Here is a 72,089-nt window from a genome sequence, read left to right as displayed (position 1 = left end):
ACAGGACACTTCATCCTCAAAAAGCTGAATACACATTCATGGAACATTTTCCAAGATAGACAACATGCTGAGCCACAAAATATACCTCCATAAAATTAAGAAGATAGAGATTGTATCAACAATCTTCTCAGACAAGAAGGCGCTTGAAATTAGAAGTAAATTACACACACAAACAGAAAACTAAATCAAACACCTGGAAATTAAGTAACTCACTACTGGACAACGAGTGACTTGGAAAAGAAATCAAAGAGGAAATCAAAAGATTCCTGGAAACGAATGAAAATGAGGACACGAATAACCAAAACTTATAAGACACAGCAAAAGCTGTGTTGAGAGGAAAGTTTATAGCTCTACAAGCATTGCTCAGGAAGGAGGACCAATCCCACATAAGGAACCTAACCTCACAGCTTAAGAACTTGGAGAATGACCAACAAAAGGATCCCATTCCGAACAGGAGGAAGGAAATAATAAAACTCAGAGCAGAAGTTCAAGAGATGGATACCCAAAAAACAATCCAAAAGATCAATGAAACCAAGAGCTGGTTTTTTGAGAAAATAAACATGACCTATAAGCCTCTAGCAAGACTCACAAAGAAAAGGAGAGAGAAAACTCTAATAAACTGAATCAGAAATGAAAAGGGGATATTACAACAGAAATTCAAAGAGATCCTCAGGGAGTACTTTGAGAAGCTTTATGCCACGGAACATGAAATCCTCGAGAAAATGGATAAATTCCTAGATTCTTATATCCTACCAAGGCTGAAACAAAAAAAACCTGGAATACCTGAACAGACCTATCACCAGCAAGGAAATTGAAATGGTAATAAAAAGTCTCCCCAAGCACAAATGTCCTGGCCCAGATGGATTGCCTAGTGAATTCTTCCAAATCATTAATGAGAACCAACTTCCAATCCTCTTTAAGCTTTTTCACAAAATTGAAGTATCAAAAACACTTCCAAGCAGTTTTCATGAAGAAAATATGCTGATACCAAAAGCAGACAGAGATACCACAAAGAAAGAGAATTAAAGGCTGATATCCCTGATGAACACAGACACAAAGATCCTCGACAAACAATTAGCAAATAGAATCCAACAACTCATAAAAAGATCATACACCATGACCAGTAGTATTGATGCAAGAATGGTTTAACATTCGGAAATCAATAAACATAATCCATCATATCAATAAGCCTCTAGCAAGCTTAAGAACCTATCACAAATCACAAATCACAAATCACAAATCATCCTGTTAATCATCGATTGCCTCGAGCAGGCCCCAGTAACGTCTCCTTCATCCTAGCCCTGAGATTATATTCAAGGCTCTTTAGGAGAATGAGACCCATCATTGTTACTGGTATTTGGCATATTGGGTACGCCACGGGGAGTTTGCCAGACTCTGTCATGTGTGCAGGCTACATTTGGTAGCCTGCCAGTTTGTCCAAAGTAGGAATGAGATAATAAGATGTCATAAGAACCTATAAAGGAAATTAAAAAACCTAGGATCATATCAATAAACACAGAGAAAGCATTTGACAAGATCCAGCACCCTATTACGATGAAAACTCTCAGCAAAATAGGCATTGAAGGAACTTTCCTCAATATTGTCAAAGCCATCTACCACAAGCCCGCAGCAAGTATCATTCTCAATGGGGAAAACTAAAAGGCTTCCCTCTAAATGTGGGCATAAGACATGGTTGCCCACATTCACCACTCCTATTCAATATAGTAGTGTAAGTTCTGGACATTGCAGTTAGGCAAGAGAAAGGTATCACGGGCATACAGATAGGGAAAGAAGAGGTCAAGCTATAAATATTTGCAGAACAATATGATATTACATTTAGAAAACCCTAAAGACACTACAGCAAACCTCCTAGAAACAAAAGGTTGGTTTAGTAAAGTGACAGGCTACAAAATCAACACCCAAAAGTTCATGGCTTTCTTATATAAAAATTTCGAAAATGAAGAAAAAGACATTAAAAAAACCCATTCACAATAGTACTTCAGAAAAGCAAGTACCTCAGAATCATCTTATCCAAAGAGGTGAAGGACCTACACAAGGAAAATTAGAAAACACTACTTCAAGAAATACAAAAGGACACTAGGAAATGGAGGCACATTCCCTTCTTATGGATAGGGAGAATTAGCATTATCAAAATTGCAATACTGCCCAAAGCACTATACAAATTTAATGTGGTCCCTATCAGGATACCCATGACATTTTTCAAAGAAATAGACAAGAAATTCCTGAAATTCATATGGAAAAATAAACCCCCACAAATAATAGCGAAAGCAATCCTTGTGAAAATGAAGATGGGTGGCAACACCATCCCCCACTTCAAAACACAACAAAGCAGTAGTAATTAAGACAGCATGGTACTGAGCTAGAAACAGACCTAAAGACCAATGGAACATAGTTGAATATTTTATCACAGACCCCCAAATATAAGACCAATTAATTTTTCACATCACTTAATCACTTAATCACTTAACTTCCCATTATTCGTTGATTTGCTCGAGCGGGCACCAGTAACGTCTCCATTCGTCACTGTTGTGTGCCACAGTAGCCCAATGGCATCGGTTCGCTCTGGGAACATGAAGAGCCTCAAACCGATTGTTCATGATCTTGACGAAGAAGTCTGACCATCTGGTAGGTGGGCGGCCACGTGGTCTTTTGACATCCCGTGGGATCCAGTCGGTAACAGCTCTAGTCCAGCGGTCGTCATTAAATCTCATTACGTGACCAGCCCTTCTGATTTTGACACCTTGGCAAACTAGACAGCATCCCTGATTCTTGATCGTCGACAGATGTCAGAACTCCGGATTCTTTCTCTCATTTGAGTGAAACGTGATATTCCAAGCATAAATCTTTCGGTTCTTCTTTAGGAGACAAGAATAGCGTTCTCATCCTGTTTGCATAGGGCCCAGGGCTCTGAGGTATATGTTAATGCAGGAAGAACAGTGGAATCAAAGAGATGTGCCCAGAGCCGGAGGTTCTTCGTCCTCTTAGCTATTTCTTCGACGTTCTTGAAGGCGTTCCAAGCCGCTCTCTTCCTCCTGCGCAGCTCGGGTGCCAGGTCATTTGTCATGTTGACTTCTCAACCTAGGTACACATAGCTGTTGCATTTGGAGATGGTCGTTCCATTGAGAGCGAATGGGGCATCAGCAATGAGGCTGTTTCTCATAAACATTGTCTTCGTAAGATTCAGGTGTAGTCCTACCTTTCCACACTCACGGTCAAAGTCGGCCAGCATTTGTGCACTTGGCTGATGTTTGGTGTTATTAAAACAATGTCATCACTAATGCAGAACCCAGCAGCTTGGAGCAGAAAAGTGAAAGGACTATGCGTTAATCCAGGCAATCATTTCTGCCCAGAGGGGAAAGGGTGTTGCTCCCTTCCGCCCTCCTCCCTCTGGAAAGAAAGATGGCGGCCACATGGGAGCCTTGTGGACAGCAGGTATGAGCCGGGGGTGTGGGGGCGACTAAAACCTCATGGGAAGGGGGGCGTTCTGGTCCGTCCTTCACGCCCTACCGAGGTCACCAGTTGCCCCCCGCGAGCGGCTCTCCAGCACGGCCACGGCCCCAGAAGCACAAGGACTTAATGCAGAACCCAGCAGCTTGGAGCAGAAAAGTGAACGGACTATGCATTGATCCAGGCCATCAAGTCTGCCGGAGGGGAAAGGGTGTTGCCCCATTCGCCCTCTCCTCTCTGGAAAGAAAGATGGCGGCCACATGGGAGCCTTGTGGACAGCAGGTATGAGCCGAGAGTGTGGGGGCGACTAAAACCTCATGGGAAAGGGGGCGTTTCGCTCCGCCCTTCACGCCCTACCAAGGCCACCGGTTGCCCCCCGCGAGCGGCTCTCCAGCACGGCCAGGACTCCAGAACACAGAAACCAATTTCTTAACTATCTGACTTTCAGTAGAAATACTTCCAGGGTCAATAGGTAAAAGAGCAGAAATCCAAAACCAACATTTAATTCTTGAACCCAGCCGTAGAAAGCAAATCACTTCACAATGCTTTTTCAGCATGTCTGATTTGGGGGGGGGGGGGTAAACTCTAAATAATAGTGGTGAATCTTTTATTGAAACAATGAATCTAATCAAAGCAGATAGAGTGTTAACTAGAATTCATCTGCCTCACAGGGACGGGGAGGGGTGGGGGGTGGGGTTTTATTGGGGTTCTTCATGGTAAAAAATAAGTATTGGTAAAGGGAAATGTGTTTGATATTTGCATGACTGAGACATAAACCTGAAAGCTTTGTAACCTTTCCCACAGTGATTCAATAAATAAATTAAAAAAATAAATAAATAATTACTGAAAAACAAACAAACAAAAAAAAACAATGTCATCAGCAAAGCGGAGGTGGTGTAGTTGCCGACCATCTATCTTCACTCCCATTCCTTCCCATTCCAGTCATCGCATGATGTTCTCCAGGGTGGCACTGAAGAGTTTCAGTGAAATGGTATCACCCTGCCGAACCCCTCTCTTGACATCAATGATTACTTCTTTGTAGAATGGTGAGATCCTGGTAGTGAATCTGCAATACAGCTCACGGAGGATCTTGATGTATTGGGCTTGAATGCCCTGATTGGCTAGGGCTTCAATGACCGCTTCCGTCTCAACAGAATCAAAGGCCTTCTTTAAATCAAGGAACATTAAACAGAGCACCATCTTGAACTCCCGAGAAACCTCAGTGAGCTTGGTTATCTTGTGGATATGGTCGATGGTGCTGAATACTTTGCGGAACCCGGCTTGTGGTTGTCCTTCATCTAGTGTTCTGCCAATCCTATTTAGGATGACTCGAGTGAACAGCTTGTAGATGACAGACCTCCTAGATCTGGCAATAGTTGCCAATATCATGGATGTCTCCCTTCTTGAACAGTAGTACGGTTCTGCTTGTTTTCCATTGGGACGTAACCTTGCAGACAGGTAGCGAGTGAAAAGCCGAGCCAGTGTATTGATGAGTACTGACGGCAGGTTCTTCAGGTGTTTCGGTCTGACCTTGTCTAGGCCGGGTGCTGTTCGTTTCTTTACTGACGAAATGGCGTGTTGGATATCGGAAGGGAGAACGTTGGGAACAACATATCCATCCTGTGGAATTTGGTATGTCAGCAAGTGGACATGGCTATCGAAGAGATTTGAGTAGAAGTCATGAATAACCTTCTCCATTGCCGTTCTGGAGGATGTGATGGATCCATCAGGAAGTCGGAGGGCAGTCATCTTGGTCTTGTAGTTGGCGAAGGACAGGCGGGCGTTACGAATACTTTTCCCGGCTTCTGCCGCATCTACCAGCACTTCTGCTCTTCTCTCTTTGAGGTCTTCCTTGATCGCATCTCTGCACTGCTTTGCGAGCTCGGACATTAGCTTGCGGTTGCCTGAGGCATGCACCAGACCACGTTCGCGAATAAGCTCAAGAGTTGTCCAAGACAGGCATTTTTTTTTGTGGCTATCTCTCTCTTGGCGTTCCTCGCACAATCATGGAGGTGCTGAACCTGTCGATTGTATTCCTCGTCAATATTGTCAACAATGGCAACTTCCCATGTTGCAGCAATAGTGCCAAAGAGCTCCCACTTGGTGTTCGTTCTGGGAGTTCTCTTTTTAAACTTTGCAGCCCTTTCTCCCCACTCTGTGAAGTAGAATTTTGCACGAAGGAGACAGTGGTCCAATCCCATTCGGAATTTTGGGAATTTTGGGACAACAGCAACATCGGTCAGGCAAAACCGTCGATTGAATATGATGTGGTCTATTTCGTTGTGTAATCGTCCACCGGGAGACTCCCATGTCCAAAGTTTAGATTCTGCCTTCTGGAACTGTGAGTTACCATGAATGGACTTGGTCGACATGATGAACTCAGACAGTCTCTCACCCTGTTTGTTCCATTCTAGGCCATGGGTCCCGATGTGAAGTTCTTCAGCTGATCTTCTCGGTCCTATCTTGGCGTTAAAATCACCCACAATGATCTTGTAGAAGGTGTGGTCTTCTTTATAGAACTTCTCCAGCTCCATGTAGAACTTCTCGATTTCTCTTTCATCGTAATGAGATGTTGGTGCGTAGACAACGAAGATAGAAACTGCCGGCAGTGAGCCACATCTATTCAAATGTAAACATCTGACTCGGGTTGTTAGGCATTCGAATGAGTCAATGCTCATGGCCAAGTTTGTGTTGACAAGGACACCAACGCCTCCGACACCTCTTTTATGGCATGTTCCAAGGAACAATTCTTCTCCAGTGTCAAAAACGGCATGGTGAGATTCGTGCCTTCTTGTCTCGGTCAGACCAATGGTGTCATACTTTATCATTCGCACTTGTACTATCAGGTCCTCGATGGATGCATTTGATGCTAGCTTACGTGCATTGAAAGTACAGACGATCATTTTTGTCTTCCTTCCTTGTGGCAGCCTTGTTCGGCCTTGAGATTTTATCGGCCTCTCCTTTCTCATCCTTCTCAGTGCTGCCATGTCGGTGAAGCCTTCAGGGTCAGATGAATGAGACCAGTTGTAATTACTGGTTTTGGCATATCGAATACACAATGGCTAGCTTGCCAGTCTCTTCCGTGCGGGCGGAATACTCGCGGCAGCTTGCCAGTCTTTCCGAGAGGGATAGAGACTTTTGGGGTGACCTCTAATCGCCCTCGTAGGTGTTACCATATTTGAACCCTATCAAATATGGTACGGCAATTGTGGAAGTTGGGTATTTAGTGTTTTATGATGAGTCGCGCAGCCGCAAATCGGCCGCGCAGGTCCGGAAACCATCCTGGAGTGTGGCAATGGCTGGGTAGTGGAGACATAGGAACAAGAAATGTGAAGTGGAACAAGGAAAGCCTCTTCAGCAAGTGGTGCTGGGAAAACTGAATAGTTACCTGCAAAAAATGAACTCTGACCTCTGTCTAATGTCAGGCAAAAAAGTCAGATCAAAGTGGATTAAAGACCTCAAAAAAAGACATAAATCTGTAAGGTACATAGAGTAAAATGTAGGCAGAACTCTCCACGACATTGAAGCTAAAAGCATCTTTAAGAATGAAACAGCACTGACCATGCAAGTGGAAGCAAACATAAACTAATGTGACTACATCAAACTAAGAAGCTTCTGCACCTCAAAAGAAATAGTGACCAAAATACAGAAAGAGCCCGCAGAATGTGAAGAACATTATCCAACATCCATCTGATAAGGGATTAATGTCTAGGATATACAAGACACTAGTAGAACTGTACAAGAAAAAAACTCCGATCCCATCAAAAAATGAGGAGAAGAAATAGTTCTCAATAGTACCTCAGAAAATCAATAGTTTCCACAAAACGAAATACAAATGGCCAAAAGGCACATGAAGAAGAAAAAATGAGTTTAGTGAACGATGATCATGCTCAAATTTTTAAAAAATGAAATACGCTCCCTCCTACAAATATCACAAACATCAAAAGAGGAAAATTTTATTAAGTTTTGTGAACCAATTATCTGGCCTGGAGCAATAGCACAGCAGTAGGGCATTTGCCTTGCGTGCAGCCAGCCCAGCTGAGTTGGGTTCGATTCCTCTGCCCCGCTCAGAGAGCCCAGCAAGCTACCGAGAGTATCTCGCCCACACGGCAAAGCATGGCAAGCTACCCATGACGTATTCAATATGCCAAACACAGTAACAACAAATCTCAAAATGGAGACATTACTGGGCCCGCTTGAGCAATGGGAGGACAGTATTCATTTTGACAACCAATTGTCTTATAAATCACTATTTTTACCAGAATAGTATAACGCTATTGCCATTTGTCATAGTCCATGTGATACCATAACAAATTACTGAAGAGTGGATAATGAATACAAAATACAAGTTTATTTCTCATAGTTCACATGCTGTAATGTAATATTAAGTGTCTGCCTGTATGACCTTCTTGCAGGATAATACTGATTTTCTCATTGTAGTTTCACATGATATAAGGTATATTTTATAAGTGTACTAATAAAATTCATGTGGTTTCTGTTGTTATCTTCTAATCATCTTCCCAAAGTAACACCTTTCAACACCATCACACTAAGGATTAGGTTCAACATATGAATTTGAATGGGATATAAACATTCTGTCTATAGCAGCCAGCCTCACTGACATCCCTTAATCACTTAATCACTTAACTTCCCATTAGTCGTCGATTTGCTCGAGCGGGCGCCAGTAACGTCTCCATTTGTCCCTGTCGCGTGCTAGTGTAGCCCAATGGCATCTGTTCGCTCCGGGAACATGAAGGGCCTCAAACCGATCTTTCATGATCTTGACGAAGAAGTCTGACCATCTGGTAGGTGGGCGGCCACGGGGTCTCTTGACATCCCGTGGAATCCAATCAGTAACAGCTCTAGTCCAACGGTTGTCTTTAAATCTCATTACGTGACCAGCCCATCTGATTTTCGACACCTTGGCAAATGAGACAGCGTCCCTGATCCTTGATCGTCGACGGATGTCAGAACTCCGGATACGTTCTCTCATTTGAGTGAAACATGATATTCCAAGCATAGCTCTTTCTATTCTTCTTTGGGAGACCTGAATGGCGTTCTCATCTTGTTTGCATAGGGCCCAGGTCTCTGAGGCATATGTTAATGCAGGAAGAACAGTGGATTCAAAATGATGTGCCCGGAGCCGGAGGTTCTTCGTCCTCTTAGCTATTTCTTCGACGTTCTTGAAGGCGTTCCAAGCCGCTCTCTTCCTCCTATGCAGCTCGGGTGCCAGGTCATTTGTCATGTTGACCTCTCGACCTAGGTACACATAGCTGTTGCGTTCCATTGAGAGCAAATGGGGCGTCAGGAACAAGGCTGTTTCTCATAAACATTGTCTTCGTAAGATTCAGCTGTAGTCCTACCTTTCCACACTCACGGTCAAAGTTGACTAGCATTTGTGCCGCTTGGCTGATGTTTGGTGTTATTAAAACAATGTCATCAGCAAAGCGGAGGTGGTGTAGTTGCCGACCATCTATCTTTACTCCCATTCCTTCCCATTCCAGTCATCGCATGATGTTCTCCAGGGTGGCACTGAAGAGTTTCAGTGAAATGGTATCACCATGCCAAACCCCTCTCTTGACATGAACGATCACTTCTTTGTAGAATGGTGAGATCCTGGTAGTGAATCCGCAATACAGCTAACGGAGGATCCTGATGTATTGGGCTTGAATGCCCTGATTGGCTAGGGCTTCAATGACCGCTTCCGTCTCAACAGAATCAAAGGCCTTCTTTAAATCAATGAAGGTTAAGCAGAGCGGCATTTTGAACTCCCGAGAAACCTCAATGAGCTTGGTTATCATGTGGATATGGTCGATGGTGCTGAATCCTTTGCGGAACCCTGCTTGCTCACATGGTTGTCCTTCATCTAGTGTTCTGCTAATCCTATTCAGGATGACTCGAGTGAACAACTTGTTAGATGACAGACAATAGGCAGATCGGGCGATAGTTGCCAATGTCATGGATGTCTCCCTTCTTAAACAGTAGTACGGTCTTGCTGGTTTTCCATTGGGACGGAACCTTGCATTCAGACAGGTAGCGAGTGAAGAGCCGAGCCAGTCTATTGATGAGTACTGACGGCAGGTTCTTCAGGTGTTCAGGTCTGACCTTGTCTGGGCCGGGTGCTGTTTGTTTCTTTACCGATGAAATGGCGTGTCGGATTTCGGAAGGGAGAATGTTGGGAACGACATACCCATCCTGTGGAATTTGGTATGTCGGCAAGTGGACATGGCTATCGAAGAGATTTGAGTAGAAGTCATGGATAATCTTCTCCATTGCCGTTCTGGAGGATGTGATGGATCCATCAGGACGTCGGAGGGCAGTCATCTTGGTCTTATAGTTGGCGAAGGACAGGCGGGCAATTCGAATACTTTTCCCGGCTTCTGCCGCATCTACCAGTACTTCTGCTCTTCTCTCTTTGAGGTCTTTCTTGATCGCATCTCTGCACTGCTTTGCAAGCTCGGACATTAGCTTGCGGTTGCCTGAGGCATGCGCCAAATCACGCTGGCGAATTAGCTCAAGAGTTTTCGAAGATAGGCGACTTTTTGTGGCTATCTCTCTCTTGGCGTTCCTCGCACATTCATGGAGGTGCTGAACCAGTCGACATCCCTAATGGGGTATATTCAGTTCTGGCTGACCCAGTTATGTTTTGAGCTAATCCATGATCTTTGCTACTTACAAAAACTTTATGTCCTTATAGTATCACATACCCACATATTTTTCAAAATCCCAAAAGAAATATATAGTTCCATTTATTTTTTATCAGTCAGATTTTGACCATATTTCCTGACTTTAATGTCTAGAAAGCCTCATAGTCTTACTATATCAGACAATCCAGCTTGTTTATTTCTAGGGCCAGAAAGGTAGTACTGGGGATATAAACGTTTGCCTTATATGGCCCCCTGAACCCTGCCAGGAGTTATCCCTAAGGAGACAGTAAGCCCCAAGCACCACTGAATGTTCCCTTTCCATAAGAGAGAGAAATATGTTTAGGAGCTGGGATATAACTCAAAGAACTAGGTTACATGCTTTGGATTTAGGAGCCCAAACTTTGATCCCTGGCACTCTGTAGCTCCCTGAGTAACTTGTTAGCTGAACACTGCTGGGTTTGACCTCCACCTTAGTGAAGTATGTTATATGTGTTTGTCCCTCATATTGATATGTCAATAATAATGTATAAGTATTAGTGTAATATATTAATACATATAAAGATATAAATAATTCATTAAGCTTTAAGAAAATAAACAATAACCTTAAATAAATTGTTGGGAGCCAGAAGAATAGTACAAAATGTTGGATTGCCTTGCACAAATATGATGAGTTTGATCCTTTATCTGGTCTCATGAACACTGCCAGGAGTGATCCCTGAGCAAAGATTTAGGACAAAGCCTGAAGCACCTCTGGGAGTGACGCAAAACCAAAAAAAAATTAATATGTACTTTCTGATACAATAAATCTAGCACAAAACTAAATATCTATAACCAACTCCTAATTGACATTGAGATATTTTACAGACATTCCAAACTATCATTTTTTTGGTTAAGGCACCATGATTAATGCAGATTTATATAACTTTATATAACAGAGTTTTAGACAGACAGTGTTCCAATACCACTTCCACGACCAGTGGCAACTTCCCTCCACATATGGTCCCAGGTTTCCTTCCACCTGTCTCTTTAAAGACAAATTTGGTTGGGGGACGGGAATTAGAATAACACCCATCACACCCAGCGATATTCAGAGATTACTCCTGGCTCTGAACTCAGCAATTACTCCTGGCAGTATTCGGGGAACCATATGGGATGCCAAGGATTGAACCTCGGTCAGCCACATGCAAGGCAAATGCCCTACCTGCAATACTACCATTCCAGTCCAATAGAAATATTTTTAAGTTTGGTTTTTGCAGTTTGGATCTCATGCTTTCAGTGTTCATGGCTCTGTGCTTTAGATTTCCACACCCTTCACCACCTATGTGCTGAAGTCCCTTAACCCTGATCATATTACTTACCATTCAACTCATTACTCCTCCCTATGCTCATTTTCTTTCTTTCCCTGTCATTCTCCTTTATATAATAGATCAGGGTAATCTATGTATATCCTTCCTTTGGTAACTTTTATTCTCATATTCTGTTATTCTATATATCAGAAAGAAGTGAGATTGTACAATAGCTGTCCTTCTCTTCTAACTTATTTCACTTAACATGAAAGCCTCAAAGTCCATCATTCCTTGCAGTTGTGTAGCACTTCTTTGTGTAGCTATGCCACAATTTTATTAGCCACTCATCTGGTCTTGGACACTTGGGTTGATTCTATATCTTAGCTATTGTATTGAGTGCTACAATGAAAAATGACATGGATATAGACATTGACATTTCAAAATTAATAGTATACTCTCAACAATAACTTGTCCCTATTTTTCCCACTTTTAGAATTATTTTTTGATACTAAAAATGTTCTAACATATAGGATTTTGATTCTCATTCACTGATGTACTTCCAATGCCTAATGATATATCTCACACACAGTAGTTACTCAATAACTAATTATATGATGAATACCTTTGATCAAGAAATATCTGATTTAAATCATTCAATAGCATAAAAATAGTATTTTTAAAATCAAATAATAACTGTTTGTTATAATAACTGTTTGTTGTTTTCTGTCCTGGTTTTTCCTGTACAGAGATAACTCTTTTTTCCCAATAAATGGTTTTAATGCAAAGTTAAAATGTCAGTTGGTGGTCCCTTGTCTGTCTGAACTGCCTTTTCTCCCATCGTGTGAGGCCAGTTTCCGGACCGTGAAGTAATCCTCCTGGTACTCATCTTTACTATTCTTGGGTGTAAATCTCCCATACTGTTACTTTATATTCCACAAATGAGTGCAATATTCCTAGGTCTGTCCCTCTCTTTCTGACTCATTTCACTTAGCATAATACTCTCCATGTTAATCCACTTATTTGCAAATTTCATTGCTTCATCTTTTCTAACAGCTGCATAGTATTCCGTTGTGTAGATGTACCAAGGTTTCTTCAGCCAGTCATCTGTTCTCTAGAATTAGAGCTTTTATGCAGATTCTGGCTATTGTAAACATTACTGCAATGAACATAAAGTGCAAATGCCATTTCTGCTATACTTTTTTTCAATATCTGGGGTATATTCCCAGAAGTGGTGTTGCTGTGTCAAGTGGGAGCTCAATTTCTAATTTTTTGAGAAACGTCCATACTGTTTTCTAAAAGGGATGAACCAGTCGGCATTCCCACCAGCACTGAAGGAGAGTCCCTTTCTCCAAACATCCACACAAGCACTGGCTGCTTTTGTTCTTTTGGATGTGTGCCAGTATCTGTGGTGTAAGATGATATCTCATTGTTATTTTGATCTGCATCTCCCTGATGATTCGTGATGTAGAGCATTTTTTTCATGTGCCTTTTAGCCATCTGGACTTCTTCTTTTAGAAAGCTTCTGTTCATTTTGACACCCCATTTCTTTATGGGGTTGGATGTTTTCTTCTTGTGGAATTCAACCAGTGCCTTGTATATATCCTTGATGTGAACCCTTTATCTTATGGGTATTGGGTGAATATCCTTTCTCATTCTGTAGATTGTCTTTGTATTTTGTTCACTGTTTCTTTTTAAGTGCAGAAGATTCTTAATTTAAGATAGTCCATTTGTTTATCTCTGTTTCCACTTGTCTGGTCCGTGGCGAGTCATCTTTGAAGATATCTTTAACTTCAATGTCGTGGAGGGTTTTGCTGACCTAGTCTTCAATGTAACTTACAGATTCTGGTCTGATGTTGAGGTATTTAATCCATTTTGACCTGAGTTGTGCACGGTGTTAGGTAGAGCTCTGAGCCCATTTTTTGCATGTAGCTTCCAGTTTTGCCAGCACCACTTGTTAAAGAGGCTTTTCTTGCTCCACTTCACATTTCTTGCTCCCTTATCAAAGATTAGATGATTGTATATTTGAAGATGTGTGTGAGGATATTCAACCCTGTTCCGTTGGTCTACTATAGACTGAACATGTAAAGTAAAGGCCCTCCTGTTGATCATCGATTTGCTCGAGCGGGCCCAGTAACGTCTTCATTGGAGACTTTGTTGTTACTGTGTCTGGCATATCACATAAGTCACGGGGAGCTTGCCAGGCTCTGTCGTGCGGGCGAGATACTCTCGGTAGCTTGCCGGGCTCTCCGAGAGGGGCGGAGGAATGGAACTCGGGTCGGCCATGTTGGCTGCGTGCAAGGCAAACGCCCTACCGCTGTGCTATCGCTCCAGCCCTGAACATGATCATCACTAAATACCTACATTGCAGACCACAACACCCTAGAGGAGAGAGTGAGTAAAAAGGGAATCCGCCTCCCACAGAGGCGGAGGCGGAGGATGAGAGAGGAAAGGGAGACGGATACTGGGAACACTAGTGGTGGTGAATGGGCACTCGTGGAGGGATGGATACTCGATAATTGTATGACTGAAATGTGAACAGGAAAGTTTGTAAGTCTATAACTGTATCTCACGGTAATTCATTAAAAATTAAAAAACTTAAAAATTTAATGTCAATCATTCATTTGTTATGTCCAATCCCATTTGTTCCTCCCCAAATGCCCACCTCACAAAGGTAAAAAAAAGTAACTGCTTTGGCATTTCACAGGATGCTTTGTTGTTTAAATTCATTTGTTTTATTTCCAACTTTTGGGGAGTATCCTAAAATTGTTACTTCCAAGAACCTGCTTCAGTATATAATCACGCTGACTGCAACTCTGTCAAGCGTCATCCTGTAGTTCTTAGTTGCATGTAAAACCAAGTCCCTATCTTGTGAAAAAATTTATTTTAAACCTCTGAATTAAAAACAGCTTCTTGACTTGCCTGTGACCTTTGTTCTTAGTCTTCTTTAAGTGTGCTATAGAATTTCCCTCCTCCTTACCCCTTTGCATCTTTTATATGGTTCTTGTTTTGGTACAATTCCCCATAATATTCCAGAATGTGCTATTGTTTTGTGAGTAGACTAAATAGTTGGGGGTTATTTTTTATGTATTAATTTCTTTTCTTCTTCACATCCAGTGTGGAGTTGTAATTGAAGTCAGAGGTCAGGTAACAAAAGCCCCATATGTTAAAACTTTTCCCAACATTGACTTTTACCAACATTATACAATGGTACATAATACATCTACCACTGCATTATGGTACATGTCACAGAATACAGTGACAACAATACCTCCATTTCACCCCTCCCAATAGTGTTGGGACTGTACTGTATTCCTGCTTGTCTATGCTTACCCCTGTAAAGGGTAACATTTTTCCTCAGGGAAGAGGCTCCCTCATAGTCTCGAAGGTTGAAGGACCCCTATTTATGAGTTTGAGGTTAAACACCATAAAATGCTTCAAGACGCTCTCTTAGGAAACTGATTAGAGAAATAACTCCAATTTCCACCCCCAACTTTATTTTTTCATTCCATCTTGATTTTTAAATCCATGAAGGAGCTGTACAGAATGTCACTCAGATCATCTTTTGGGTTAATCCATGATACAATAGAATCACAAAAAAATTAAAAAATATTGGATCAATCCACTGGGATTCACCCTCATCATGGTGCAAATACAACAGGCCGGTAAATTCGATTTCTCATTGTCCTTATATTTCATGGAGAGATGCACCAAGTTCTTACAAACTGCTATAGAATAGGGGTTACTTCTTAAGGAAACAAAACATAACCAAGACACCAATTGTTATTGCTGTATTCTTTTTTTTATTAGTGAAACACCATGAGGTACAGTTATAGATTTACAAATTTTTGTGCTTGGGTTTCAGTTATACAATGATCAAGTACTCATCTCTTCACCAGCGCCCATCCTCCACCGCCAGGGGTCCCAGCATCCCTCCCACCCCCCATGCCCCCCTGCCTCTGTGGCAGGGCATTCCCTTTTGTTGTCTCTCTCTCCTTTGGGGTCCTGTGGTTTGCAAGAGAGGCATTGAGTGGAAATCATGTTTGGTCTATAGTCTACTTTCAGCATGCTTCTCCCAACCTGGGAGTATCATCTCAACACCCTTTATTTGGTGCTCTCTTCTCTATCTGAGCTTCCTTTTCCCCTAGCATGTGAGGCTGGCCTCCAAGTCATGGAGCAAAATTCCTGGTACTAATCTCGGCCACTCCTGGGTGTTAAGGTAAAAAGGTAAAGGCCCTCCCGTTGATCGTTGATTTGCTCGAGCGGGCCCAGTAACGTCTCCATTGGAGACTTTGTTGTTACTGTGTCTGGCATATCGAATACTCTTGGTAGCTTGCCGGGCTCTCCGAGAGGGGCGGAGGAATCGAACTCGGGTCGGCTATGTTGACCGCTTGTAAGGCGAACGCCCTACCCGCTGTGCTATCGCTCCAGCCCTGGGTGTTAGTCTCCGATTTTGTTGCTTTATGTTCCCTAGATGAATGCAATCTTTCTGTGTATATCCTGCTCTTTCTGACTCATTTCGTTTAACATGATAGTTTTCATGTACTACCACCTGTATGTGAATTTCATGACTTCATCTTTTCTAATAGCTACATAGTACTCCATTGTGTAGATATACCAAAGTTTCTTTAACCAGTCATCTGTTTTCGGGCACTCAGGTTTTTTCCAGATTCTGTATTTCCAGTACTGTAAACAGTGCTGCAATGAACAAACAAGTGCAGATGTCACTTCGACTATACTTGTTTGCCTCTCTGAAATATATTCCCAGGAGTGGTATTGCTGGGTGAAATGGGAGATCAAATTCTAATTTTTTGAGAATCGTCCATACTGTTTTTCAAAAGAGTTGGACCAGTCAGCTTTCCCACCAGGAGTAAAAGAGGGTCCCTTTCTCGCCACATCCGCACCAGCATCGGTTGCTTTTGTTCTTGTGGATGTAGGCCAGTCTCTGTGGTGTGAAATGATATCTCATTGTTGTTTTTATTTGCATCTCCCTGATTAGTAGTGATGTAGAGCATTTTCTCATGTGCCTTTTAGCCATTCAGATTTTTTCTATGCGAAAGTTTGTGTTCATTTCCTTGCCCCATTTTTTGATGGGGTTGGGTGTTTTCTTCTTGTGGAGTTCAACCAGTACTTTGTATATCTTTGATATCAACCCCTTGTCGGATGTGTATTTGGTGAATATCCTTTCCCATTCTGTATACTGTGTTTGTATTTTGATCACTGCTTCTTTTGAGGTACAGAAGCTTCTTAGTTTAAGATAGTTCCATTTGTCTATCTCTGTTTTCAGTTGCTTGGCCAGTGGCATGACATCTTTGAAGACATCATTAGCTTCAATATCATGGAGGGTTTTGCCAAGTTTTCCTTCAATGAACTTTATGTATTCCAGTCTGATGTAGAGGTCATAAATCCATTTTGATCTTACTTTTGTGCGTGGCGTTAGGCAGAGATCTGAGCCTACTTTTTTGCATGTAGCCGTCCAGTTTTGAAGAACAATTTTTTAAAGAGGCTTTCCCCTCTCCATTTCATTTTTCTTGCCCCCTTATCAAAGATTAGATGATCAAATGCTTGGGAGGAGATGTCAGTATATTCAACTCTGTTCCATTGGTCTGTAGCTCTGCCTTTGTTCCAGTACCATGGTGTTTTAATTATTACTACTTTGTAGTAGAGCTTGAAGTTGTGGACGTTGATTCCTCCCATTTTCTTTTCCCCAAGAATTGCTTTAGTATTTGTGGGGGCTTATTGTTCCATATAAATTTCAGGAGTGTTTGCTCCATTTCTTTGAAGAACATCATGGGTATCCTTATAGGGATCACATTGAATTTGTACAGTGCTTTGGGAAGTATTGCCATTTTGACAATGTTAATTCTCCCCACCCATGAGCAAGGGATATTTTTCCATTTCCTCGTGTCCTCTTTTATTTCCTAAAGTAGCATTTTGTAGTTTTCTTTGTACAGGTCCTTTACTTCCTTATTTAAGCTGATTCTCAGATACTTGATTTTCTGGGGCACAATTGTGAATGGGATTGTTTTCTTCATGTCTTTTTCTTCTCTTCCACTATTTGCATATAGAAAAGCCATGGATTTTTGGGTATTGATTTTATAGCATGCAACTTTACTATACAAGTGTAATGTTTCTAGGAGTTTATTGGTAGAAGTTTTAACGTTCTCTGAGTATAGTATCATATCATCTGCAAATAGCAACAGCTTGATTCCTTCCTTCCCTACCTGGATGCCCTTAATATCTTTCTCTTACCTAATCGCTATTGCAAATACTTCCAGTACTATATTGAAGAGTTGTGGAGAGAGTGGATATACTTGTCTCTTCCCTGATCTTAGGCGGAAGGCTTTCAGTTTTTCTCCATTGAGGATTATTGCTGTATAATTTGTGGTATATGGCTTTAACTATATTGAGGAAAGTCCCCTCCATCCCCATTTTGGCGAGGGTTTCATCATAAATGGGTGCTGGATCTTGTCAAATGCTTTCTCTGCATCTATTGATATGATCATATGATTTTTATCTTTTTTATATTCATATGATGGATTATGTTGATTGATTTCTGAATGTTGAACCATCTTTGCATGTCCGGGATGAATCCAACTTGGTCACGGTGTATGATCTTTTTGATGAATTGTTGAATTCTATTTGCTAGTATTTTGTTGAGAATCTTCACATCCGTGTTCATCAGGGATATCGGCCTGTAGTTTTTTTTTTTTTTCTTGTGATGTCTTTGTTTCCTTTTGGTATTAGAGAGACATGGGATTCATAGAAACTGTTTAGGAGAGTTTCTGTTTTTTCAATTTTCTGGAAAAACTTGAAAAGAACTGGCTATAAGTCTTCTTTAAATGTTTGGAAAAATTCGCTAGTAAATCCATCTGGACCTGGGCTTTTGTTTTTGGGAAAACTTTTGATTACAGTTTCAATTTCCTGGATATGAATAGGTCTATTCAGGTACTCTATAACTTCTTGATTCAGCTTTGGGAGATGATAGGAATCCAGGAATTTATCCATGTCTTCTAGGTTCTCTTGTTTCATGGCATACAGAATTTCAAACTAGTCTCTGATGATCTTTTGAATTTCTTTGGGTTTTGTTGTGATATTCCCATTCTTATTTTGATTCGATTTATTAGGGTTCTCTCTCTCTCTGTTTCTTTGTGAGTGTTGCTAGTGGTTTATTTATCTTATTTTCTCGAAGAACCAGCTCTTTGTTTTATTGATCTTTCGGATCGTTTCTTTGGTTTCCATGTTGTTGATTTCTGCTCTAAGTTTTATGACCTCTTTCCTTCTGACCAATTTGGGCTCTTTCTGTTGATCCTTTTCTAAGATCTTGAGCTGTGAAGTCAAGTTGTTTATGTGCATCCATTCTTCTGTCCTGAGATATGTTTGCAGAGCTATAAATTTTCCGCTTAAAATGGCTTTCGCTGTATCCCATAAGTTCTGGTAGCTCTTTTCTTTATTCTCATTTGTTTCCGAGTATCTCTTGATTTCATCCTTGACTTCCTTCCTGATCCACTCGTTTTTAAGCATTGAGTTGTTTAATTTCCAGGTGTTTGATTTGGTTCTCCGTGTCTGTGTGTAATTCACTCCTATTCTCAGTGCATCGTGGTCTGAAAAGATTGTTGATACAATCTTGTTGTTATGGGGGTTTGTGTCATCTTTCTGTAAAGGTGTGTTGTGGTTGTAGGGTTTGTCTTGTCTTATAGTAGCCCCTTTAGCCCTTGTTTTAGGTTTGGTTTTGAGTCTATGATGTTCCTGAGTTGCTGTTTGTCTAGTAAATAGTGTACCATTCATTCAATTTTGAGAGAGAGTTTAGCCGGATAGAGTATTCTTGGTGAAGCATTCATTTCCGTGAGTTTTTTCACTATATCTCGCCACTGCCTTTGGGCTTGGAGGGTTTCCTCTGAGAGATCTGCTGTGAATCTAAGTGGGTACTCCTTTGTATGTGATTTCCTTCTTTCACTTTGCTGCTTGCAGTATTTTATCTCTATCGGCAGCATCAATCATTCTAACTATGATATGTCTTGGAGTGTTTTTGTTAGGGTCTCTTTTAGCTGGTACGCTTCGGTCTCCTTGAAATGAATGGCTGCATTGTGGAGCTCTGGGAATTTTTCAGCAATGATTTGTTTCACCGTGTTTTTTTCGTTGGGATTGTTTCCCTGAGCTTCTGGTAGTCCAATGATTCTAATGTTGTTCCTCTTGGAATCATCTGCTAGGACTCTGGTTCTCTGTAGAGCTATTTTGACGTCCCTTGCCACTGTTTTTTGTTGCCTGTTGGCTTGGTGCAGCTGATCTTCCAACTCACCGATTCTCTCTTCAGCTGTGGTCATTCTATTGTTGAGAAAATAGACTGATTTTTTCATTTCATCTACGGAATCTTTTAATCATGACATTTCTGCTCTCATTTCTTAGCATAATTTGTCGATTTTTTTCTGTCATGTTACTGGATGTCTGTATGACTATTTCATTGAGTTGATTGAACATCTTTATGACTTTGTATCTAAATTTTATGTCAGGGAGGTCTCTTGGGTGAGCAGTATCGACAGAATCTTCTGGATTCTTTTCATTGTCCTCTCCTTGTGGTGTGGATTTGTGTTGTTTCTTCATATTGCTGTGTAGGTTGGGGACTAGGTTCCTTGGGGACTAGGTTCTTTGGTATGGCTAATCTACCAGTGGCCGCATGAGCGCTGGCCTGCTGAAAAATATGCCACGCCCACTTCTACAGAAGCACGCCCACTTGTGAATAGGCCACGCCCCCACGGAAACCTGGGTTTGGGAGGATATCAGTGCAGCGTGAGGAGTGAAGAGGGGAAGGCAGATGCTCAGAACTGCTTTTCTCCAGGTGTCTGGCAGGACACCTGGAGTCTTGCAGGGAGAGATCCAAGTCCCAGGATTAAGTACCGGTGGATGAACTGACCTGGGTCTGGGACGAGATCAGCACAGCATGAGGAGTGTAGAGGGGAAGGCAGACACTCAGAACTGCTTTTCTCCAGGCGTCTGGGAGTACGCCTGGGGTCTTTCAGGGAGAGATCCAAGTCCCGGGTTCAACTACCAGCGGATGAACTGACCTGGGTTTGGGACAAGATCAGTGCAGCGTGAGGAGTGAAGAGGGGAAGGCAGACGCTCAGAACTCTATTGCTGTATTCTTAATAATATCTTTGGTGTCCATTAATGATTTCTACATTAATAGAAATTAATCTACATTAATAGATTTTGGTCTATTAATGATTTCTATAAGCTGGCACAACACTGTAGGATCATAAGCTTTTATCTCAATACCAGTACATTTAAATAGAGATTTCACAATTGCCTAAGTGGCATTGTTGCAGCCTGAAATGAACTCGAATTTAAGTTGATTTCCAACATTGGCATGAAATCAGCTATACAAGGTTTAACATCTGAAAAGGATGTCAGATCACCTAATAAAGTGAGGAAACTCTACTGAACTACCATCTTCTCTTGCATGAACTGATAGACCAGTATAAGAACGTTGCTTCAGGCTACTAGCTGTTCATTTTGTCTCCAAGCCTTTTAGCCAGGCCACTGAATAAATCAAGAGCCACTGTCATAAATATGGAGCCTCATTTTGATCTGGTTCAACATTGTTCAGCATGGTTTGCCCACTGGTCTTCTCTACTACTAGATTTACATAACAGTGATACATACTTTCACAGTATGGAAGGAAGCCATACTGCAGGGCTTTGACAACCCAACATAAGTACTCAAGTAAAGAGAAGAGGTTTTTATCTTAATCTTTAATGTGTTCTATTTCTGGATCAATGGAGGCATTAGCATCAGAATATACTTTGGCTTGTTTAAATGGTGTCCTACTGAATCTGCTAATGTTCCTATGGCATCATAAAGAATGAGCGACTTATATGCTGCTATTTACTAAATTCAAAGACCAAAGAATAAAATATACAAGCAAGGTAAGGAACACGTTCTGCACAAGCCTCCTTTCTATGGTAGCAAAGGCAATGCAGGCAGCTTATTCTACTCTTGGTGCTATCCAGGATATGTCTTAGTAATTCTGGCATTAATGGGTTCTTCAGAAAAGTGTCTGGGAGCTGGCTGATGACCCATTGTGCAAAGCTGCTAAGAGTCCAGCAAGTTATGAAATGCCAAATAGACTTTTTATGGCATATATTTAAAACACTGTATACAACCAGTGCTGGCAGGGATGTTACAAAAAAAGGAATTCATTTCTCTGTTGTTATGCATATTACCTGGTTCATCCTCTAAGAAAAGCAGTATGAAGACTTCTCAAAAAAGTAAAGTAAAGCTTCTACCTGACTCAATGATCCCACTTCTTGGTATCTATCTTAAAACGATTATTAAATGATTAATTTTAAAAAGATTTATGTAGAGTTGTTCATTAAAGCATGAAATATGTAAGCCTGGATATGGAAACACACCAAATGTCTACTGACACTGTAAACATCAATTCACTAATAATAATCCCGGGGTAATGACAGTTTCCTGGAAAAAAAGATTAGCCTAATTTAGAAAATAGGGGCTTTGAGGGACAGACATAAAAGGACTGCACTCATTTGTGGAATATAAAGTAACATAATAGGAGACTAACACCTAAAGACAGTTAAAATAAGGGTCAGGATGACTACCCCATGGCTTGATAGATGATCTCATGCGCTAGGGGAGGTAGCTAGGATGAACAGAGGAGCACTAAATAAATGATGGTTGGAGGGATTGCTCGGGATAATAGATGCATGTTGAAAGTAAACTATGGACCAAACATGATGGCTGCTTGTTACCTGTATTGTAAACCATAACACCCAAAAGGACAGAGAGAATAAGAGGGATTGTGCCTGCCACAAAGGCAGGAGGTGTGAAGGTGTGTGGGTGGGGTGAAGGATACTGGGAACATTGTGGGTAGGGAATGGGTACTTGTGGAGGGATGCGTACTTGAACATTGTTTGATCGAAATGCAATCATAAAAGTCTGTAAGTCTGTGAATTATCTCACGATGATTCATTAAAATAAAAATTAATTAAATTTAAAAAGAAATTTTGAAAAACCAAAAAGAACAAAGAAAATAGGGGTAGCAGTTAAATAAGTTATCATCATTTCAAAGTTATACATTAAAGACATTAACTGCTTACTTAGCACCATAAGCCACAAATAAACAACTGTTCAAGCCTTTGTTCTTAACATACATGTTAACTTTTGAACAACGGTCTGCTTGGCAGGAGCCAAAAAGAAGGTGATGCTGTGCTAAGTGAAACGACCAAGCAGTATCTTTCTCAGAGAAGTTAAGGATAACCCACCCCCAGAGAACACTGTATTTCTCTCATTCTTTGCCATCAATTTCATGTGACAAATTTGAATGTACCAGCTCAATCCGTTCAACAGTACCCATTATCCACAAGAGATGAACGATTAAAAATATTAATATCCACATGTAATACTATGCAGAAATAAGAGAATATAAAATATTGCTCTTTGTTGCAACAGGAATGAAACTGAAATCCACTTTGTGAAGTGAAATAAGTCAAAAGTAGAATAGTGGGCGATTTTACTCTACTTTTTTTTAAATAATTTATTTATTTATTGAATCACTGTGGGAAAAGTTACAAAGCTTTCAGGTTTAGGTCTCAGTCATGCAAATATCAAACACCTTTCCCTTTACCATTACTTATTTTTTACCATGAAGAACCCCAATAAAACCCCACCCCCACCCCTCCCAATGCCTGTGAGGCAGATGAATTCTAGTTGACACTCTATCTGCTTTGATTAGATTCACTGTTGCAATAAAAGATGAACCACTATTATTTAGAGTTTACCCCCTCCCCCCAAATCAGACATGCTGAGAAAGCATTGTGAAGTGATTCGCTTTCTACAGCTGGGTTCAAGAATTAAATGTTGGTTTTGGATTTCCGCTATTTTGCTAATTAACCCTGGAAGTATTTCTACTGAAAGTCAGATAATTAAGAGATTGGTTTCTGTGCTCTGGAGTCGTGGCCGTGCTGGAGAGCCGCTCGTGGGGGCAACTGGTGACCTCGGTAGGGCATGAAGGACGGACCAGAACGCCCCCCTTCCCATGAGGTTTTAGTCGCCCCCACACCCCCGGCTCACACCTGCTTTCCACAAGGCCCCCATGTGGCCGCCATCTTCTTTCCAGAGATGAGAGGGCGAATGGGGCAACACCCTTTCCCATCAGGGCAGACATGATGGCCTGGATTAATGCATAGTCCGTTCACTTTTCTGCTCCAAGCTTCTGGGTTCTGCATTAAGTCCTTGTGCTTCTGGGGCCGTGGCCATGCTGGAGAGCCGCTCGTGGGGGGCAACTGGTGACCTCGGTAGGGCGTGAGGGATGGACCAGAACGCCCCCCCCTTCCCATGAGGTTTTTGTTGCCCCCACACCCCCGGCTCATACCTGCTGTCCACAAGGCTCCCATGTGGCCGCCATCTTTCTTTCCAGAGGGAGGAGGGCGGAAGGGAGCAACACCCTTTCCCCTCCGGGCAGACATGATGGCCTGGATTAACGCATAGTCTGTTCACTTTTCTGCTCCAAGCTACTGGGTTCTGCATTAAGTCCTTGTGCTTCTGGGGCTGTGGCCGTGTTGGAGAGCCGCTCATGGGGGGCAACTGGTGGCCTCGGTAGGGCATGAAGGACGGACCGGAGAGCCCCCCCTTCCCATGAGGTTTTAGTCGCCCCGCACCCCCGGCTCATACCTTTTCTCCACAAGGCTCCCATGCGGCCGCCATCTTTCTTTCCAGAGAGGAGAGGGCGAATGGGGCAACACCCTTTCCCCTCCGGGCAGACATGATGGCCTGGATTAACACATAGTCCTTTCACTTTTCTGCTCCAAGCTGATGGGTTCAACGTTAAGTCCTTGTGCTTCTGGGGATGTGGCCGTGCTCCAAACTTAACTCTGATTTTCAGGGAGAAACGTTGGGTGATTTACTTCCCATTGATCACTTTGTATATACAGAGATGTCGCGCGGCCGCTTACGTGGTTTGGAGGAAAAGTCCTAGTTCCTGCATACTCGAGCTATGCTTGTGGAGGCTTCTGGTCACCAGGGTTCCATCTGGGAGAGGCGGGATGCGGCACCTACCCCATCTGGGACTTCCCGGTGATCTCGGCTCTTTTTGGAAGCTGGTGCCTTCTCCGGGAGCTGTGGAGTCAGCCCTCCATGTGGCCCTTCTCTGTGGCTGTATGCTGTAAAGATCGATTTTACTCTTCTATGATGAGATTACCAAGTAGTGGCATAAAAGAAAAGGGGTAGGAAGAGATGGACTAGAAGTAGCATAAGAAAGTTCTTGGGAGATTAGGTGTGTGTGAGGTATAGTGACTTTGTACATTAGAATCATCATTGTTAGCAATATTGAGACTATGTTACCCAAATTACAGGATTTTTAAAATAAAATATAGGTTTTTAAAAATCTGCCTAGTCTCGTGATCATTTGTGTAGATATTTTAAATACTGTACTTCACAGGTCACTGAAGAAACAGATAGAAAATTATTCATCTTTTCCCCCCTGATGACTCTTTTTTTTCCTTTTTTTGGGGGGGGTCACGCCCGGCGATGCTCAGGGGTTACTCCTGGCTTTGCACTCAGGAATCACTCCTGGAGGTATTCGGGGGACCATATGGGATGCTGGGAATCGAACCCGGGTTGGCCGCGTGCAAGGCAAACGCCCTACCCACTGTGCTATTTCTCCAGCCCCAACCCCTGATGCCTCTTACAAGTATTATATATCAAGAATGTATAATAATGCATTTTATTTGACTCAATAATTAATACTAGATGGATTCATGAAGTGGAGGTACTATTTATGTCAGAGTTAATGTTTATTGAATACATATTGTGTGCCAGATACTATTCTAAGCTGTAAAAGAAATATCTGATTTATCATATAATCTGATGAGCTAAATGCCATTCATTACTCTTACAATTACAGCTTGTAAGTATTGACAGAATTGACCAGAATCCAATTATTTTCTACTTCTGGATCCTTTCGTTTTAGTTATTGTAATAATGCAAGACAATAAGATGGGAACTAAGCAATACAAGTTTGGAAGATGGTACTGGATAGAGGCTAATTTTTATTTCTTGTAGGACATAACAGCTTCATTTGGAAAGGTAGTGTAGACCTAAATTGTGAAAGTCACCTCTATACTACCTCTCTCCATCTGCACCAGCCTGTATCCTGGTTACTTTGAGACCCACTCAAACATTACTTATTTTATGAGAACTTCCAGGATTTCCCTTGTAATAATTAATTGTCCCTTTACCTTGCCACTTTTTAAATATGCCTCCATGGTACATCTAACATTACTTTCTAAAACTTTTCGGGTTCCTCCCAAGCAGTACTTAGGGAGGTCACCCTGGGGCCAGTCCTAATGGTTCATGATCTACCACATCAGTGGTTTAATGTGGGGGCTTTAGACTGCAGTGCTGATGCACTACAGTGGTGGATATTACACGAATTACCCTTGCTGTGCTCAGATCCACATCCTACAATGTTTATGGGTCTATATGACTGCACCTGACTGCTCAGGAGACATTGCATTTGGTTCCACACATAAAGCCAGAGTTTACTGCATGCAAGGCATGCACCCTAACTTGTATATTATATCTTTGATTCCCATATTATTTTCTTATGTTAGCATTTTGTGAGTGTGTATCTTCTTAACATATTTTCGATTCCTTGGGAGCAGGCACCCTATCTTATTTAGGGATAAATAACATTCATTACTTATTTGGTGCCGTATACATAGTAGGGGTTAAAATAAATGTTATTTGTCACTGTCACTGTCCTCTCATTGTTCATCGATTTTTTTCAAGCGGGCCCAGTAATATCTCCATTGTGAGATTTTATTGTTACTGTGTTTGACATATCGAATACGCCATGGGGAGTATGCCAGGTTTTGCCGTGCGGGTGAGATACTCTCGGTATCTTGCTGGGCTCTCCGAGAGGAGCTGTGCTATTGCTCCAGCCCCAAATGTTATTTGAGTGAAATATATTGTTAGAAGAGTACATTCATGACTATGGAATAGTTTCTGCTGTAAACTTAGCATTCCATTGATGTAAATAGCACAGTAGTAGGCTGGAGATATAAAATAAGAGGTAAGATGCTTGACTTGCTTATGTCCAACCCTTGTTCAATCCCAGGTACCTAATATGGTTCCCTGAGCACTGTCACAGGTGAAATTTTAGCACAAAGCAAGTGATTTCTTCTGAGCACTGATGGGATGGCAAAAACCCAAAATTATGAAAGGAGTTAAATTACTGATATGTGTAAAACACATAGAATTCAATGACAATTACAAAATGCAAGAAAAATAAATCTTATACAGTAGCTGCATATTCTGTAAGGTGATTAGGTAGACAGATAACAGATAAACAAGTCAGTATGCACAACCATGAAAAATATGTACTAAAAGAAAAAGTTTTTAATATCTTAGAGTGGAAAAATATACTTCTCAAGAACTACATAGGGTCTGGGAGTTTAAATAAAAATACTTTATTTATATCAAGAGCAGAAGTCATAGATTCACATTGGTTTTCATCTGTTCCCACATAAACCCAGGGTTCGCTGCATGCAAGGCATGCACTCTAACTTGTATATTATAACTTTTATTTCCATAATACCAAGTCAGACAAGATTGATTGATATAAGGAACCTATGACAGATGCTTGCACACAAAATCAATTTTATTGCATGAAAAGATTAATACATTTGGAGGATCCACTCTGTTTCTACAAAAAGTGAAAGCAAACTTGTTCTTCTGCTGTTGAGAGAACTTGCTTATCCCTCAGCGCTGTTCGTTACAAATATAATCCAGAAAAGTGGCCCAGGTAAAAAGTAATTTGGATGTTCTATTTTTGGCATATTAATAAAAATTTTATGTGATGCTCAAGAGCCGTGGTGGATCGTCTCTCCCAGCAATACAAGTTCTCATACATACAGTATCTTATAAATTCCTCTCAAATTAATCCAGAAATTTAACAAAATTTCAAGTAAAATCTAACAGGTTCGTAGTAAATAAATCTAAAAAATTACATACATTTAGGTGGTGATTTGTTTTTCTGGGAGCCATACCAGTACTCAGGAGCTGCTTTCAGCTTTGAGCTTTGTAGTTGCTCCCAGCAGTGCTCAGAGCATCAGGCAGTTCCAGGAATAGTACCTAGGATTCTATGATTCTCAGCACATGTGCAGCTTGTTAGCCTATCTCTGAATCCATTGATAATATTTAAGTCATTAGTAAATCAATAATAAATTAAATCTTTTAATGATGAACAAATATATTCTCATAGTTGAAAACATTATCAACCCTGCTTTTTAGTGTAAATTAAGGTTTGATTACAAATTTGTAAAGGTATGTATTGTAAATTAGTATATAAAGATATACAGTCTCCTGCCCCCGCGCCTGGCTGTCCTCACTGGGGCCCCTTGGAGGGGGGAGGGTTGAGTTTCTCTCCCCCCCTCGCCCCGAGCAGAGCCCCAGCAGCTGAGGACCTCCAGAGCCAGCCATGGCCATGATGGGACCACTCTCCACACGTCCGGACGGGCCTCATGCATGAAAGAACTGGCAAGGAACCCAGGCATGCGGGTCCCGGGGCTGAGGTCTCCAAGTCTACTCGGATTGGGACTGGGCCTTCTCCACCCAGACCCCCCATCTTCCAGTAGGTAGGCATCACACCCACCAGCTGCCGACAGTGCCAGGTTGGTCCCATCAACGGCCAAGACGCAAAGACTATAAAACCCAGCTCCTGGAAGCACGCGGCCGCATTCATGGTTATGCGACATCTTATTATCTTTCCTTTGGAGAACCTGGAAGGCTACAAAAAGTATCCTGCTCGCATGGCAGAGTCTGGCAAACTTCCCGTGTCATAATAAATATGCCAAATACCAGTAACAATGATGGGTCTCATCCTCCTAATCCTGAAAGAGCATTGAAATGGCTCTTTTAAAATCTCAGGGCCAGGAGAACAGATGACTGGTTAAAGAAACTTTGGTACATTTACACAATGGAGTACTATGTAGCTGTTAGAAAAGAGGAAGTCACGAAATTTACATACAAGTGGTACTACATGGAAAGTATCATGTTAAGCGAAATGACTCAGAAAGAAAGGGATAGACATAGAAAGATTGCATTCATCTGGGGAACATAAAGTAACAAAATAGGAAACTAACACCCAAGAATGGTCGAGATTCGTACCAGGAATTTTACTCCATGACTTGGAGGCCAACCACACATACTAGGGGGAAAGGGAGCTCAGATAAAGAGGGGAACACCAAATAAAGGTGTTGGGAAGATCCTCCCAGGATGGGAGAAGCATGCTGAAAGTAGACTATAGACCAAACATGATTGCCACTCAATGTTTCTTTTTCAAAACACAAAACCCAAAAGGAGAGATATAACAGACGGGTATGCCCTGCCACAGAGATTGGGTGGGATGGGGGAGATGGGGGGTGGGAGGGATATTGGGATCCATGGTGGTGGGAAGTGGGCACTGGTGGAGGGATGGTATTTGATCATTGTATAATTGAAACCCAAGCACAAAAATGTGTAAGTCTGCAACTGTACCTCATGATGTCTCACTATTAAAAAAAATTTTGAATAAAAAAATAAATAAAATAAAATCTCAGGGCTAGGTAGAAGGAGATGTTACTGGTGCTTGCTTGAGACAATCGACGAACAACAGGATGATCGTGATCATGATATAAAGATATGGTATTGCTAAGAAATGGATTGATAATTTAAAAAGTATAATTGGGATAACTTGTCTTTTGTGGGAAAAATATGAGCATTGTGAAATTTGATGAGACACTCTCAGGAGAGGGAAATAGGCCCTTTGATATGATGAAGGTCAGGTGCAGAGGCAGCAAGGCAAAATAAAGTCTAAATGTATAAGTGACCCAAAGCACACAATCAAAAACTTAAAACCAGCTAAGAAGGAGACAACAGAGACTCTACACCCTATCTCTTCCATTTTAGTGGGCCCAGTTACACATCTTTTGAACCTCTGCTCTCCGCACCACCATCCAGGTAGATTGAAATCCCAGCTAACAACTTAAGGGTCTTTTCAGAAGTAGGGGTGGATTCTCTTCCCTTCTCACTAGGCCTTGCAGGCTCTGCTCCTGACCTTCATCATATCAAAGGGCCTAGTTCCCTCTCCTGAGAGTGTCTTATCAAATTTCACAATGCATACAGTTATACTTCCTTTCACTGGGTAAAAACAGGCAGGAAGAAAAATTTCCAGCTAGATTTCTCATATTTTAGTAAAAACTTCCACCTCAGTACACAAGGAGCTAAGCAAATCCAATAGGGAAGACACACAGAAGCCCACCAAGTTAAATGAAGGAAAAACAAAACACATAATGATCAACAAGCACCAAACAGACCAGTAAATGCTTAAGCAAATATTTTAGTGATATTGTTGTGGAGATGTTTAATGAACTCAGAAATAGTCATACCTGTTCCATTGTCAGCAAAGGAAAGGGAAGTATAAGAAACAAAATGAAGACGAAGCATAAATGAAGATTATGCTAGGTGATGTTTAAAAAATGCAATGTAGACTATAGATCGAACATGATTGCCACTCAATGACTCTTTTGCAAACCACAGAGCCCAAAAGGAGAGAGAGAACAAAAGGGAATGCCCTGCCACAGAGGCAGGGTAGGATGGGGGGGATGGGGTGGGATGGATACTGGGATCATTGGTGATGGAGAATGGGCACTGGTGGAGGGATGGGTACTTGATCATTGTAAAACTGAAACCCAAGCACAAAAATTTGTAAGTCTACAACTGTACCTCATGGTGTTTCACTAGTAAATTTTTTAAAAAAATTCAATAGAAGCTCCAAGCAACAGAATAACAGCAGCAGAGGAAAAGATCAAGGTGCTCTAAGATGAGATGAAGGAAGCAACTAGAAAACAATGAAGAACAGAAAAAGACTGAAATGAAATGAACAGCATACCAGAAAACTATGGGATGAATTCAAAAGGAACAATATAAGCATCATTGGAATCCCTAAAGAATAGAAAGGTGAATTAGATGAAGAAACAATGGCTAATGAAAGTATCAATATGAATTTCTCAGCTCTGTGGAATATAGGCACCAATACAAGAGGCCTGAAGTCCCCCAATGAAAACAGACACAAGTGAAAAACTCCAAGACATGTTGTATTCAAAATGGCAAAATCCAAATATAAAGACAAATATTGAAAGCAGCAAGATCAGAACAGGGAACTTACATAGAAAAAAAAGCCCATGAAATTCACAGCAGATTCACCAAATGAGACTCTCCAAGTCAGAAAAGAATGTAGGGATTGATTAAATGGATTAAATACACCACCAAAAATACTCTCTCCAGCTAGATTATCACTCAGATTTGAAGGAATAATACTTTACTTTAAAGCAAGACATGCAAGAAGATTGGTGCTAGAACATTATATGTGTAAAACTCAACTCTTATTACTTTGTAAATCATGGTTCTTTAATTAAATAAAGTAAATTTTAACTTTATAAAGTGTTCCCAGTAAAATCTAGTACATCCTATCAAATTCTAGGAAAGATGTGCCATGAATGAAGAATACAAACCAGATCTGCTAGACAGTAGCAAAAAGACATAAAATGCTTCAATTACAATATTTTTCTTGATTATATGCTAAAGTGACATTTTGAAAATTGTGTGTTTGATATATTATTAAACTAAAAAGAATATAAGTTTTTTATTTTTTAATTTAAAAAATTTTTAATCACCAGAGTTACAAAATTGTTCATGATTGCATTTCAGTCATACAATGTTCCAACCCCCGTTACTTCACCAGTGTAATTTTCCAGCACCAGTGTTTCTAGTTTCCCTCACACCCCTTCAAGCCATCCCCCAACCCCAGCCTGCTTCTAGGGCAGGCACCTCTCTTTTCTCTCTCTTTCTTTCTCTCATTTTAGGCATTATGGTTTGTGATACAGATGCTTAAAAGTAAATTATTCTACCTGCTTTCAACACTCAGTTCTAGTCCAGAGTGATCATTTCCAACTAATTTAAGTCAAGCTTTTTAAAAGGAGCTTTTTCAAAAAACAAGATAAATGCCTCAGCATTGGCACTGAATATGATATTCACTCGTAGAGTTTGTGGTTGCCCTTAACTACATTAAGAAACATTTGCTTGATGATATCCTGATAAGAGATTTTTGACATTTGCACTGATGAATTAACATTTCCTTTTTATGGGAAGCCAGTTCTTCTAGTAAAACAATTAATCTTTATTGAACAAAAGTTCCTTAGAAAGATGTGATAGGAGTGAAATAGGGGAAGTATGTGTTCAAGAAAAAACAGATTTCTCAAGTGTTGAAATAAAAAAGGAAAGAAGCATAGAGACAATAAACATAATATGTGTTTAAGGGAGAACACTGGCTTGAAGAGAGACTGAAAGGTAAGATAAAAAGTGTTTCTTTTATCACGTCCATATAGATTTTTATGAAAGCCTTTACTTAGTACTGCAGATGCTTAAGCAGTATTTATATTTCCTGACATAAAGCCAATATTCCCTTTCTTAGGATAAACACCTTTATATGTCTATAGGCCTACTTAGACTATCCCCTTTAAATTTTTCCTGTCTTTACTCTTAATAATTTTTACATTTGTAGGATTCATCTATTTCATGTACATCTTAAAATGTATTGACACAGAACTCATACTAATTTTTAATTCATATTTGTGTAAAAATCTTTTTTTTGGAAAAAATTACTATATCAATTTGCTCGAGCGGGCCCAGTAACGTCTCCATTGGAGACTTTGTTGTTACTGTGTTTGGCATATCGAATGCGTCACGGGGAGCTTGCCAGGCTCTGCCGTGCGGGCGAGATACTCTCGGTAGCTTGCCAGGCTCTCCGAGAGGGGCGGAGGAATCGAACTCAGGTCAGCCATGTTGGCTGCGTGCAAGGCAAACGCCCTACCACTGTGCTATCGCTCCAGCCCTTCTATATCAATTTATGTTTAGTGGAATTAAAAAAGATCAGCTCTATTCATCTATGTGTGTAGGTATCACCATCACCATCCACAACAGAGAGAGAGAGAGAGAGAGAGAGAGAGAGAGAGAGAGAGATTTTTCCAAATACAAATTTAAAAAAAAGAAACATAGTAAGGACACAAAAATGTTAAAAACTATTAGAACTCAACAATTTTGACCATAAAACTGAGTTTATGTGGTGGGTGGCTGAGAGGAGTTCTTGGGGACATTAGTGGACGAATTTGGAATTTCTCATGATGGTTACAGTATTTTAATGATGTATATGTGAAAAGTGTGACTAACAATATTGTAAATTCAAGTACCTCAATGGAGACAATTAAAGGAAAAAAGATGGTCAGCTGTAAGTCAGGAGAAGAATTCACACCAGAAACAGATCCGGTCAAGCTTCATATGATAGTTCTCATATCATCTTCTACAGGATTTGTTTATTCTGAATATGGCAGCACACTTACATTTTTAAGGATTACTTTGTGTCCATTCTTTCATTGTTTATGTGTTGTTCTTCTATTCAATCTGAGGAACTCCTTAGAGTTCTTATATTTCTTGCAATATAAGGTTGTCACTGATAAGTTCCAGAAGATTTTGTATTCAGAGATAAACATGGTTGACAGTATATTTCTCTTAACACTGTGTTGGTATTATCCTATTTTTTCTTTCCTAACAAGGTCCCACTGAAAGAATTTCTAATGGTCTTGGCCACAGCGCTGCCCTACTCTGAAGGTCGTCGGGGAGGTGGGGAGCACGCTATTTCCCGCACACTGAAGGCATGGCCCTTTCCCTGTGCCGGGTGCCCACAGTCTGGCAGCCAGAGGAGACTTTGGGGAACAGCTGCCCGAGTTCCAACAGACCTCCAGCCCACCTGGGTTGGCGCGGCCCTCCTCTGCAGGTTCCTAGGTAAGCACATCCCTGGAACAGGCAGGGGGCATGGCCTCCACGTAGGGGCGTGGCCTCTCAAAAGTGGGCGTGACCTTCTCTGAGGCAGCTGCAGTTATATTTCCAGGACTCTCCACTCACACCCCATCCTTTATCACCTAATTGTATGGAAAAAGTCCAAGTCACTTCAACTACTTGATCACTTGATCACTTGATACCCCGTTATTCATCAATTTACTTGAGCGGTTGCCAGTAACGTCTCCATTCATCCCTGTTGCATGCTAGCGTAGCCCAATGGCATCTGTTCGTTCTAAGAACATGCAGAGCCTCAAACCGATTATTCAGGGTCTTCACGAAGAAGTCTGACCATCTTGTAGGTGGGTGTCCACGCAATCTTTTGACATCCCGTGGAATGCAGTCTGTAATGACTCTAGTCCAGCAGTCGTCTGTAAATCTCATTATGTGTCCAGCCCATCTGATTTTTGATGCCTTGGCAAATGAGACAGCATCCCTGATTCTTGAGCATTGACGGAGGTCGGAACTCTGGATTCTATCTCTCATTTGAGTGAAGCATGGTACTCCAAGCATAGCTCTTTTGATTCCTCTTTGAGAGAGCCGAATAGCTTTCTCATCCTGTTTTCGTAGGGTCCAGGACTCAGAGGCATATGTAAATGTAGGAAGAACAGGGGAATCGAAGAGATGTGCTCGGAGCTGGAGGTTCTTTGTCCTCCTAGTTAAATCTTCAATGCTCTTGAAGGCATTCTAAGCCGCTCTCTTCCTCCTTCATAACTCAGGTGCCAGGTCATTCATCATGTTGATTTCTCGACCTAGTTATATATAACTGTTGCATTCGGAGATGGTGGTTCCATTAAGAGTGAATGGAGCATCAGAAACAAGACTGTTTCTCATGAACATTGTCTTTTTGAGATTCAGTTGTAATCCGACCTTTCCACACTCACGGTTGAAGTCGGTCAGCATTTGTGCCGCTTGGCTGATGTTTGGTGTTATTAGAACGATGTCATCAGCAAAGTGGAGGTGGTATAGTTGCTGACTATCTATCTTCACTCCCATTCCTTCCCATTCCAGTCGTTGCATGATGTTCTCGAGGGTGACACTGAAGAGTTCTGGTGAAATGGTATCACCCTGCCGAACCCCTCTCTTGACATGGATGATTACTTCTTTGTATAATGGTGAGATCCTGGTAGTGAATCCTACTCAAATTCCAACAAAAGAGCAGTAATCAAAAAGCTGTACAAGCCCAATATAAAAGAGCACCTCCTCCAACGCTTCACTAGATGCCCGTCATAAGCCACAGAATAATGCCTGAGAGGAAGGACAGATTCTAGAAAGGGATAAGGGTGACAACCATAGACCGACCTTATTCAGAATCCTTTCCCAGGATAAGATGGAACAGTCCTAGTGAATTCCAAGGTTTTACCTCTACACAACGACAACAGCATGAAGAAACAGTGCAAATGTCCACTACGAGGAGAGGATGAAGAAAAGAGTCCCTAATCCTAACAGGGGTTACCCAAAAATATGCTCTCTCTGATATCTCTGATAAATATTTATATATATATAGTTATATGATAAAGTTATATATACCTAGGTTCAGAAGTCAACATGACGAATAACCTGGCACCTGAGTAATGCAGGAGGAAGAGAGCAGCTTCGAACACCTTAAAGAGCGTTGAAGAAATAACTGAGAGGATGAAGAACCTCCAGCTCTGAGCACATCTCTTTGATTCCACTGTTCTTCCTGCATTATTATATGCCTCAGATATTTGGGCCCCACGCAAACAGGATGAGAACGCTAATTGGGTCTGCCAAAGAGGAATCAAAAGAGCAATGCTTGGAGTACCATGCTTCACTCAAATGAGAGATAGAATCTGGAGTTCCGACCTCCATCAACGCTCAAGAATCAGGGATGCTGTCTCATATGCCAAGGCATCGAAAATCAGATGGGCTGGACACATAATGAAATTTAGAGACGACTGCAGGACTAGAGCCATTACAGACTGCATTCCATGGGACATCAAAAGATGGCGTGGACGCCCACCTACGAGATGGTCAGACTTCTTCAAGACCCTGAATAATAGGTTTGAGGCTCTTCATGTTCCTAAAACGAGCAGATACCATTGGGCTGCACTAGCATGCAACAGGGATGAATGGAGACGTTACTGGCAAGTAACGTCTTTTGCTCATTGTCTTTTGCTCAAGCAAATCGATGAGTAACGGGGTATCAAGTGATCAAGTGATAAAGATTTCCGAGATGAAATGCTGAGCATGTTCAAAGAAGTAATCAAAGAATCAATAGAGGAGACATCCAGAAAATTAAAGGAAAAAATGGAAGAAACAGTGGAACGGATAGTCGAGGAAAAAAAAGGAAGAAATGAGAGCAGAAATAAAAAGGTTACAAAAAGAAATGTCACAAAAAAGGATTTGTTAGATGAAATTAAAAACTTAATGGGTATCATCAGCAGTAGAATGACTATGGATGAAGACAGAATCAGTGAGCTTGAAGATGAGCAAAAGAAATTGCATAGGGAACAATAAACAATGGGAAAAGACCTCAAAGTAGCTCTAAGGAGAATCAAAGACCTAGGGGATGACTCAAAGAGGAACAAAATTAGAATCTTCAGAGTACCAGAAGGACAGGGAGGAAACCCCAGTGAAAAAGCCACAGTCAAAGAAATCAAGACTGAAAAGTTCCCAGCTTAAAGAATGCAGACATCCAGATCCAAGGAGCCAGAAGGGTGCCAGCTAAAGGCAATTTATAGTCAGAATGATGGATGCCGTGGACAGAGACACAATACTGAAAGAAGCAAGGTGAAAGAAGGAAATCACATACAAAGGAGCACCCCTTAGATTTACAGCAGCCCTAACAGAGGAAACCCTTCAAGCCTGAAGACAATGGTGGGATATAGTGAAAATACTCGATGAAATGAATGCCTCACTAAGAATACATTATGCAGCTAAACTCTCACTCAAACTCAATGGAATTTACACCATTTTGTAGATAAACAACAGCTCAGCAACTTCAAAGACTCAAAACCAAATCTAAAAGGAGGATTAAAGGGGCTCAAAAGATAAGAAAGTCACGGTCACGGTCCTCCTGTTGTTCATTGATTTGCTCAAGCGGGCCCAGTAACATCTCCATCGTGAGACTTCTTGTTACTGTGTTTGGCATATTGAATATGTCACGGGTAGCTTGCCTTATAAGCACAAACAACACTACAGAAAGATGGCACAAAATCCCATGACAATAATCTCTCTTAATATCAATGGTCTAAATGCACCAATCAAGAGACACAGAGTGGCAAAATGGATCCAGAAACTGAACACAACATTCTGCTGCTTACAAGAAACTCATCTGAACAATCATAGCAAACACAGACTCAAAGTTAAAGGATGGAAAACAATCCTGCAAGCAAACAGTTCCCTCGAAAAAGCTGGGTGGCTATACTAGTATCCGACAACACCAATTTCAGGTTGAAAAAGATTAGATGGGACAACAAAGGCCATTTTATATTTATCAAGGGATACATACAACAGGAAAAAATTACACTCTTAAATGTATACGCACGTAATCAGGGACCAGCTAAATATTTTAAACTACTGCTAACAGATTTTAAGGAGGACATTGCTAGAAACACAATAGTAGTCAGAGACTTCAACATCGCATTATCACTTCTGGGTAGATCAACAAGAAAAAAACTCAACATGGAAACATTGATTTTGAAGGAAGAAATAGAACAGAGAGGGTTAATAGACCTATTCAGGACTTTACACCCACAAAAGAAAGAATATACATTGTTCTCCAGTGCACATGGAACATTTTCCAAAATAGACCATGTGCTAGGCCACAAAACATACCTCAATAGAATCATGAAGTTAGAAGTAGTATCAACAATCTTTTCAGACCATGAAACACTGAAGATAGAAGAAATCACACAAAGACACCAAGAACCAAATCAAACAATTGGAAATTAAACAACTCAATATTGAACAATAAGTGGGTCAGATAGGAAGTCAAGGACTAAATCAAAAGATACCTGGAAAAGAATGAGAATTAAGACACAAGATAACAGAACCTATGGGACCCAGCTAAAGCCGTATTAAGAGGAAAATTTATAGCTTTGCAAGCATTCCTAAGGAAGGAAGAGGGTGCCTACATAGCATAACCTCACAGCTCAATGTCTTAGAAAGAGAACAACAAAAGGAATCAAAACCCGGCCAAAGTAAAGATTTAATAAAACACACAGCATAAATTAACGAAATGGAAACCCAAAAAAAAAAAAAAAAACAAACCAAACGGTCACTGAAGCCAAGATCTGGTTCTTTGAGAAAATAAACAAGAATGATAAACCATTCGCAATACACACAAAGAAAGAGAGAGAGGATCCTAATAAACTGAATCAGAAATAAAAAATGAAACATCACAACAGAAACCAATGCAATTCAAAAGATCATCAGAGGCTACTTTGAGAGTCTGTATGCAAAGAGACAAGAGAACCTAAAACAAATCGATAAATTCCTGTATTCCTTACACATTCTTCTCAAGCGTACATGGAACATTCTCCAAGATAGACCACATGCTGAGCCACAAAACATGCCTCCATAAAATTAAGAAGGTAGAGATTGTATCAACAATCTTCTCAGATCATAATGCGCTGAAATTAGAACTAAATCACACACAAAAACAGAAAACTAAATCAAACACCTGGAAATTAAACAGTGCACTATTGAACAATGAGTGGATTAGACAGGAAATCAAAGAGGAAATCAAAAGATTCCTAGAAACGAATGAAAATGAGAACACGAGTTACCAAAACTTATGGGACACAGCAAAGGCTGTGTTAAGAGGAAAGTTTATAGCTCTACAAGCATTCCTCAGGAAGGAGAAGCGAGCACACATAAGTAACCTAACCTCACAGCTTAAGAGCTTGGAGAAGGACCAAAAAAAGGAGCACAACCCGAACAGGAGAAAGGAAATAATAAAACTCAGAGCAGAGATTAACGAGATGGAAACCCAAAAAACAATCCGAAAGATCAATGAAACCAAAAGCTGGTTCTTTGAGAAAATTAACAAGATCGATAAGCCTCTAGCAAAACTCACAAAGAAAGGGAGAGAGAAAACCCTAATAAACCGAATCAGAAATGAAAAGAGGGTCATTACAACAGAAACCACGGAAATTCAGAGGATCCTCAGGGAGTACTTTGAGAAGCTTTATGCCACGGAACATCAAAACCTCGAGGAAATGGATAAATTCCTAGACTCCTACAGACTCCCAAGGCTGAAACAAGAAGACCTGGAATACCTGAACAGACCTATCACCATCAAGGAAATTGAAATGGTAATAAATAGTCTCCCAAAGCACAAAAGTCCTGGCCTGGATGGATTCACAAGTGAATTCTTCCAAATCTTTAAAGAGGAATTACTCCCGATGCTCTTTAAGCTTTTCCACGAAGTTGAAATATCAAAAACACTTCCGAACAGTTTCTACGAAGCAAATATCACACTGATACCAAAAGCAGACAGAGATACCACAAAGAAAGAGAATTACAGGCCGATATCCCTGATGAACACAGATGCAAAGATCCTCAACAAACTACTAGCAAATAGAATCCAACTACTCATCAAAAAGATCATACACCATGACCAAGTAGGATTCATCCCAGGGATGCAAGGATGGTTTAACATTCAGAAATCAATCAACATAATCCACCATATCAACAAAAGAAAAGATAAAAAGCATATGATCATATCAATAGATGCAGAGAAAGCATTTGATAAGATCCAGCACCCCTTTATGATGAAAACCCTAGCCAAAATGGGTATAGAGGGGACCTTCCTCAACATAATTAAAGCCATCAACCACAAGCCTACAGCAAGCATCATCCTCAATGGGGAAAAACTGAGAGCCTTCCCTCTAAGATCAGGGATGAGACAGGGATGCCCACTCTCTCCACTGCTGTTCAATATAGTACTGGAAGTACTTGCAATAGCGATTAGGCAGGAAAAAGATATTAAGGGCATTCAGGTAGGAAAGGAAGAAATCAAGCTGTCACTATTCGCAGATGATATGATACTCTACTTACAGAACCCAATAACTTCCACCAAAAAACTCCTAGAAACAATAGACTCGTATAGTAAAGTTGCAGGTTATAAAATCAATACCCAAAAGTCCATGGCTTTCCTATACGCAAACAGTGAGAGAGAAGAAAGCAACATGAAAAAAACAATCCCGTTCACAATTGTGCCCCAGAAAATCAAGTACCTAGGAATCAGCTTAACTAAGAAAGTAAAGGACCTGTACAAAGAAAACTACAAAACCCTACTTCAGGAAATAAAAGAGGACATGAGGAAATGGAAAGATATCCCCTGCTCATGGGTCGGGAGACTTAACATTGTCAAAATGGCAATACTACCGAAAGCATTGTATAAATTCAATGCAATCCCTATAAGGATACCCATGACATTCTTCAAAGAAATGGAGCAAACACTCCTGAAATTTATATGGAACAATAAGCCCCCACGAATAGCTAAAGCAATTCTTGGGAAAAAGAAAATGGGAGAAATCAACCTTCCGAACTTCAAACTGTACTACTAATCAGTAATAATTAAAACAGCATGGTACTGGAACAAAGGCAGAACTGCAGACCAATGGAACAGGGTTGAATACACTGACATCTCCCCTCAATCATATGATCATCTAATCTTTGATAAAGGTGCAAGTAACGTGAAGTGCAGTAAGGAAAGCCTCTTTAATAAATTGTGTTGGCATCACTGGACGGCTACATGCAAAAAATTAGGCTCAGAACTCTGCCTAATACCATGTACAAAAGTAAGATCAAAATGGATTAAAGACCTCAACATCAGACCAGAAACCATAAGGTAAATGGAAGATAAAGTTGGCAAAACCCTCCATGACTTTGAAGCTAATGGTATCTTCAAAGATGCCACGCCACTGGCCGAGCAAGTGAAAACAGAGATAGATAAATGGGACTATCTTAAACTAAGAAGCTTCTGCACCTCCAAAGAAACAGTGACCAAAATACAAAGACAGTCTACAGAATGGGAAAGGATATTCACCGAATACACATCTGACAATGGGTTGATATCCAGGATATACAAAATACTGGTTAAACTCCACAAGAAGATAACATCCAACCCCATCCAAAAATGGGGCAATGAAATGAACAGAAACTTTCTCAAAGAAGAAATCCGAATGGCAGAAAAGCACATGAGAAAATGCTCTACATCATTAATCATCAGGGAGATGCAGATCAAAACCACAATGAAATACCATCTCACACCTCAGAGACTGGCCCACATTCAAAAGAACAAAAGCAACCGATGCTGGTGTGGATGTGGCGAGAAACGGACACTCCTTCACTGTTGGTGGGAATGTCCACTAGTTCAGCCCTTCTGGGAAACAGTATGGACGATTCTCAAAAAATTAGAAATTGAGCTCCCATTTGACCCAGCAATACCACTCCTGGGAATATATCCCAGAGAGGCAAAAATGTATAGTCGAAGTGATATCTGCACTTGTTTGTTCATTGCAGCACTCTTTACAATCGCCAGAAACTGGAAGAAACCTGAATGCCCAAGGACAGATGACTGGTTAAAGATACTTTGGTACATCTACACAATGGAGTACTATGTAGCTGTTAGAAAAGATGAAGTCATGAAATTTACATACAAGTGGTACAATATGGAAAGTATCATGCTAAGCGAAATGAGTCAGAAAGAGAGGGATAGACATAGAAAGATTGCATTCATCTGGGAGATATAAAGTAACAAAGTATGAGATTAATACCCAAGAATAGCTGAGATCAGCACCAGGAGGATTACTCCATAACTTAGAGGCCAGCCGGGTATCCTAGAGGAAAGGGCAGTTCAGATAGAGAAGGGAGCACCAAATAAAGGATGTTTGGAGGATCCTCCCAGGAGGGGAGATGCATGTCGAAAGTAGACTATGGACTGAACATGTTTGCCACTCAATGCCTCTTTTGCAGACCACAACACCCAAAAGGAGAGAGAGAACACAGGGGATTGCCCTGCCACAGAGACAGGGGGCATGGGGGGATGGGGGTGGGAGGGATATTATCCATGGTGGTGGAAAATGGGCACTGGTGGAGGGATGGGTATCTGATCATTGTATAATTGAAACCAAAGCACAAAAAATTGTAAATCTACAACTTTTAAAAAAAATAAAATAAAATAAAGGGGAAAAAATGTAAAAAAAAAATTCCTTTATTCCTACAATCTCTCTCCCAAGATTGAACCAAGAAGACTTGGGATACCTGAATAGACCCATTTGTATCAAGGAAATTGAAACTGTAATCAAAAGTGTTCCCAAAAAATAAGTCCAGGCTCAGATGGATTCACTAATGAATTCGTTCAAACATTTAAAGAAGACCTGTTACCAGTTATCTTCAAGCTTTTTCCAGGAAATTAAAAATACAGGAACTCTCTCAAACAGCTTCTATGACGCAGGTATCTCCCTAATACCAAAAGCAAACAAAGACACCACCAACAAAGAAAACTATAGGCCAATATCCTTGATGAATATGGATGTGAAGATCCTCAACAAAATATTAGCATATAGAATCCAACAACTCATCAAAAAGATCAAACACCACGACCAAGTGGGATTCATCCCGGGATACAAGGAGGATTTAACATTTGAAAAGCTATCAACATAATCCATCCTATCAACAAAAATAAAAATAAACACCAAATGATCATATCAATAAACTCAGAGAAAGCTTTTGACAAGATCCAGCACAAGTTTATGATGAAAACTCTCAACAAAATGGGTTTTGAAGAAACTTTCCTCAAGTTAGTCAAAGCCCTCTACAACAAATCCATGGAAAACATTATCCTCAATGGGGAAAAACTAAGGGCCTTTCCTCTAAGATCTGGGACAAGACAAGGTGCTCACTATCACCACTTCTGTTCAATATAGTACTGGAAGCACTTGCAATAGCAATTAGGCAAGAAAAAGACATTAAAGGCATCCAGATAGGAAAGGAAGAAATCAAGCTCTCACTGTTCGCAGATGATATGACACTATATCCCTAGAATCCCAAATCCTCTACCAAAAAACTACTCGAAACAATGCTCTTGTACAGTAAAATCGCAGGCTATAAAATTAATGCCCAAAAATGCATGGCCTTCCTATATGCAAATATTGAGACAGAGAAAAGTGACATAAAAAAAATCCCGTTCACAATCCTGCCCCATAAAATGAAATACTTCGGAATCAGCCTAAATAAAGACATAAAGGACATCTACAGTGAAAACTGCAAAACACTACTCCATGAAATAAAAGAGGACACGAGGATATGGGAACATATACCTTGCTCATGGATAGAAAGGATTAACATTGTCAAAATGCAATACTCCTCAAAGCATTATACAGATTCAATGCGATCACCATAAGGTTACCCATGAAATTCTTTAAAGAAGTAGATCAAGCACTCCTGAAATTCACATGGAACAACAAACACCCACTAATAGCTAAAGCAATTCTTGGGAAAAAGCCGTGGGGAGGCATTACCCTCCCCAACATCATACTCTACTACAAAGCAGTAATAATTAAAACAGCATGGTACTGGAACAAAGGCAGCACCACAGAAAAATGGAATGGGTGGAATATCCATATACACAACCCCAAATGTATGAACATCTAATATTTGATAAGGAGCAAGAAATGTGAAATGGAGCAAAGAAAGCCTCTTCAACAAATGGTGCTGGCATAACTGGACAAATATATGCAAAAAAATTGGCTTAGACCTCGATCTAACACCATGCACGAAAGTCATATCAAAATGGATTAAAGATCTCAACATCAAACCAAAATCCATAAGGTACATTGAAGACAAAGTTGGCAAAACCCTCCATGATGTTGAGGCTAACAGTATTTTCAAAGACGACACTCCACTGAGTAAACAAGAGGAAACAGCAATAGACAAATGGGACTATCTTAAATCAAGAAGCTTCTGCAGCTCAAAAGACACAGTGACCAGAATAGAAAGACAATCTACAGAATGGGAAAGTATATTGACTAAATACCCATCCGATAAAGGGTTAATATCAAGGATATACAAAGCACTGGTTGAACTCCACAAGAAGAAAACATCCAACCCCTTCAAAATATGGGGGGATGAAATGAACAGAAACTTTCTCAAAGAAGAAATCTGAATGGCTAAAAGGCACATGAGGAAATGCTCTACATAAATGCTCACTAATCATCAGGGAGATGCAGATCAAAACAACAATGAGATATTATCTCACACCACAGACACTGGACCCCATTCAAATGAACAAAAGTAATGGATGTTGACACGGATGTGGCGAGAAAGGGACCCTCCTTCACTTCTTGTGGGAATGCTGACTGGTTCAGCCCCTTTGGAAAACAGTATGGACGATTCTCAAAAAATTAGAAATTGAGCTCCCAATTTGACCCAGCAATACCACTCCCAGAGAGGCAAAAAGTATAGTCGAAATGACATCTGCACTTCTGTGTTGATTGCTGCACTGTTCACAATAGCCAAAATCTGGAAAAAAAACCCGAGTGCCCTAGAACAGATGACTAGTTAAAGGAACTTTGGTATATCTACACAATGGAGTACTATGCAGATGTTAGAAAAGATGAAGTCATGAAATTTACATATAAGTGATACGACATGGAAAATATCATGCTAAGCGAAATGAGTCAGAAAGAGAAGGACTGGCATAGAAAGATTGCATTCATCTTGGGAATATAAAGTAACAAAATAGGAGACTAACACCCAAGAATAGTCAAAATAAGTACCAGGAAGTTCACTCCATGACTTGAAGGGCAGTCGCAATTGCTAGGGGAAAAGGCAGCTCAGATATAGAAGGGAACACCAAATAAAGGGTGTTGGGAAGATCCTCCCAGGATGGGAGATGCATGCTGAATGTAGACTATAGACAGAACATGATCGCCACTCAATGCCTCTTTTGTATACCTGAGCACACAAAAGGAGAGAGAGAACAAAAGCAAATGCCCTGCCATAGATGCGGGATGGTATGGGGGGATTAGGGGAGTGGGAGGGATACTGGGATCATTGGTGGTGGAGAATGGGCACTGGTGGAGGGATGGGTAATCGATCATTGCATAACTGAAACCCATGCACAAAAACTTTTAAGTATACAACTGTATCCCATGGTGTTTCACTAATAAATTTTTAAAAGAATTTCTATTGGTCTTATAGTGGGTTCCTTTGAGTAAGATACTTTTCTCTACTCATTTCTTCGAGCGGGCCCAGTAACGTCTCCATCATGAGACTTGTTGTTACTGTGTTTGTCATATCGAATACGTCACGGGTAGCTTGCCAGGCTCTGCCGTGCGGGCGAGATACTCTCAGTAGCTTGCCGGGCTCTCCGAGAGGGGCGGAGGAATCAAACTAAGGTCGGCCATGTTGGCCGCTTGTAAGGCAAACGCCCTACCGCTGTGCTATCGCTAAGGTGTTTGCCTTGCATGCGGCCAACACTCATTTCTTATAAAATTTTATTTTTATCTATATTTTCAGATAATATTACTACAATATGTCTTAGAGAAGAGATTTTGCATTGCTATTTGGGTGTAATTAACAACATCATGAGCTTGAATATCCTAATTTTGCCCCATGAAGGGAGGTTCTCTGTAACTTTTACTTTAAATGGACTTTCTACTCCTATCTTAAAAAAATTTCTCCTTCTGAGATACCAAGATATGAACATCATGTCTTCTGATAGTATCCTATAACTCCAAATGTCATTACTTTAATTATTGATGTTCTAAATGTATAATTTTAATTTATTCCTCTTCTAGCTCCAGAGATTTTATATTCTGTTTGTCTGAGTCTTCTTTTTTTTTTCTTTGTTTTTTGGGTCACACCCGGTGATGCTCAGGGGTTACTCCTGGCTCATGCACTCAGGAATTACTCCTGGCAGTGCTCGGGGGACCATATGGGATGCTGGGAATAGAACCTGGGTCGGCCATGTTGGCTGCGTGCAAGGCAAACGCCCTACCCGCTGTGCTATCGCACCATCCCCTGTCTGAGTCTTCTTTTGAAGCTTCCTTTATAAATAAAAATATTTTAAATTATTTAATTTTAGAACCGTGACTTACAAAATTATTGACAGTTGAGTTTTAGGCATACAATATTTCAACAATAACCCACATCCAATGTCAAATTCCTTTCACCAGTGTTCACATGGTCCCTCTCCACAGCGCCCCCACCCTTTCTCATCTGCCTGCTTGACAGGCACATTTCAAAGTTCTGTGGTTGTTGTTTAGATCTCTTGGTTTCCATGTTGCTGCATTTGTGCTTTGGATACACAGCTACACTACACTCGTACAACACCAGTATAATTAAGGTACCTGATCCCTGTTTCCCCATTACTTCCCTTTCTCTTCGTCTTCCTTCCCCCTTGAATTCTTTCCTTCTTTGTCCTCCTCTATTTCTTTGTGGTCAAAGCTGATCTTGGCATACCCTTTTACTACATTAAATTTCCTCAACTAGTTCCTCTATATACCACAAGTAAGTGATATCATCCTGTGTTTGAACTTATGGCTTACTTCACTCACTCAGCATGATATTTTCTAGTTCCAACCAGATTGCAGCAAATTGAGGCACACTGGTAAATTACTGAATTAAGTAATTTTATTTTTAGCTGCAAAAATATTCATCTGCATTCTTTTATGTATCACATCTCTTTGTTAAGTCTATGTTTTCTCTTGTTTTTCCCCTCAGATTGTACTTTATCAGTGTTTTGTGTACCTCTTTGAGACTACGTATGAGTTGATTTTCTTTCAAGAAAGTAAACTTTAGTAAACACATCTTACCCTGACTGCTCTATCAGTACATATGTTGTCCTAACATCAGAATAAAGTAACCTCTTCCAGACTTCATGTGATTTATATCAGCAAATAGCAATATTTCTCTATGGAGGAGCTCCTTTGATTGTGTCATCACCCTGTGTGTATGTAGCAGGTTGTCAAGTGCATGAAGCACATGGTAGCACTGGTTCCAAGGCCACTAGGATAAGTTAAAAGGACTTGTCTCAGGTGATTAGGATCCACAGTATCAACAAATTGTGTGGTCTGTAATGAACACTGCAAAGAGACTATTGCAGTTTCAAGGGCTATTGTATTCCTAAGAAATATATCAAGGGCCACTACCTGGGCTAGTCATTTAGGAGGACGAGGATAAATGACAGTGGTGTATTTGGGTTTAGGGACCATAAATAACTGATGTAAATCTGTTAAACTTGGACATGTTCCCTTATTTTAAGGTCTACAGTTTCCATCTTACTCATCCCCCATATCAGGTATACTATCAGGCTATGATAAAAAAAAAAAATAGGAGGGCAAAGGTGGGTGAGAAATCAGGGATGACCCAAATTCAACATTCCTATTTTTACGAGCAGGGTACTCATCATGCCACTTTAATGTAATGTTTTAGTTTTTCGGTTGCATTTTCTTGTCATTAAAAAAATTAACAAATTAGTGAAATAAATGTCCTAAAAGAAAATACCTCATCAAGTTGTGGCACTTTTAATACTATAGTGGCACAATAGTGGCACTACTATTTTCTTATGAACAGGGATTCAGGATATATATATATATATACAGGATTAGATTCATATATTTATCATCAATATTAAGAGCACACATTGAATCAGATAAATAAATATATCAGAAAAGGAATAATAGAGTTCATATGCATCATAAACTATAGGATACTCATCGTAGCCTATGTGGTAGAGATAAAGTGCTTCACGTGCTCTGCTTTTTTTAAGGCAACATGATTTATAACACTGCTAATAATTTCAGGCATATAATATTTCAAGCTTACAGTGTTTAAAAACCACGCCCACCACTTAAAGTGTTTGTGCTTATACAACAAGGTCTCAAGGTCCCCTCCATCCACAGCCATTTCACCCCCTTCATTGATTCAGTTCTATAGAAGATGCTTAGGAACTGTTAACAGGTGTTGCTACTTATGTTTCTTTATATTTTACACATGAGAGAGCATACTATTTTCCTCCTTTCACTTAGATCAAATTCATTCATCATGATACCCTCTAGTTCGATCCAAACAGCAACAAATTTCATGATTTCATAATTTCTATTAGCTAAATATATACCACAGTTGCATTGTACATGGATATTGTCTCACTTCCGGTGTTGTTTGGCAAATATATGTGTTTCCAGGGATAAAAAATGGGGCCAACTGCATGCAAAATAAGCCCATTAAAACCAGATACTATCTCACTGGTCCAAAACTACTGTATTTTTAAATACAATTATCTCTTTGGGGGAATGTAATGTTTCCAAATCATGACAAAAGTCAATGATCATCAGAGGAAAAATATCTCTTGGAAACATTTTTTTCTTTTTTACTTTTTAGGTCACAGCCAGAGATGTTCAGGGGTTACTACTGGCTCTGCACTAAGGAATTACTTTTGACAGTGGTTGGGAAACCATATGGGGTGCCAGGGATTGAACCTGGGTCAGCCCATGCAAGACAAATGACCTACCCACTGTACTCTGGCCCCAGAGATATCTTTTTGGCTTCATGGAATAATTGCTAAGAAGTGTAATCACTGGCTCATATGGATGCGCAACTCTAATTTTTTTTTGTTTTATGGGCAACACTTGGTCATCCTCAAGGGTTAACTCCTGGTTGGTTCTGTATTTAGGAGTTACTATTTGCAGGACCAAGGGCAATATGAGATTTGGGGATTGATTCCAGGTTAGCTGTGTGCAAAGCAAGTGCCCTACCCACTGTACTATATCTCCTGCCCTCATAATTTTTTGAGAAGTCTCCATATTGTTTTACACTGAGGCCGGCCCAGATGAAATAGCAACCAACAGAAGATGAGGGTTCCCTTTTGCACACAACCATGCCAGTACAGGTTGTTTTTCTTTACCCATTTTGATGTGTGTGGTACAGTTTTAATGGTCTTTTTTTAGCATTTTTGGGGGAGAATCACACCCAGTTACTATATTCAACTACTACTTTTGGCTTGGTGGTCAGGGATCACTACTAGCAGGCATCATTAAACTATATGGGATGGTGGGGTTTAAACCTAGGCCCACCTATTATGTGAGAAATTTAGGATATGTACTTCTAACTTTGATTTTATATCATATATTTTTAGAGATGATCTTGAAGTGGGTAGAGAGTTCTAAAGATAACCACCCTGCACTTGAAATGACTTCCCTGTTTCAAGCTAAGAAAATGCTAAATTTTGGAAACTCCTTATAACCAAGCTAAGATGCTATGATGTAGAAAGCCCTATAAAAATTTCTTGTGAGAGCATAGGCACAAGTGATCCTGTAGGAACTTTCCTAGTGTGGCCATCACCAAGTAAAAGACCTTTCCACAAGAATTCTGTGTAGGAAAGAATTTTTCTGCTAGCAAGAGCAATCTGGTGGTGGTGAGATTTGAAAACTAAGCTGAACTCTGCAAACGCTTGACTACTCCCACATGTGAACAGTGGGTGTAGTTTCTCCAGTGGGAGACCTCTAGAATGGGTACCAGTTAACTGCCCCACCCACATCCCATAAGATCTACATCTTGGTCTCTAATACTGAACTCTCACCAGGACAATCTGGCTACCCCAAAAATATTGGGCCAATAGTTCATTAGTCCCTACTCCAAATAAGATTTCCCCAAAACCCATAAAAGTAAAGTAAGCACAAGAAACAATACTACTCTAATTAGAAAATAGAGTAAGTTCAGGCCAAAGAACATATTCTCTGAATCAGTACAGGACGTTCCACATGATTACATAGGAACAGAAAATTTGAAGGGAATATTCTTGATAGGGGAAAGAAGACACCACCATCTACCGAGACACCCCCCACACACTAAGAGTGCTCCATGGCAGTGTTTTGAAAATAATCATTTCTAAACCACTACAGGCACCATGCTGAGACATCACTGAACGCCACCATGAGGAATGTATGAAGATAGGGGCCCTGATGCCTCTACAAAAAATACCCACATACATAAATTCTCTGATAAAGAATTCAAAGATTAAATGTTTAATGAGCTCAAAGAAACAATGGAACATACATCGAAAAAATACAAAGGTATATGAAGTATGTGACCTCAAAAATAAGAAAATTACAAGCAGAAGGGCTGGAGCGATAGCACAGTGGGTAAGGCGTTTGCCTTGCAAGCGGCCAATATGGCCGACCCGAGTTCGATTCCTCTGCCCCCCTCAGAGAGCACAGCAAGCTACCGAGAGTATCTCGCCTGCATGGCAGAGCCTGGCAAGCTACCCGTGACATATTCAATATGCCAAACACAGTAACAACAAGTCTCACGATGGAGATGTTACTGGGCCCGCTCGAGCAAATCGATGAATAACGGGAGGACTGTGACCGTGACAAGCAGAAATGTCATTAATAAAAATCCAGTATATGAAATGGAAAACTAAATGGATACCCTCAATAATAGTCACAGCAGATGAAAACAGAATCAGTGAGCTTGAAGATAAGAAGCAGAAAACCTCTAGGCAACAGCAGAGAATAGGATGAGACCTCAAAAACACAAGGGCAGACACGAAAGAATTGTGGAATAAATTCTAGAGAAACAAAGCAAGAATCATAAGGACAGGAAGCCAACCCCATGAGGAAGTTACAGTCAAAGATATTGTTCATTTGTATGTATACCATTCTCTGTGGCTTGAGATGGTATCTCATTGTTGTTTTGATTTGCATCTCCCTGATGATTAGTGGTGTAGAGCATGTTATCATGTGCCTTTTGGCTATTCAAACTTTTTCTTTGAGGAAATTTCTGTTCATTTCTCCTCTCATTTTTGATGGAGTCTGGTGGTTTTTTTTCCTGTAATGTTCCACCAGTGCTTTGTATATCATTGATGTAACCCCTTATCAGATGGGTATTGGGTGAACAGTTTTTCCAATCAACGGGCTGTCTTTGTATCTTGGTCACTCTTTCTTTTTACATATAAAGGCTTCTTAGTTTATTGTAGTCCCATTTGTTAATCTTTGCTTCTACTTGCTTGATCAGCGGTGTTTCATCTTTGAAGATACCTTCAGCTTCGAGGTCATGGAGGGCTTGGCCTATGTTTTCTTCCAGTATCTTATGGATTCAGACCTAATGTTAAGATCTTTAATCTATTTGATCTAATTTTTGTACATGGTGCTAGGTAGACATCAGAGTTTATTTTTTTTTGCAAGTAGCTGTCCAGTTTCCCCAGCACCACTTGTTAAAGAGACTTTCCTTGCTCTACTTCATATTTTTGCTTCTTTGTCAAAGATTAGGTGATTTGTATTTTATGGTCTTTGCCAGGATATTCAACTCTATTCCACTGGTCTGCAGATCTGTCTTTATTCCAATACCATGGTGTTTTAATTGCTACCATTTTGTAGTAGAGGTTGAAGTTGAGAAATGTGATGCCTCCCATCTTCTTTTTCCCAAGAATTGATTTAGCTATTTGTGGGGATGAATGTGGGGAGAAAGGGACCCTCATTCATTGCTGGTAGGAATGCTGAGTGGTCTAGCTCTTTTGGAAAACAACATGGACATTCCTCAAAAATCTAGAAATTGAGCTCCCCTTTGATCCAGCAATATCATTTCTGGGAATATAAACTGGTGGCCCCAAAACACAAAACAGAAACACCATCTGCACTTCTATGTTCACTGCAGCACTTTTCACAGAACCATAAACTGGAAACAACCTGAATGTCTGAGAACAGATGAGTTGACAAAGAAACTATGATACGTCTACACAATAGAATACTGCAGAGCTGTTAGGAAAAATTAGGTCATAAAATTTGCCTATAAATGCATAGTCTTGGAGAATATTATACTGATTGAAATGAGTCAGAAAGAAAGGGATAGATATGGAATGACTCCATTTATTTGCCATATATAAAAACAGGATGAAACTAATATCCAAGACCAGGGAAGATGGGCAAGGAGGACTGGTCAACAGTTGGTCAATGGTGTGGGAGAATGATGGACAACAAGAGCATTATTCTGAGTAAAATGAGTCATTAAGAAGAGGGACAAATCAAAAGTAGAGAGAGATTATGGGGAATAATGTTTGCCATAGAAACAGGAGGAGGGTGGGAAAGGGGGGTATATCGGGGATATTGATGGTGGGGAATGTGCACTGGTGGAGGGATGGGTGTTTGATCATAGTGTGATTGTAACCCAAACATGAAAGCTTGTAACTATCTCATGGTGATTCAATAAAATTTAAAAAGAGAGAGACAGATATACAACTACTGCATTCATTTGTGGTACATAAAATAATTATGGGACTAATATCCAAGTCCAGAGAAAACAGGGGTCAGGAGGACTGGTTAATGGTTGGAAGCAACTACAAGTGTGTGGGAGGTGAAGGGAAGTTTTAAAAAACTTTATGAAATAAAGGGTTCACCAGGAATATTTTACCTGACTAGAATCTCATTCAGATTTGAAGAAATTATACACTATTTCATGAATAAACAACAGCTCAGTAACTTCACAGACTCAAAATCAAATTTGGGAAAGAAGAACTGAAGGGGCAATATAAAGTCCACAAACACAACAAACTTCTAAAGAAATATGGCACAAAACTACACGATAAATTGAAACACAAAGACAAAAATTTGTAAGTCAACAAATGCACCTCATGGTGTCTCACTAATAAAAATTAAAATAAATTTAAAAAAATAAAATAAAATAACTACACGATATCTCCCTCAATGTCAGTGATCAAAAAGCATGAACTAAGAGAAAGAGAGAGTCAAAATTTATTTAAAAACTAAATCCAACATTCTGCTGCTTACAAGCAACACATTTGAATAATCAGAGTAAACACAAACTCAAGATAAAAAGCTGGAAAACAATTCTTCAATCAAATACTACTTCAAAAAGGCCAGGGTGGCCATATTAGTATAAATGACATAAATTTCAGACTGAAAAAGGTGAGAAGAGACAGTGTAGGTCATTTCTTAATAATCAGGTGATTATTTCCCATTTCCCTTGGGAAATGAAGTTGGGAGGCATCAACTTCCCCAACTACAAAGTGTACTACAAATTGGTAGTAATTGAAACAGCATGGTATTTGAATAAAAACAGACACACAAGTTAATGGAAAAGAGTTGAATGGCCTGACACAGACCCTCAAATTTATTACTTTTAATCTCTGATAAAGGATCAATAAATAGGAAGTGGAGCAAAGAACTACTGTTCAAAAAGTGGTGCTGTTTTCCCAGCACATTTAAAAAATGGACAGCTGCATTTAAAAAAATGAATCCTAACCTCTTTCTAATGCTAAGCACAAAAGTCAGATCAGAATTCACTAAACATATCAATGTCAGACCTGAAACCATAAAGTGAACAGAGGAAATTGTAGACCCTCTGTGACACATCTTCAAAGATGAAAAATCACTGACCAAGCAAGTGGAAACAAACATAAACAACATAAACAAATGGGACTACATGAAACTAAGAAGCTTCTGCACTTAAAAGAAACTGTGACCAAGATATAAAGAGAACCCTCAGTATGGGAAAAAATATTTACCCAATATGTCTCTAATAACGAGTTAATATCAACCATATATAAGGCACTGGTAGAACTTTATAAGAAAAAAGTCATGCAATTCCATCAAAAAATGGGGATAAAAAATGAACAGAAACTTCCTCAAAGAAATATAAATGGCCAAAAGGCACATGAAAAAATGCTCTGCATAATGAATCATCAGGAAGAGATGCAAATAAAAATATCAGATATCATCTCACATCACAGTGACTGGCACACATGTAAAAGACAAAAACAACCAGTGCTGCCACCAATGCGGGGAGAAAGGGACTCTAATTCACTGATGGGAATGCCAACTGTTCCGTCTTCTTGGAGAACAATATGGGCATTTCTCAAAAAATTAGAAATTGAGCTTCTATCTGATCCAGAAATAGCACTTCTGAGAACATACCATAAGGGCCCAAAAACATACAGCAGAAAACCCATCTGCATTTTATGTTCATTGTAGCACTATTCACAATAGGCAGAATCTGGAAATAACCCAAGTGCCTGAGAACATCTACACAGTGGTATACAGATGTACTGTGGTAAATCTACACAGTGGAATAGTACACAGACACCAGGAAAAATTGCGTCATGATCGCTGTCACTGTCACTGTTAGTCCCGTTGTTCATCAATTTGCTCGAGCAGACCCAGTAATGTCTCCATTGTGACACTTGTTACTGTGTTTGGCATATAATACATCACAGGTAGCTTGCCAGGCTTTGCCTTGTGGGCGAGATACTCTTAGTAGCTTGCCGGGCTCTCGCTGAGGAGCAGAGAAATCGAACCTGGGTAGGCCAGGTCAGTCACGTGCAAGGCAAATCCCTACCCGCTGTGCTATCTGATGGACAAGAAGACTATCATGTTAAGTGCAATTAGTCAGAAGTGGACAGACATAGAATGATCACACTCATTTGTAGTATATAAAAATATAGTATAGATTAATGCCCAAGAACAGTAGGAACAAGGGTCAGGAGAACTAGTTCACAGTTGGAAGCTTGCCACAAATGGGTTATTACAATAGCGAACCCTATGACAATGATAGTTGGAAATGATAAATCTGGACAAGAACTGAGAGATGAAAACAGGTAAAGAGTACCTTTCAGTACCTGTACTGCAAACACATAATTTCTACAAGGAGAGAGAGGGTGAGGAAGATATATATATATATATATATATATATATATATATATATACAGAGAGAGAGAGAGAGAGAGAGAGAGAAGAAAAGTGCCTGTTCTAGGAGAAAGGAAATAATAAAACTCAGAGCAGAGATTAACGAGATGGAAACCCAAAAAACAATCCGAAAGATCAATGAAACCAAGAGCTGGTTCTTTGAGAAAATTAACAAGATCGATAAGCCTCTAGCAAAACTCACAAAGAAAGGGAGAGAGAAAACCCTAATAAACCGAATCAGAAATGAAAAGGGGGTCATTACAACAGAAACCACAGAAATTCAGAGGATCCTCAGGGAGTACTTTGAGAAGCTTTATGCCACGGAACATCAAAACCTCGAGGAAATGGATAAATTCCTAGACTCCTACAGACTCCCAAGGCTGAACCAAGAAGACCTGGAATACCTGAACAGACCTATCACCATCAAGGAAATTGAAATGGTAATAAAAAGTCTCCCCAAGCACAAAAGTCCTGGCCCGGATGGATTCACTAGTGAATTCTTCCAAATCTTTAAAGCGGACTTACTCCCTATGCTCTTTAAGCTTTTCCACGAAATTGAAATATCAAAAACACTTCCAAACAGTTTCTACGAAGCAAATATCACACTGATACCAAAAGCAGACAGAGATACCACAAAGAAAGAGAATTACAGGCCGATATCCCTGATGAACACAGATGCAAAGATCCTCAACAAACTACTAGCAAATAGAATCCAACTACTCATCAAAAAGATCATACACCATGACCAAGTAGGATTCATCCCAGGGATGCAAGGATGGTTCAACATTCGGAAATCAATCAACATAATCCACCATATCAACAAAAGAAAAGATAAAAAGCATATGATCATATCAATAGATGCAGAGAAAGCATTTGATAAGATCCAGCACCCCTTTATGATGAAAACCCTAGCCAAAATGGGTATAGAGGGGACCTTCCTCAACATAATTAAAGCCATCTACCACAAGCCTACAGCAAGCATCATCCTCAATGGGGAAAAACTGAGAGCCTTCCCTCTAAGATCAGTGACGAGACAGGGATGCCCACTCTCTCCACTGCTGTTCAATATAGTACTGGAAGTACTTGCAATAGCGATTAGGCAGGAAAAAGATATTAAGGGCATTCAGGTAGGAAAGGAAGAAATCAAGCTGTCACTATTCGCAGATGATATGATACTCTACTTAGAGAACCCAATAACTTCCACCAAAAAACTCTTAGAAACAATAGACTCGTATAGTAAAGTTGCAGGTTATAAAATCAATACCCAAAAGTCCATGGCTTTCCTATACGCAAACAGTGAGAGAGAAGAAAGCAACATGAAAAAAACAATCCCATTCACAATTGTGCCCCAGAAAATCAAGTACCTAGGAATCAGCTTAACTAAGGAAGTAAAGGACCTGTACAAAGAAAACTACAAAACGCTACTTCAGGAAATAAAAGAGGACATGAGGAAATGGAAAGATATCCCCTGCTCATGGGTCGGGAGACTTAACATTGTCAAAATGGCAATACTACCGAAAGCATTGTATAAATTCAATGCAATCCCTATAAGGATACCCATGACATTCTTGAAAGAAATGGAGCAAACACTCTTGAAATTTATATGGAACAATAAGCCCCCACGAATAGCTAAAGCAATTCTTGGGAAAAAGAAAATGGGAGGAATCAACCTCCCGAACTTCAAACTGTACTACAAACAGTAATAATTAAAACAGCATGGTAAAGGAACAAAGGCAGAACTGCAGACCAATGGAACAGGGTTGAATACACTGACATCTCTCCTCAATCATATGCTCATCTAATCTTTGATAAAGGTGCAAGTAATGTGAAGTGGAGTAAGGAAAGCCTCTTTAATAAATTGTGTTGGCATCACTGGACGGCTACATGCAAAAAAATAGGCTCAGAACTCTGCCTAACACCATGTACAAAAGTAAGATCAAAATGGATTAAAGACCTCAACATCAGACCAGAAACCATAAGGTACATTGAAGATAAAGTTGGCAAAACCCTCCATGACATTGAAGCTAATGGTATCTTCAAAGATGCCACGCCACTGGCCGAGCAAGTGAAAACAGAGATAGATAAATGGGACTATCTTAAACTAAGAAGCTTCTGCACCTCCAAAGAAACAGTGACCAAAGTACAAAGACAGTCTACCGAATGGGAAAGGATATTCACCGAATACACATCTGACAAGGGGTTGATATCCAGGATATACAAAATACTGGTTAAACTCCACAAGAAGAAAACATCCAACCCCATCCAAAAATGGGGCAATGAAATGAACAGAAACTTTCTCAAAGAAGAAATCCGAATGGCAAAAAAGCACATGAGAAAATGCTCTACATCATTAATCATCAGGGAGATGCAGATCAAAACCACAATGAGATACCATCTCACACCTCAGAGACTGGCCCACATTCAAAAGAACAAAAGCAACCGATGCTGGCGTGGATGTGGCGAGAAAGGGACACTCCTTCACTGTTGGTGGGAATGTCGACTGGTTCAGCCCTTCTGGAAAACAGTATGGACGATTCTCAAAAAATTAGAAATTGAGCTCCCATTTGACCCAGCAATACCACTCCTGGGAATATATCCCAGAGAGGCAAAAATGTATAGTCGAAGTGACATCTGCACTTGTTTGTTCATTGCAGCCCTCTTTACAATAGCCAGAAACTGGAAGAAACCTGAATGCCCAAGAACAGATGACTGGTTAAAGAAACTTTGGTACATCTACACAATGGAGTACTATGTAGCTCTTAGAAAAGATGAAGTCACGAAATTTACATACAAGTGGTACAATATGGAAAGTATCATGCTAAGCGAAATGAGTCAGAAAGAGAGGGATAGACATAGAAAGATTGCATTCATCTGGGGGATATAAAGTAACAAAGTATGAGATTAATACCCAAGAATAGCTGAGATCAGCACCAGGAGGATTACTCCATAACTTAGAGGCCAGCCGGGTATCCTAGAGGAAAGGGCTATTCAGATAGAGAAGGGAGCACCAAATAAAGGATGTTTGGAGGATCCTCCCAGGAGGGGAGATGCATGTCGAAAGTAGACTATGGACTGAACATGTTTGCCACTCAATGCCTCTTTTGCAGACCACAACACCCAAAAGGAGAGAGAGAACACAGGGGATTGCCCTGCCACAGAGACGGGGGGATGGGGGGATGGGGGTGGGAGGGATATTATCCATGGTGGTGGAAAATGGGCACTGGTGGAGGGATGGGTATCTGATCATTGTATAATTGAAACCAAAGCACAAAAAATTGTAAATCTACAACTTTAAAAAAAATAAAATAAAATAAAGGGAAAAAAAAAAAAAGAAAAGTGCCTGTTCTAGTTGGTGGGGAGAGGGAAGGAAACTAACTGGGGACATTGGGGGTGGTAAATATGTACTGTTGAAGGGACAGGTGGTGGAAAATTGTAAAATTGTATGACTGAAACCCAGCCATGAACATCTTTCTAGCTGTGTATCTCACTGTGTATCTCACTGTGATTCAATTTAACTTAAAAAAATAATTATAAAAACAATCCTTGGATTCCTGAGCTTTGTGTAATATCTTAGACAACTAGACCCACAGGTCTTTTCAACCAGTGTAAAGAAAGACCTTCTTGATCTCCCAATATGACTTTGTCTTAGTTTGCTTGATTAAGCAAATGCCACTAAAAACATGCCACATGCAAAGCTAGAGAACAACTCATTGTACTATCACTCCAGCCCTTTATGCTGTTGTATTAAGACTCATAATTGAGGGGCCAGAGAGATAGCTGGTAAAGCACCATCTTCAATGTGTCTGTTCAATAATCAGCACTATATATGGTCTCCTTAGTGCCACTTGGAATGATTGCTAAGCACAGAAACAAGAGTGATCCCTGAGCACATCTGGGTGTGACTCAAATACCAAAATAAAATAAAGTAAACCAAATTAAATATCAATACTTGATTTCTGAATTTGCAACTGAAAATCACACAGAGAATAGCAACAATACCTGAGGGGACTTAGGTTTTTTTTATTTCTTCTCACATAATAAGATATGTGAGATACCAGTGTTCAAGAAGCTTGCAAACCCATTTATGTTATGTGGACAGACACTGGAATTTTAAGCAGAAACAGTTGCAATGGTAACACTTAACTGAATTTGCAAAACCCCATTTTTCAAACACTCCACATTTCTGACTATAAATATGTTATGGCTCTACACAGAACTTTTCCCAAATGATAGAATGTTTTACATATGTAAGAAGATCTTGAGGCACAATCCAGAAATATTGACCAACCAAGTTGTTTCCATGGTTGCATTTACTAGATTCTTTGGGGGTGCAAATTATATCTTCAGGTTCTTACATAAGAACATTACCAAATTCAGAGTAAACATTGTCCTGACAAAGAAACCTCATTAGCTGAACTTTTCCACTAATTATCATAAGGATATCTTTATAGTAACTAGTTAATCTAATGGCTGCAGAAACACAATTTTACAAGTCTCATTACCATGGGAAGACCATGATCTGAATACCTCCAGCCACAGCCATGCTGAGACCACTCTCCACATGCTTGGAAGAGCCTCACGCATGAAGGAAACAGCTTAGGAACCCAGGTTTGTGGGACCAGAGGCTGAGATCTTCGAGCCTGCTGAGATCGGGACTGGGACACCTCCACCCAGATCCCCCATCTTCCAGTAGCTAGACATTTACACCCACCAACTGCCATGTAACCCCATCAACGGCCAAGATCCAGAGACTATAAAAACAAGCTCCTGGAAGCGTGGCCGCATTTGCGGCCATGCGACTTTTTATTATCTAGTCCTCACTCTCAGAGAACCCGGTAGGCAACCTTGCCCGCATATATGCCTGAGAACACTTGTAAAGGTGATTAGAGTCTGCTCCAAAAGCCTCCATCCCTCTCAGAGAGCGTGGCAAGCTACCGAGAGTATCCAGCCTACACGGCAGAGCCTGGCAAGCTACCCGTGGTGTACTCAATATGCCAAAAACAGTAACAATGATGGTCCTCATTTTTCTGATTCTAAAATAGTCCCCAATATGCCATCAGGCTACACTAGCATGTGACAGGGACGAATAGAGACATTACTGGTGACCGTTCAAGCAAATCGATGAACAACAGGGTGATAGTGATAGTGATACTGATAGTGATAGTGATAGTGATTGACCATGGGCTCATGCTATCAGTGAAAAGTATCCTCGACTTTGATAAAGACCCCACCCCTTTCCAAAAAAATCTATTTAGCCCAAGAAGGGGATGATAAACACTGTCTACAATTTTAAAAAATGAAAAAATATCAATGCCACTGACACACCACGATCTCCAATCCAATGTCCCTTTACTCTAAGGCTGTGTAATGTCACCAGGCCAGACCCTAGAACAGATGCTCTTTTCAGTCCTATTCTCTTCCCTCTTGCAGTACTTACCGTCCAAAACACCTGACACATTGTATATGGTTACACATACAGGACGCTCTCTTCGACTGTCTCTTCCAATTTCTGTCCCTAGATTGTGAGGACAATCAAAGGACAGATGTGGGCCTCTGGTTAGGGCAACTCTCTGGATAGGATGAAAGGTCCTTAGCTTTCATTCCACTGATCACATCTGATAGGAAACAGGACCTAATTTTACTTGTTGTTTCAGGGGCCACATCAAGAGTTCCATAGGGTTTACCCTTGACTCTGAGTTGAGGGACCACTTCTGGCGATGTGTGAGGGCCATGTAGTGTTTTGAAGATCAAAGTGGGGTCAACTTTCAGTAAGTGCCCACTCACTTTACAATTGCTTCAGCCCTACAAGACTTTCCTGAGACTTGATGAACTAGCACTCTGTCACACATTGGGCCATGGCAACAGGCTTAGGCCATCCCACATTTGTTTCCTATCACTTTCCCATCACTTTAATCCACTTTGGAATTCTCAGTGCACAGATCTCCAGAGATGGAGAGGAGTAACTATAAGAATTAGTACCTTTATGAATCAGCCAGGCTTAACACTGGCAATACCAAATCAGTGAGCTGGTTCTTTGAAGCCAGATATCATATAAACAATCTAGACCTCTGGTGGCATCACAAAACCTTTCTACTAGGGATGCCACTAATAATAACTTCCTGTGGTGAACCATCAATCCAGATCTAGGAACACCTCATACTTCCAGTTAAGCTGAGGTATGTTTCTTCCCATTTTGCATTCAGGTACCCTGTGGCAAACCAATTCCCTTTCCTGATTCTCCCCTGGTCATTTTATTTATCTATTGCACTAAGTTTGAACCCCAAATATCAAGTAAAAGCACATGCAAAGCCACATGGCATTAATATAAACCTGCAGACCAGAAGAAGTCTAGGGCCCAAATTAGCACCCTACTCACTAACTCCAATTTCCAACAGAACCTTTTTTGCCAAAATCTAAAACCAGGCTGGTCCATGGAACAGCACCCAGAGGACACTTAAGATATCTCTCAACAATAGTGCCTGGGCACAACACTTTTTTATTGAGGGTCAAAATGTTTTACTGCGGGTCAAAAAGGTCTCAAATTGAGTCCCTGCTTAGAGGCCCAGGTCTTTTGGTGACGACTGAAGTGGGTGTTGATACAGCTCACCGGCTTTTGGTGTATCTCATGATGGCTTTGTTGGCTCTCAATACAGCCTTCCTGCCCAGCCTTCCGGGCAGCAGCAGACGCACCGCCATCTGGATGTCTCTCGGGGTGATAATAGATTGCTGCGCATAGCGTGCCAGTTGTGCGGCCTCCTCCTGGATGTGATCGAAAATGTCCTTAATGATACAATCCAGAATTGCCACAGCCTTGCACGAAATACTCAGGTTCTTGTGGATGCTCCTTAGGATCCTGGGGAAGTAATTGACAAAACTCAGAGTTTCACCTTGGCGTAGCTGGTGGTGAGTTTCACAGCGGTGGCCGAGATTGTTTTCGCATTGGTGGTCACTATGGCGCCTAGGACTCGGCGCTGTAATTGTTGGCCTCGAGGGCCTCGAGGGCTGATTTCTTGATGGAGGCTCAGACGAAGGTTGCCGCTGCTGCTGCTGCTGCTGCTGCTTCTGCTGCCGCCGCTGCCGCTGCCGCTGCCACCTCTGGACCAGAGATTCCTGCTCTGGGCCAACAGACGACTCAGATTTAGGACGAACCATTTCTGAGCAGCTTCGCGACGCTTGTTACGAAGGTCAATGGCGTCAGTGGAGGCCACGGACCTTTCTGACGTGACCACTCCTCATTGGATAGAATCCCGCCGGCTTGGGGTGGTGGGCGGTGGGGGATACTGGGGGGCTGTCACAGAGTCCCAGGTATCCTATGGCATTGCAATATCCTTTTGCCTGGCAACACATCCACCAATCAAATCCACCCTTCCCTTCACTATGACCTGTGAATGACTGAAAGGTGACACGTACTGGTGGGGTGCAGGCATGACTTAAGGGGCTGGAGGCATCCAGGATTTGGCTTACGAAAGGCAGATATTTAAGAAGCTCAAGTGGACACTGCTAGGGTTAGGGTACTGTTCGGTGCATCTTCAAAGTGTTCTCAGTGGAGGAGAAAAGAAAATTTAGGTTGCCTAATTATGCCCTGCCTCCTTATTGGGCCTTTCCGTGTAAAACTATCCAAACATCATTTAACAGGTGCCTATGTTCGGTTACATGCTGTGTGCATGGCAGCCCTCATTTGAAAGTCTCCACATAAATGGATATTGCTGTGTCCCAACTACTTTTCGCTTCGAATTCAGGGTACTAGCAAATGTTCATAATGGCCAAGCAGTCTTCTACATCAATCTACCAATAATGGCTTCAAGAAATCTACTTCCAGTACAGAACAGGCCAGGCCTGAATAAGTATCCTGGAAACAAGTACAACATCTGTACTGAGAGGTTCTGAGGCAGGTTCACCTTACAGTTGCTTCTTGAATCAATTTCTCACTTGTTGAAATTTATTTTCTCAGTAAATTTGTGCTTGAATTTTAGTGGATACTTCCCTCTTGGCTACTGAGTACGAGGTGTAGTATCCTTTCCAGAGAAGTTGAGATGGATAGTCCCTGACCCTGACGTGGAGGGGTTCAGGCAGACCTTGTTGGAGGCACTTAAGCCATCATCAGGGGGTGCAAAGCTGAAAAGTTGACTCAGGATGTCCTGAGCATCCTAGATCAAATGCCCTTTTCAGAGCAGCCCAATTTGTGAAGATAAGATCAGTGGTAAATTTAACCAACTAATCAGTGGCAGAATAAATAGCAGTACTCCTACATTAAAAAAAATTTGAAAGATGCATATATAAAATATAGAATGTTTTAGCATTCAAAAAAAAGATCAGTGGTAAAATTAAAATGTGACAAGTATTCTAGGTTTGTGAGCAATAACACTTGACTGGTTGTTAAAGTGTTTGCGTGAATATCATGAAAGCATCCACCCCAAAAGAAAGCGTTTTCCATCCCAGCTATAATTTTTTTACAGATTTCAGTGATATAAATGTTCCGTGGTGTATAGTGAGTTCATCTCGACCATATTTTCTTCATATTTCCTTCACCATATTTCCTACAGAACTTTCTGATGGGGTCACATTTAGTAATTTTTCTAGGTCAGCATGTGTGGCGTTTTTCTTTTTTTTTCGGGTCACACCCAGAGATGCTCAGGGGATACTCCAGGTTCTGCACTCAGTAATTACTCCTGGCTGTGTTTGGGGGACCATATGGGACACCAGGGGTTGAACCCAGGCTGACCGCATGCAAGGCAAAAGCCCTAGCCACTGTTCTATCACTCTGGACTCTCGTGGTATTTTTTTCTCATTTCAGGAGGGGCAGATCCTAAATTTTGCTCAGGCCCCCTGCGGCTTCATCCAGATTTTCTTGTCCTACTGGGATTGTGATGGTATAATAGGAGTCCTCAAATTGCCTTGTTCAAATGATTACCAAGTCACAACTATTGGTGTTGTAGGTCTCCACAGCTGTACTCTGGGATGCTCTAGAGACCAGCTCTGTATTGTATGCCTTTAGTACCTATGGTAATTTTAATTATTTTTTGTTTTGTTTTTGGTTCACACCCAAAACTCAGGGGTTACCCGTGGCTTTGCCCTAAGGAATTACTCCAATTACAAAATCCTGGCGGTGCTCCAGGGTAATCCATGGGATGCTGGGGGTTGAACCCAGGTTAGCTGTATGCAAATTAAGCTTCGTACCCGCTGCACTATTTCTTCAGCCTCCCTTTCCCCCATGGAAATTCTTTTTTTTAATCAATTTTCTTCCAATTTTATTGAATTATAATTTTTAAAGCATTGTATCCATTTTATTTTTTTTTGTTTTCATTAGTGAAATACAATGAGGTACAGTGTAGACTTACTAATTTTTGTGCTTGGGTTTCAGTTGTACAATGGTCAAGTACCTATCCTTCCGCCAGTGCCAATTCTCCACCCACACCAATCCCAGTATCCCTCCCACACCCCTACCCCCCAAGCCATACTGCCTCTGTGGCAGGGCACTCCCTATTGTTCTATATCTCATTTTGGGTGCTGTGGATTGCAAAAGAGGCATTGGGTGGCAATCATGTTCGCTCTATAGTCTACTTTCAGCATGCATCTCCCATCTTCCCAACACCCTTTATTTGGTGCTCCCTTCACTATCTGAGCTGCCTTTACCCCTAGACTGTGTGGATGGCCTCCAAGCCATGGAGTGAACCTCCTGGTATTTATTACAAATATCCTTGAGGGTTAGTCTCCTACTTTGTTACTTTATGCTCCCCAGTTGAATGCAATCTTTCTATGTCTGTCCCTCTCTTTCTGGATCATTTAACTTAGCATGATATTTTCCATGTAGTACCACTTGTATTTAAATTTCATGACTTCATTTCTCCTAACAGCTACATAGTACTCCATTGTGTAAATGTACCGAAGTTTCTTTAACCAGTCATCTGTTCTTGGGCACTCAGGTTTTTTCCATATTCTAGCTATTGTAAACAGTGCTGCAATGAACAAAAAAATGCAGATGTCGCTTCGACTATTCTTTTTTGCCTCTATGGGGTGTATTCCCAGGAGTGCTATTGCTGGGTCAAATGGGACCTCAATTTATAGAGTTTTGAGAATCGTCCATACTGTTTACCAAAAGGGTCGAACCAGTCGGCATTCCCACCAGCAGTGAAGCAGGGTCCCTTTCTCACCACATCCGAGCCAACACAGGTTGCTTTTGTTCTTTTGGATATGGGCCAGTCTCTGTGGTTTGAAATGATATCTCAGTATTGTTTTGATCTGCATCTCCCTGATGATTAATGATGTAGAGCATTTTCTCAAGTGCCTTTTATCTATTCGTATTTCTTCTTTGAGAAAGTTTCTGTTCATTTCCTCGCCCCATTTTTTGATGGGGTTGGATGTTTTCTTCTTGTGGAGTTCAACCAGTACTTTGTATATCCTTGATATCAACCCCTTGTTGGATGTGTATTCGGCAAATATCCTTTCCCATTCTGTAGACTGTCTTTGTATTTTGGTCACTGTTTCTTTGGAGGTGCAGAAGCTTCTTAGTTTAAGATAGTCCCATTTGTCTATTTCTGTTTTCACTTGCTTGGACAGTGGCTTAACATCTTTGAAGATACCATTAGCTTCAATGTCATGGAGGGTTTTTGTATGCCACAAAAAATAGAACCTTGAAGAAGTGGATAAACTCCTGGATTCCTATCATCTCCTAAAGCTGAGTCAAGAAGATATAGAATACCAAGAAGGACCTATTAACATTAAGGAAATTGAAACTGTAATCAAAAGTCTTCCCAAAAACAAAAGCTCAGGTCCAGATGGATTCACTAGTGAATTTTTCCAAACATTTAGAGAGGAACTCTGGCCAGTCCTTCTCAAGCTTTTCCAGGAAATTGAAAAAACAGAAACTCTCCCAAACAGTTTCTATGAAGTCCATATCTCTCTAATACCAAAAGGGAAGAAAAAGACACCAAAAAAAGAAAACTACAGGCCGATATCCCTGATAAACTTGGATGCGAAGATTCTGAACAAAATATAGCAAATAGAATTCAACAACTCATCAAAAAGATCATACACCACCACCAAGTGGGATTCATCCCGGGGATGCAAGGATGATGTAACATTTGAAAATCAATGAACATAATCCATCATATCAACAAAAGAAAAGATTAAATCATATGATCATATCAATAGATGCAGAGGAAGCATTTGACAAGATCAGTTTATGATGAATACCATCGCCAACTTGGGGATAGAGGGAACTTTCCTGAATATGGTCAAAGCCATCTACCATAAGCCTACAGCAAGCATCATTCTCAATGGGGAAAAACTGAGAGCCTTCCCCCTAAGATCAGGAATGAGACAAGGATGCGCACTCTCTCCACTACTCTTCAATATAGTAGTGGAAGTACTTGCAATAGCTATTAGGCAAGAAAAAGATATTAAGGCCATCCAGGTAGGAAAGGAAGAAATCGAGCTTGCACTATTCGCAGATGATATGATGCTATACGTAGAGAACCCTAAAACCTCTACCAAGAAACTCCTAGAAACGATAGACTTGTATAGTAAAGTTGCAGGTTATAAAATCAATACCCAAAAGCCCATGGCTTTCCTATACGCAAATAGTGAGAGAGAAGGAAATGACATGAAGAAAACAATCCCATTCACAATTGTACACCAGAAAATCAACTACCTAGGAATTAGCTTAACTAAGGAAGTAAAGGACCTGTACAAAGAAAACTACAAAACGCTGCTTCAGGATGTAAAAGAGGATGGGAGGAAATGGGAAAATATCCCCTGTTCATGGATGGGGAGAATTAACATTGCCAAAATGGCAATACTTCCCAAAGCACTGTACAAATTCAATGTGATCCCCATTACGATACCCATGACATTCTTCAAAGAAATGGAGCAAATACTCCTGAAATTTATATGGAACAATAAGCCCTCAGGAATAGCTAAAGCAATTCTTGGGAAAATGAAAATGGGAGGAATCAACCTCCCTTATTTCATACTCTACTACAAAGCAGTAGTAATTAAAACAACATGGTACTGGAACAAAGGCAGAGCTGCAGACCTATGGAACAGGTTTGAATATACTGACATCTCCCCTCAAACATATGATCATATAATTTTTGATAAAGGAGCAAGAAATGTGAAGTGGAGTAAGGAGAGCCTTTTTAACAAATGGTGCTGGCAAAACCCCACGGAAATTCTTAAGATCTCTTTTAAATTCTAATTTTCCACCAATGTATCATGGAGAGTAATTTAGAGTAATAACAGATTTTGCAAATTGTGCGTTTTTGGAAATTTTCTGCATCTAGCAATTTGTGTATCTTCTCTTCTCCCCAAGAATCATGCAGTCTAGGCCTTCTTCCTGAGCAAAATATAAGATGGCTTAGATCTTGAAATTAACCACTCATGGATCAAAGAACCGTTTTTTTTCCTTTTTGATTACAGATTCGTATATTTCCCTACAAAATAGGGAGTTAATGCCACCATACTTCTTTGGAATCTTAATTATGATCTAAACCATTTTCTTTAAAGAATTAGATTCTGGAAAGTAAAAGTACCTCTGCATTAGCTTATGCAATCTTACCCTTAGTGTAACTAGAGGATTTGAGAGATGAATTTTGCCATATTGAACATCAGTACCTTAACTTTTGCCTGAAACAGTTATCCAGTAGATGTGATAGCCATCTTTCCATGATTGGCTGCTTACATTCTGCTCAAACTTGCGTAACTTGCTTGTTTCAAACTTCTACCAACATTCCTTTACACAACCATTATGTGCTGGACACGCATCGAGTATAGTTTACCATCTCTACAATTTTGTATTCTTCCCTCCTCAAAAATTTCTTGATGAAATTTCCCATATACTTCAGACGAAACATAGGTGCATTGCTGAGAATGTGCTCAAATTCCTTCATGATCAGGTCCTGGCATCCTGATTATATCCTCCAACACATAACTCTCCTTTACACAGTGCTATTTAAATACATGAAAAATATTCTGCACACCTATGATAGATTCAGCAACTCCAACATTTGTACACTAATTCAATTTTATATTGGCACATTTAAAAAACCTAAAGAAAGAGTGAAAAAATGGTGATCTAGGGATGGGGAGTTACTTCCAGTTTCAAACGCACCTGGCAATTACACTTTTTATTGGCATGCAATATTCCAACCTAAGAAGTAGCAGAAAGTTACCTGGTAGTATAAAAGATATGTAGCCAAGCAAATATTCATATGAATATGATATAGAAAAATCATAACTCGTTAGGAGTGATTTGTAGAGCATCATAATGTTGGGCGTCATATTCTTAAGTCACTATTTTCTTAACAGACAAATTTTTATTAATTGCTTAAATTTTGCAAAGCAAATGCCCTACCGCTGTGCTATTTTGTGGGGAAACTCCCAGCAATACTCATTCTTTGTGGCCACCTGAATTTCTAGTGCTCTTCCTGCTGGTGTGGTGCTTTTTTGGCTCAGCAATACTGGGCAGCCATCAGCATCACTCAAGCAGTGTTCAAAGGCCACCATGGCTATACATAATGGTACTTTGTGGGCTATGTGGTATAGAGATTTAATATGTGGCCCAGTTTAAGCAAACATATACTCCAATTCTTTGAGATTTCTACCTGGCCCATAATGACTTCATTTTTAAAAATTGCTAGCAGTTAAGAGAATTCTTAGAAAATTATTATGATAAATTCTTTTCAAACTAATGATCTTCTGTTATAAGTGAGAGTATATATTTTTGTTAAGAAATAGGTTGGCACCACTGACCAAGCAAGCGAAAACAAATATAAACAAATGGGACTACATCAACCTAAGAAGCTTCTGTACCTCAAAAGAAACAGTGACCAAAATACAGAGAGAGGGGCTGGAGCAATAGCACAGCGGGTAGGGCATTTGCCTTGCACGCGGCCGACCCAGGTTCAATTCCCAGCATCCCATATGGTCCCCTGAGCAATGCCAGGACTAATTCCTGAGCGCAGAGCCAGGAGTAACCTCTGTACATTGCCGGGTGTGACACAAGAAGAAAAATAATACAGAGAGAGCCAACAGAATGGGGAAAAAATACCCGATAACAATCTGATAATGGATTAATAAAAAGGATATCAGGATATACAAGACACTAGTAGAATTGTACAATAAATAAAACCTCCAACCCCAACAACAATGGGGAGAAATGAACAGAAAATTCCTCAAAAAAGAAATACAAATGGCCAAAAGGCACATGAAAAAGTGCTCCACATCTCTAGCCATCTGGGAGATGCAAATCAAAATAACAATGAGATCTCATCTCACACCATAGAGACTGGCCCACGTTCAAAAGAACAAAAGCAACCAGTGCTAGCATGGATGTGGGGTAAAAGGGAAGCTTTTTCACTGTTGGTGGGAATGCCCACTAGTCCAGCTTTTCTGGAAAACAACATGGACAGTCCTTCAAAAATAGTAATTGAGCTTCCATATGACCCCAAAATAACACTTCTTGGAATATATCCCGAGGCTGAAAAAAGCACAGTAGAAATGACATCTGTACCTATATGTTCATTGCAGCACTGTTCACAATAGTAAAAATCTGGAAACAACACAAGGGCCTGAGAACAGACGACTGGTTAAAGAAACTTTGGTACATCATACATGATGGAATACTATGCAGCTGTTAAGAGAGATGAAGGCATGAAAATTGCTTATATGTGGATAGAAATATAGAGTATCGATGCGCAGCTAGAGCCAGCCCCTAGAAAGCCGGTTTTCAACCCCTGATCTGCGTGGGACGGGCACAGAGGCCCAGCTCTGGGCAACAAAGCTGAACGGCTCCAATTCCAACAGGTACAGCCCACCCCCAAGGGCCTGGGTCCCTCTCTGGGCATGCGCAGCTAGAACCAGCCCCTAGAAAGCCGGTTTTCAACCCCTGATCTGCGTGGGACGGGCACAGAGGCCCAGCTCTGGGCAACAAAGCTGAACGGCTCCAATTCCAACAGGTACAGCCCGCCCCCAAGGGCCTGGGTCCCTCTCTGGGCATGCGCAGCTAGAACCAGCCCCTAGAAAGCCGGTTTTCAACCCCTGATCTGCGTGGGACAGGCACAGAGGCCCAGCTCTGGGCAACAAAGCTGAACGGCTCCAATTCCAAACAGGAGACATTCCCAACTCCTCGCCAGTGCCAGGCACAATTTCCAGAGCCGCGGCCGCGTTAGCTTATGGTTCCTATGGCATATGTAGTGGGAAATATTTTCCCACTACATATGCCATAGGAACCATAAGCTATCTTCTTAGATGGAAACTTCTCTAGTTTAGTTCAGCCACTAGAAACACAGTAGCAAATAACTCATAAGCCTATCTTAACTCACACTGCATATCAAGCAGAATAGTAACAGTGAACGTGAAGTACTAAACCACACCTCTCACAATGGTAAAGCAACGCAAAAGCCCACCAAACTTTCATATTGAAGAGTCTAGCCCAGATGACACCAACAGTACTGTAGTGTTAGACAACCTCTCTGACAAGGAATTCAGAAGGGAGCTACTTAGGATGCTTAGGGAATTAAAAGAAACAATGGAAAGCAATGCCAATAGAAGACAAGAGGATCTGAAGGCAGAAATGAGGAAAATGCAATCAGAAATGTCAGACCTGAAAAATCTCGTAGGCGAATTGAAAAGCTCAGTGGAAGGCCTCAGCAGCAGAGTAACAGCTGCTGAGAACAGAATCAGTGAGCTCGAAGATGAAGTTCAGAGACTCTCCAGAAAAGAGCAGAAAATGGAAAAGAGACTCACAATTCGGGAACAGATGGCAAGAGAAGATCGTGATGAAGCCAAGAGTAGTAACATAAGAATTATTGGAGTCCCAGAGGGACAGGAAGAAAACCTCGATGAAGAAGAAACTGTCAAAGACATCATTGCTACAACATTTCCAGAGCTGAAGAAAACTTGTGACCACATTCAGGAGGCCCGAAGGGTACCAGCTAGAAGAAATCCGAATAAAAATACCCCAATACACATTCTGATCAAAATGACCAAAACCTTAGACAGAGACAAAATTCTGAAAGCAGCAAGATCGAAGAAAGACATCTCTTACAAAGGAGCATCCTTAAAATTCACAGCTGATTTTTCTGATGAAACCCTCATGGCCCGAAAACAGTGGTGGGACATAGTAAAAAACTCAATGAAATAAATGCCTCCCCCAAAATACTTTTCCCAGCAAGACTCTCATTCATAATAGAAGGAACAACACACAGTTTCACAGACAAACAACAGCTCAGGAACTTCATAGACTCAAAACCATGGTTACAAGAACAACTAAATGGGCTACTTTAAGGCAAGAAAGGCCCCTCAAATACTCCAAATTTTAACAGAACAATGGGACAAAATCCCATAACAATAATCTCTCTCAATGTCAATGGGCTAAACGCACCAATTAAAAGACATAGAGTGGCAGGATGGATTAGAAAATTGAACCCAACATTCTGCTGCCTGCAAGAAACGCATCTCAATAGTCAAAGCAAACACAGACTCAGAGTCAATGGCTGGAAAACAATCCTACAGGCAAAGAGCTCCCATAAAAAAGCTGGGGTAGCCATCCTTATATCAGACCACATCGATTTCAGAGTGAGGAAGTTCATAAGAGACAGTGAAGGCCATTTCTTATTGATCAAAGGATCTGTAGAACAGGAAGAACTTACAATAATAAATGTATATGCACCTAATGAGAGACCAGCGATGTACTTAAAACAACTACTCATAGATTTGGAAAAAGATATCAATAGCAACACAATACTAGTGGGAGACATCAACACTGCTTTGTCACCTCTTGACAGATCAACCAGACTCAAGCTTAGCAAGGACATACTTCATCTGAGGGAAACAATGGAAGAAAGGGACTTAGTAGATATATACAGGACACTTCATCCACAAAAAGCTGAATACACATTCTTCTCAAGCGTACATGGAACATTCTCCAAGATAGACCACATGCTGAGCCACAAAACATGCCTCCATAAAATTAAGAAGGTAGAGATTGTATCAACAATCTTCTCAGACCATAATGCGCTGAAATTAGAACTAAATTACACACAAAAACGGAAAACTAAATCAAACACCTGGAAATTAAACAGTGCACTATTGAACAACGAGTGGATTAGACAGGAAATCAAAGAGGAAATCAAAAGATACCTAGAAACGAATGAAAATGAGAACACGAGTTACCAAAACTTATGGGACACAGCAAAGGCTGTGTTAAGAGGAAAGTTTATAGCTCTACAAGCATTCCTCAGGAAGGAGGAGCGAGCACACATAAGTAACCTAACCTCACAGCTTAAGAGCTTGGAGAAGCCCAAAAAAAGGAGCACAACACGAACAGGAGAAAGGAAATAATAAAATTCAGAGCAGAGATTAACGAGATGGAATGCTAAAAAACAATCCGAAAGATCAATGAAACCAAAAGCTGGTTCTTTGAGAAAATTAACAAGATCGATAAGCCTCTAGCAAAACTCACAAAGAAAGGGAGAGAGAAAACCCTCATAAACCGAATCAGAAATGAAAACGGGGTCATTACAACAGAAACCACAGAAATTCAGAGGAATCTCAGGGAGTACTTTGAGAAGCTTTATGCCACGGAACTTCAAAACCTCGAGGAAATGGATAAATTCCTACACTCCTACAGACTCCCAAGGCTGAACCAAGAAGACCTGGAATACCTGAACAGACCTATCACCATCAAGGAAATTGAAATGGTAGTAAAAAGTCTCCACAAGCACAAAAGTCCTGGCCCGGATGGATTCACTAGTGAATTCTTCCAAATCTTTAAAGAGGACTTACTCCCAATGCTCTTTAAGCTTTTCCACGAAATTGAAATATCAAAAACACTTCCGAACAGTTTCTACGAAGTAAATATCACACTGATACCAAAAGCAGACAGAGATACCACAAAGAAAGAGAATTACAGGCCGATATCCCTGATGAACACAGATGCAAAGATCCTCAACAAACTACTAGCAAATTGAATCCAACTACTCATCAAAAAGATCATACACCATGACCAAGTAGGATTCATCCCAGGGATGCAAGGACGGTTTAACATTCGGAAATCGATCAATATA

General features: G+C 40.6%; 1 pseudogene; it reads right to left on the bottom strand.

Moving 5' to 3' along the window:
• Positions 1-14,816: 14,816 nt before the first annotated feature.
• LOC130032595 (transportin-1-like) lies at positions 14,817-67,527 on the bottom strand (annotated as a pseudogene).
• Between the last annotated feature and the right edge of the window lie 4,562 nt (positions 67,528-72,089).

Source organism: Sorex fumeus, unplaced genomic scaffold (genome assembly GCF_029834395.1).
Source record: "Sorex fumeus unplaced genomic scaffold, SorFum_2.1 ptg000050l, whole genome shotgun sequence".
In the NCBI taxonomy this organism is placed as follows: domain Eukaryota; kingdom Metazoa; phylum Chordata; class Mammalia; order Eulipotyphla; family Soricidae; genus Sorex; species Sorex fumeus.
Note: the sequence above shows the minus strand (reverse complement) of the source record. Positions and strands in the feature narration are given on the sequence as shown.